Source organism: Lepidochelys kempii, chromosome 6 (assembly GCF_965140265.1).
Source record: "Lepidochelys kempii isolate rLepKem1 chromosome 6, rLepKem1.hap2, whole genome shotgun sequence".
In the NCBI taxonomy this organism is placed as follows: Eukaryota; Metazoa; Chordata; order Testudines; family Cheloniidae; genus Lepidochelys; species Lepidochelys kempii.
Genome location: NC_133261.1, coordinates 18,907,790 through 18,979,503, shown reverse-complemented (window position 1 = coordinate 18,979,503; position 71,714 = coordinate 18,907,790). Strand labels below are relative to the sequence as shown.

Below are 71,714 nucleotides of genomic sequence, written 5' to 3'. Positions count from 1 at the left end.
TGAAAATGTCTATGGTTACATGTACTGCAGTGTCTCCACCCATAGAATTTCATCAGAAGGTTCTTAATATTTATCCTGTCGGCATTCTCCAGCAGACCCCGTGGGATATTACATTTCCCTTCAAAGTCAGAGTGTGATAGTTTGTCTTTAAATATTTTCAAGTCTTCCTGAGAAAGGTCGTCGAGGGCTTGTAAGAGCAGGTCACTGATTCTGCTGCTTCAATTCCCATCCCTGAGTATCAGGAAAGAAAACTAAAATCCAAATAAATTGCTGTAAATAATTAATATGGAATAATCACAATATTTCCCATGCAGAAGAAAGCAGCTTAACCTTGGGGCTCATAACTCCTCGGTGCTTTGCCTCACAAAGGACTCACTGGACATTGTCTCTCTGTGCCTCATTTTCCCCCTTTGTAAAGTGGGGATAATCACACAGTTCTAGCACACAGGGGCGGGGTGCAGCTCAGTTAATATCTGTAAAGGCTGTTGAGGACTGAGGATGAAAGGTGCTATAATAATAGTATTTATCATCCAAATGGATTTCAGAGCACAGAGTTGGGATCCCCCCCCCCCGCCGCCCGCCAATTTAAAATATTTCAGAAAACAGCCCAAGGCAGTCTGGGGTCCGTACATCACGGTCCTGGAACATCAGGACCTGTGTACTGAGACCCACTGTTACCTTTCCATGGCCTCAGGAGGGTGTTGGATATCAGAGCAGCAAGGTGAAGGGTAGCAATGGTAACTTCTGACATACTGACTCGGGCCCATTCTGACAGGTCCCACAACTGTATAAACTGTATCGTGTTCAAATTAGAAGTAGCCTATCCCCAGAGAATGATTTATTTACCGTTAGCCAGACGGCTATTGGAAACAACAGCTGGTAACCCTCAGCTGATTTGTTCTCTCAGTCTTCGCAATGCTCAAACACAGGCACCCAGAGAATCTAGAAAGAGGAAAAGGAAACAATTTGCTCAAAGTTTATTACTGCAGTAAAGGAAAAGTAACACATTTCCAGTTAAAGCTGACCTTCAGAGCTCCCTGAATTTCTATAGCAGCCCTCTTCCCCCTCCCGGAACCTTCCTAGTACTAATTATACACACACACACCCCCCTCTTTTCTTCTGTTTTTTTATTTTTCCTGGAAACTTGCCTTTTGGACATGCCCCTTTGGCTTCAGCAGTTTGCACAACTGTTTCCTGTGAATAGTGACACCACAAACTCGTCCATCTCTTCCTCTCCCACACACTCTGTATTGGGAGACAATAAAATACCCAGATTCAAAGGTGTGTAGAAGTTAAACCAAGACAACAAACAATGTATAAAGTAAAGCGTGAGGCAGAGAGTGGAGAATGCTCCCTGCATCTGCTCAATATACAAATAGTAGGGGGTGGGGCTTCAGTCCCTCTCACTCTGGTTTTTCTCTGAGGGGGGTGGAGTCGCTGTTTTAAATTAAAAGTAATGAAAACAGGGTTTTTTAAAAAAAAATTAAGGAAGCAGAAGTGGATCTTCATGGACCAGGAATTTCATAAGGTTGCAAAGTGACCACGAAACAGCTTTACAAGTCTCTTTTACAGTTACTCAGGAGGAAGTTGCTGCTTGATAAGTCACGGAAGGGAGGAGGCGTTTCTGACACACTCCTGTGAGATTCTTTATTGCCATTGTCTTTCTGGGGCAAGCTCCTTTATTCCCTCGAAGATTTGCTCCTCTTTGGGTGCAAGGCCCCCACTGCTGGCTCACACACCGGCACCATTTGGGGCTTTGTGTTCTCATTGTGGTTTCAGTTACAATAAAAATGTATCACGTTTGCTGTCTGCGTTTGCAGCTCCCAGAAACTCCTGTCCCCGCTGAGAAGTGGAAACAGGACGTTCACCGTTCATTTCAGCTGAGAAATGAGAAGAATGGTGACAAGGAATCCACGGGTCCCACTCCGCTTAGGATGACCAGAGAATGGGGGGCTTCTGCCTGGTTTGACAGCAGGGCTCTGATCCTCAGCTGGGGTAAGTCAGCACAGCTCTGCTGACATCAATGGAGACACCCACATTTACACCAGCTGAGGATCTGGCCAAGGACAGAGTCTCTGCTGAAAAGGACGGAGGGGCTGGGAAGAATGCCAGGAGGTCACCAGTACATGGGTCCCTACATGAGGGGCCTGGATTTGCTCGTATCAAACCTCCACATAGAGTGACTAAGGTAACAGATGAGGTCTCTGCAGCAGTGGTTGAGATTGGTGATGTGGGTACGATGGCTCCTCTCTCTGCTTGGTCTCCTATTGCGTCCATGAGCCTGTGCTCGCACCTCCAGCCCAGACACACTCCCCAGGACACCTCCTTCAGGAACGGCTCTTATACACATGCCGTGTTCTCCCTTTTATCCAAAACCCTGTCGTCTGAACCGCTGCATGATCCCAATCCCTGCCTTGTCCCCCAGCCTGAGACACGCCCCCTCGGAAGCATGTATCTCAGGCTAGGGGACAAGGAAGGGAGTCAGATAATGCAGAGGTAACAGAGCAGAGACCTTGCGCCTGCAGGGATCAGGTGTCACCGGCCCTGTGGCAGCTCAGGGAATGGAGGGAACGATCACAAGAATGAGTGAGCAGGGCCACGACGGCCTAGGCCTGCAGAGAGCTCCCTGCGCTGCCACGGGGCCATTGACACCTGATCCCTCCAGGTGCAGGGTGCAGAAGGGAGGCTACAGTCCATGGGGAGCAGCGCAGAGACGCCTGGCCAGGACTCTGCTCTGCCCTGCCAGGACTGCAGCCTTCCCTGCACCTTGTGCCTGCAGGGATGAGATGTCACTGGGCCTGCCACAGAGCAGGGAGCCCTCTGCAGTCCCGCTGTCCTGGAATTGAGTGAAAGGGGCCATGCCCCTGCCTCTCAGTTATCCAAACTCCTGGGGATTCGAATAATATCTGTGTTATCGCCATTTGAGGCACGGAAATTAAGGCTGAAATGTTCAGGTGTCCACTCATTTTGGGAGCTCAACTTGGGTTACCTGGGGCCTGAATTTCCAGAGTATTTACCATTTTAAAGCATGTTATATGTTCAAACCATGGCTCCAATAGATGTCAGTTGCAGGTATAACACCAACAGATGTCGGTGGGCAGGATCGAACCTGGGACCCCTGGTGTTTAGTGTATGAGCTTCTACTGCATGAGCTAAAAGCCACATGGCCCTTAGCTAAGGCTGTAGCAGACTCATTCATCTCTAAGTGGTCTTGAGGGGACAAAGCACCACATCCATGAGGTGTGTGGGTTACACACTTCCCCTAGCTGAGGAAGCATGCACCGAGCTTCAGAGACTTCCCAGTTGAAATCCCGGACGAGCCCTGCCCCCCCCCACCCCTTGTAACGCCGACAGACCCCAGTTGTTGGCAGACAGGATTGAACCTGGGATCTTATTGAGTGAGCCTCCACTGCATGAGCTGAAAGCCACATGGCCCTTAGCTAAGGCTGTAGCAGACTCGTTAATTTCTAGGTGGTCTTGGTGCCACTTGAGGGGACAGAACACCACACCCAGAAGGTGTGTGGGTTACACAGTCATGAGCGCTCAGCACTTCTGCAAATCTGGCCCCACGTGTCTCACACGTTAGGCACCCAGAAAATGAGAAACACACAATTAGTGGCCAGTTGTGAACACTTTGTGAACACATGGACATTCTGTGGCAGAGGCAGGGATAGAATCCAGTTCTCTGGGGCAACATTCACCTGCCTTTACTATGAAACCATCCTTTTCCTGCAGTCCCCTGCCTCGTCCACTACACACCTTTCAATTTCTGCAACAAATGAGGCACGGGTCCTATGGGCAACAGCCTTCTTCACGACACAGCCCTGATTTGTTCCCAGAGCAGGTCCATGCTATGCACTGAATGAGGTATGGTCTTGTGGAAAAATGCAGGATTTAATCATGTAATTAACTGCAGCATAATAATGCATATACACAAGGAGCCTGAATTAAGATTGCACAGACAACCTTAATTTTGGCATTTAACTTTTGAGTGCTTGATTTTACAACTTTAATGTTCTTTTTAAACCATTTTTTTGGGATGAATTATATTTACAGGTGTGACAGTTCGGGACTCCTGGGATGTCACCTGAGGTGTTTAAGATACAACTGAGCCCGGCTTCTCTGCCAGCCTGGGCCCCCTTTTACCTGGTCTTGCTGAAGCCAGGCTCTCAAGCCTCCTCTGGAAAAGCTCACAGGCAGGGCCACAACCAGCTGCTGATACAGGCACTAAGAACAGCTCTGGGAAGACTCAGCTTAAGGGATTTGCCACAACACACAGAAGATCATCCACCACCCCTTGGGGTACAAACCCAAAGTTATATGAAGTTAGCCTCCTTCCTCAATGTGAAGGAAGGTATGCACAGCCTCTTCCCCTGCTCCCCCGAGTTAGAAATTACATAAACTGGGTTATATTATAAACCAGAAATAAGTTTATTAACTATGAAAAGTTGTATTTTAAGTGGTCAAAGAGGTAGCAAACAGAATAAAGCAGATTACTAAGAAAATAATACAAAGCACGCAATCTAAGTGAGATACACTAAAGAAACTTGTTACATGTAAGTTCTCATGCTAAATGTGGTTCTAATAATCTTCTTCACAGGCCAGACACCCTTCCAGCCTGGGCCCAGTTCCTTCCCCCAGTTTAGTTGTTTCTAGCAGTCATCTTGGGTGGGGTAGCTGGGGAGAACAGACAACCTGGATTACCTCACTCCCCACCCTTAAATAGGATTTTCATAAGGCAGGAGTCCTTTGTTTCCTAGTTTGACACACACACTGCCAGTTTCTCGTGGAAAAGTACACAATTCAAGATGGGTTCCAGGATCAGGTGACATGGTCACATGTCTCTATAGGGCCCCTGTAGCCATTCTTCACAGGCTGACCCACACGTTCACAGGAAGACTAAGCTCTTTTACAGCCCATTGTCTCTTGCTGATGGGCCATCAGCTTTTTCATTGTTGTACATGAAGGGCCAGTAACAGGCTTCACCCAGCATAAACACATTGGTAATATAAATCTACAGTCCATGTTCCTAATTCCAGATACAGAAATGATACTTGCATACAAATAGGATAATCATATTCACTACATCATAACCTTTCCAATGACACCTTACATGAGCCATCTTGCATAAAGTATATCTCAGTTATGTCTGATTCATACATAAGCATATTTCCATAAAGCATATGGAATGACACGTCACAATAGGTGCAGTTCAGATGGCAAGCAATTAACCCCCCAGAAAGGAGTGTAGCTACATTTCTGGAATGGCAGAGTAATAAGCAACTATCTAGGCAGCAACGTTAAATGTCTTAGATTTGGACGTCATGATGCACGAGAAGTAAGATTTTTGTCAGATTTGTGTGACTGCAACCAAATTGTTGTACACATTTGGGGCCATATTCTGCCATCTCTTCTCATGTTGATTTCAGTGGGACTATGTGTGGGTAAGGTGACTCCAGGAGAGTAAAGGCGAGGGTGGGGGGTGTGGACTCCAGCCCTAACAAATTAAACAACGTTTTGGTGAACAACGATTCGTCCTCAAACCTCTAAAAACTTCCACTACATTGATAGACAAACAAAAGTAAATAAAGTCAGTCAGGTCCCTGAAAAGCCTCTCACAGAAAGTGACAAATGCTCAGCTAAATAAAAATGATCCCCCTGCACCTAATTACACCCATCTACCAGCTACAGACTTAGGGCACAGGGTCAGAAACAAAATCCATTTTTCTACCTGTAATCAGCGGCAGGTGCAATTTTGTGGGGGCAAATCATTGTAGGCACAACTTGTGTCAGGCCTGGAGCCTGCAAAGGGACAGATGGACCCATGCTTACTCATGCAGAGAGATTCCTTTGCAGGATTGTGGACTTAGATGACTGATTAACTGATGGTGCCCCAAATCCGACAGACATCTAAATGCCATCACTGGAGCCCAGGATTATTTGCACACCCAAAACTCAGCCCCTGCTGCCTGACATGAAGGGATTTATAGTTGTGTCTCCCACACAGCCGGAGAACGCCCTAGTCTATGGGATATTCTGATGTGGGCCTCAGGCTGTGTCCACACGGCCACTTTCAGCACTAAAACTAGTCATTCAGGGGTGTAAAAAAACAGCCCCGAGCAACAGAAGTTTTAACACTGAAAAGCACCAGTTTAGACAGCGCTCTGGGCGATAAAACTACCACCGCTCATTCGGGGTGGGGTTTTATATCGCCGGGAGAGAGTGACTACGTAGCCTACGTCACAGTACCGTGGCGGCCATGTTGTAATGTGGGCAGTGTAGACAGACCCTCTGTCTCTCCTGCTGAAGCTGTTCTGCTTTGTATAAATAGTCCCTGGGCCAGAGAGTGACAGTGAGAATGACTCGATAGCCTGGTATTTAGGGCACTCACCTGGCAGGACAGGGAAGGGAGAGGATTTATACACAGCACAGGGAGCAGGCTATGCCCCACATGGATGGAAACACATTTGGAGACACTGCACTGTAGTTACACACTGATCTACGTCAGTGTGTTGTGAACTACACTCTTTGCTTAAACGAGAAACAACTAAACCTGACGCGCAGGGCCTGTATTTCCTGTAGGAGAGTAAGACGAGACTATTTAGGCAACACCATTAACTGAATCACAACAGACCTGAGTATCAGGGATATAGACGAACCAGCAGTGAAAATTAGACCACAGCTAAATTGTTCTACTCATGAGGGGCCATGTACTGCCCACCCGTAATCATGTGGAGTTTAATCAGCGTACGTGGGACTACTTGCAGAATAAGGAGAACTGACTGACTGTGAGTAAAGGTGGCAGAATGTAGCCCTGACAAGTTCTGGTGAACAGCGAAATTCCAAAAAACCTGCTGCTACATGTACGGACAAAGGAAAGGAAAGCACGACTGAGCACCAAATGATGTCCAATGCCTTTCAGAATAAGAATTATCTCCATACAGCCAATGACATAAACCAGCTCGATACTCAGGGCCACACTTTTAAAACCAGACCTCAATTTGGTAACTGCAGCCAGCTGCAGATGTAAGTTTGTGGCTACGCATCACTGCAGGCAAATCTGTTGCCATTTGGAGCCCAAGCCTGCACAGGATCCTTGTGGGCAGAACTCTGAGGAATCTGCATCCACAGACAATGTGGGGATGACTCCTGCAAATGTGGGTGTAAATGAGGCATTTGCACAGCTCTCAGCTATTTGGCCCCCTGCTGGGATTCCCTCCTAGACCTTTCCCCATTCGGCTTATCCAGAACAGCTTGTCCAGTTCCAGGAGAATACCTCATCCAGTTCTCTGGGATCCAGAACATGCAGTTTGACTCTGGATTTTCATCAGTCAGGTTCCTTTATTTGGCATGCAGCAAAGCTACGCTGAGTTGATCAGACTCAAGCATAGGTAGGGATAGGGAGCTCCACACATTCAAACTTACACAGACATCCTCTTCCTTATTATACATTTACACATCGCATTGCATTTGCTATTCATTACACCACACATTTCTGGATTGGCTTGGTTACTTTGCAGGAACCAATCCCTATACAGCATGCTCTGTCCATGTGCTATTCACGTGGAACCTGATCTTTACATTCCAGGTTTATCTTGTCCATAGCCCTAGCATCAAGGTGTTGCTACTTATCTTAGGTTATGTCCACACTTGCAGAGTTTTTGCACTGTCAGTTTCAATGGTGATAGTGAACCGGTGAAAGAAAAGCGCTGGTTTGTGTACTCACTTATTTCCACCGGCGTCAGAGAGTGGTTACATTTGCAGCACTTCCATGGCCGATGAGAACAGCGCCCTGAGGGCAGCTATCCCACAATGCAGCTCTCTCCATTTTGACAATAGGTCTTATGAGAAAGGGTGGGGTGATCGCGGGGCATCCTGGGTCCCTGCACAGCCTCTCTCCCCAAACACTGATCAGCTCCAGTAGCTCAGCATTGCTCCAAGCTGGGGATCCTTTGCTTTGGACTAGCCATTGTCACCTGGCCAGATGATAAGTGAGCACTTGCCAAGGAAACAGGAAGGGGGGTTTCAAAGTTCCCAGGGCTTTACAGGGGGAGGGGTGGATGTCTGTTTACCTGGCATCAGAGCAGCAGAGCTGCTAGCCAGAGTGGTCCCTAGGCACTGTGGGAGATCCTGTGGGGGCTAAAAGCTCTGTAAACGGGAAGAACGTTTCACTTTCTAAGTATAATCCTTGCCCATCTCTCGGCACCGAATTTACCTCATTTCCCCTCTCCTTGTCCAGCTAAAGAAAATACTGACACACACAAGAAACAGAGTTTTCTTAAACTTAAGAAAAGAAACGCCTAGGAAATGGCCAGGAATACACAGTTTCAGTAGCAAGATTGATGAACTCACTTTACAGAGAACAACAAGTTCTGTAGTGAGCTAAAAAATACTCTGGTCTCGTTTATTTACCATCCTCACATATTTTGACCAAAATGTTCAAACATGGATGCTAAAAAGTTAGGATTTGTCCTACACCCTCTTCTGTAACAAGCCATGAGCACCCAGAGAAAAAAAAAACACCCTCTTTCAGCTGGCCAACCTGTCATTTTCCCTGCACAGGATTTTGGAAGCATTGACTCTAATAGATAAGAAACTGGGAATATGAAAAAATGTTCAGAAAACATCCATCAGAACTCCCCTAGCCCTAGAGAAAAGGAAGATTCTTGTGCATTAGCACAAACCATGGCAAGAAAAACAATCTTTAAAGTGCAACATTATTTCTTGATTCTGATCTTTATTGGACTCCAGCAAAGATGACGGAAATGTACATCCAGGATAAACAAATCTTGGCAATAGTTACGCAAAATGCAAACTTAACAGCTGTGGATTTGTACAAAACCCTTGTAAATATACAAATTATAGTGACAGCTACTGGAACAGAATGAAAATTCTCTTCTGGATCCAAGGATGGCCTCTTGAGTCTCTCCCCTGCACTGACAGTGAGGTGACCAGGCCCCTCCCTCCAACCCACATCTCTCCCTCCATTAGGCCCCAGCCCTCTCCCCCGCCCACAAACAAATGACACCCTCCAAAGTCAGAACAAGAGTGGAGCAAATCCACCTCCTGCTCCTGAGTGTCTCACTCTCAAGTTCATGTCAGGTTATTGAATCGAATGAGGCCTTCTGTCAGTTCAGGCTCACACTTGTACATGGTTTTAGGGCTTTTGTTTCCTAGGCTTCCTGAAACAGGTAAAACCAGCCACTGACCCTTTCCCCAGCAAGCGAAGCTTCAAAGTCTGAGCATCTGCATAACCAGCCTTTTGCTTTATTCATCCCCTAGTGACTCCAGATTCCCCAGGAAATCCAGCCAGCGAGCCAGGAACCCACAAATACATATAACACGTATTGATACGACAGCCTATGAATAGGCCCATCTCACCGGGCCCATCTCAGTATAAGTCTTTGAAGTTTTCCTGCTTCCAAGGTCTGGCTCATAAACATGTAGATAATATAAAGTCTCAAAGACATGCCTGTGTTCATCTGTCACAAGGCTCACCAGTCTAACTCCCAGGATTACCTCAACACTTAGAGATAGATTCAGTGTTTGCTATGCCCCAGGTCTCAGCTACAGGAGCTGATTTCAATGGTTAGCAGCTTTACTTCATTATTAAATTCCTCCAGCATTCTTTGGTGTAACCATCCAGTCCCGGTGACTGATTGCTATTTTTTTTAACTGTTTTATTCCAGCAATTCTACTTTTGACACATCAATCTTCGACAGTGACTCATCTCCACTACCTGAAAAAGCGTAGCTATTGCCCCACTATCCTCTGTGGTGGTGATTGATACAAATAAATTATTTGTGTCCCAGTCCCGCAAACATTTAGGCTTTAGAAAAGCTTAGACTCTGTAGAATCTGAGCATATGAGGCAGCAACAAACATACATCTCATGGGCCAGGTGTTTGACACGCCAGCTTTAAAGGGAAAGCAATTCCCCCTTCAAATCTCTGGCACCACTACAATTCCTTTCAGGGAGTCAAAACCTGTCTCAAGATTTGTAACTCCTCGGTACAGCCTTGCATTTCAGATACTTAAATATACATCAGCCAGAGAAGCCAATATGTAGCAATGCTTAACAGCAGAACGAGTCCAACCTCCCGAGAGTGCATCACAAAACTATTCCACATCATGTCTGAACTCCGAGACGTTAGTCTGCAGATGATGTATGACGCAGAGATAGAAGACATTCCATCCTCCTTGTCTTTGTACCCAGGTTCTGATGGCTGGACGCTGCATTATGCACAATCGACAAACCAGGTTTTATCTTCTGCAAAACTTCCAATACTTTCATTGTTTTTCCATTTATATTGCTTTCAGAAAAGCTGTGAAAATAAAAAAAAAAACCAAAAAACTATCAACGTAGTGTCAAGTTTGTAAATATTTAGCTACAACTTAACGGAAATGAAGTTTAATGGAGCCTTACAATTTTAACCACCGATGTCAGTCAGGTCAGTGCTACAAAGTTACAATAAGAAAAGACAACTTTAGAAAGTATAGAAATGCAGAATTAAGGTCCCCGGACCCCACTAACCCTGCCTTCCTAACCCCTGCCATCCTGTGCACCCTCCATGTCAGGTGATGTGTGTCTAACAGCCTCACAGAGTAACGTGTTAAATCTCAGACAGCGTGGCAGTTCAATCAGGAATATCTCAAACCCCACGTTACTGTGGAGTTTTGTCTGCAGGCATCTAAAACCGCGGCAACACACATCATGCAGCTGAATGTACCCAACTGAACAGTGAGGGAGGAGGAGATGTAAGACATTCACAGCAGCTGGGAGCTGGATCACTGTGGAGAGTGAATGGTTGAAACGGTTGTCAAATATCCAGGGGCTGACAGGAGGAATTTCAATCAGGGAGTGGAGGGACTTGGAGAGACCTTTAGTGTGTATAGGAAGAAACAAGTCACTGCTTCACTTTTCCATTTAAGGCTCTTGACTTACTCCACAAACATGAATGAATTTAGCCTCACAACACACCTGTGAGGTAACTTAAAGGTAACCCCACTTAAAAGACGAGGTAACTGAAGGACTAAGAGATGACATTTTCCAAAGCCTGTGCAGCTAAACCTGGCAGGCTGGGCAGCTACAAGTGTTTCTTTTTTTGCTTCTCTGGAAGCTCAGAGTGTTATTTAACATTAAGGGGGAGACATTAGTCATACTTTGGGGTCTGGTAGGAGTATGGAACAAAGGGAGAGAACAGGGTGTGGTTAAGGGCACAGTGGCTCATTCTGAATTTTCAAAGCCCTAGTAGGGGTCCCACGTTCCCAGACAGGCGCTGGTCTCATCACAAGAGACATGGAACTAACTCACAAGGTGCAAATTCACACCCTCAGCTCCTGGCCAGGCATTAGTCTTGACAAGATGCTCCACACCTGGAGACCCCCACTGCACACTGATGACCCAGGCCCAAAACACACTTCACAATCATAGCTGCACAAGGAGTCAGAGCACTATGGAGAGCAGCTGTGGACACATGGGGGAGAACTGGGGAGAATAAGGGGGAGAGGGGCCAGAGAGGAGTGGCGCACATCCCTGGGGTTGCAGGGGTGCAAGGGGAGAGGGACGGAGAGCGAGGAGGGGCCTTTAAGGAAAGGCTCTTCCCCAGGGGGCTGCTGGAGGGACAAGCAACACTGCAGTGAAGTAATTCATATAGCAGCCCCCATGGCTTTAACAAGGCCATGGAGACTGAGGGAGGGAAGGGGAAGCAGAACACAGGACCTGGACAGATCAAACAGTGGTTCCAAGTCCAGGACCACAAGAGGTTACTGGGGAATGCAGCTGGGAGCACCATGGGGTGCCGTCTCTGGTCCTGTGTCCAGACGTGGGCCCTGGAGGGTTACAGACACCAGGGGTGGGGCAGACAGGGAAGCAGAGGAGGCCCCTGAAGCGCCCACCATGCTGCCAGAAGTGACAGGGGCAGGAACAGGGGGATCCAGCAGCAGTAGTATCAGAGGTGAAGAGTTGCAGGGGCGAGGTGCAGTCGCAGACACAAGTCAAAGTTTGCCCACAGTAGCAGCAGCAAAGTGGTGCCACATGTTACCAGTGGCTGGGGCAAGCTCACAACGTGGTTCTTGAGGGATTTCTCTCCAACAGCAGAGACGTGATCTGGTGCATGTCCATCAGGAGGTCCTGGAAGCCCATCGGCAATCAGTAGAGGCAGATCCGGAGGTGCTGACCAAGGGCTTCCACCAACGAGTTGAGGGCTAGCACCTATTTCAGGACCATTCCCCATAATCAGTATTAAATGTAGAAATCTAATTTTAAGTACCACACAGACAGCCACGGGCACAAGCCAAAGCCTTCAAATGGCAGCTGGGAACCACCACGCACTCATGTGTTTCTACATAAAATCATGAAGGATATCTGGGAAGCTACCTCAGGACTTCAAAGATGCCATTGTTACATTATACAAAACTGAAGGGAACAAATCTGACTGTGGTAATTGTCAGGGTATCTCCCTGCTATCTGTAGGTGGCAAAATCCTGGTCCACATTTTGCACAATTGGCTTTTCAGAACTGTATCAGAGAAGTTTCTACCAGAGACGCAATGTGAATTTAGACCAGGTCGGAGCACCACAGACATGATTTACTTTTGTGAGACAGATTCCAGAAAAATGAATTCAACAAAACATGGAACTGTATGCTGTCATCATTGATCTTAAAATAACTTTGAAACTCATCAGAAATGGCCTCTGGACAATTCAAGAAAAAAGTTTGGCTGCCCCACCAAATTCACTATCATCATACGTCAATTCCATGAAGACATGACTGGTCAAGTACCCTCACATGGTGGCTTCTCTAAATCACTCCCCATATCTAATGGGGTGAAACAAGGCTGCAAATTGGCACCAGCCCTTTTTGGTCTCTTTTTTGCAGCCATTCTGAATTACGCAACCAACAGCCTTCAAAAGGGCATCTACATAAGGGATAATCTCCAAAGGCTTACTGCAAAGACAAAAGTTCTTGAGAAACTCATACATGAAGCCCTTTTTGCAGATGAATGTGCTCTATTTAATCAGAGTTAAACATGACCTACAACTTATCCCTGATAGGTTGTCAGAGACCACTGTGGTAAAGAAAGCGCTCCTGGTGCAAGATCTGAGGCCTGAACCAGAGGCTGTGAACCAAAGTCAGGCTATGAATTAAAACAGATGCTTTACAAGTTCACTGTCCAGTACATGAACTTGGCAAAGTTCCTGCGAGCATTGCTAAAAGTACCAGGCACTAGATATTTATGTAAATACATTCCAGAAGGCCAGTACAAATACATCCCAATCTAGCAGAAAATAAGATGCTTTGATAGAATAATGAATAAGGATGTTTTGTTCAAGATATCAGAAATAAGAACATAAGAACAGCCATACTGGGTCAGATCAAAGATCCATCTAGCCCAGTATCCTGTCTTATGACAGTGGCCAATGCCAGGTGCCCCAGAGGGAATGAACACATCAGAAAAGGGCAGATGAAGAAACAGTGACAAGTTTTTAAAGTGCTTGTACACAAATGCTAGAAGTCTAAATAATAAGATGGATGAACTAGAGTGCCTCATGTTAAAGGAGGATATTGATATAATAGGCATCACAGAAACCTGGTGGAGTGAGGACAATCAACGGGACACAATCATTCCGGGGTACAAAATATAGCAGAAGGACAGAACAGGTCGTGCGCTGGGGGAGGGGCACTATATGTGAAAGAAAATGTAGAATCAAATGAAGTAAAAATCTTAAATGAATCCACATGTTCCATAGAATCTCTATGGATCGTAATTCCAGGCTCTAATAAGAATATAACAGTAGGGATCTATTATCGACCACCTGACCAGGACAGTGATAGTGATGATGAAATGCCAAGGGAGAGAGACTATCAAAATAAAGAACTCAATCATAGTGGGGGATTTCAGTTATCCCCATATTGACTGGGTACGTGTCACCTCAGGACGAAATGCAGAGATAACATTTCTCGATACTTTAAATGGCTGCTTCTTGGAGTAGCTGGTACAGGAACCCATAAGGGGAGAGGCAACTCTCGATTTAGTCCCGAGTGGAGCGCAGGATCTGGTCCACGAGGTGACTATAACAGGACCGCTTGGAAACAGTGACCATAATATAATAACATTTAACATTCCTGTGGTGGGAAGAACACCTCAACAGCCCAACACTGTGGCATTTAATTTCAGAAAGGGGAACTATGCAAAAATGAGGAGGTTAGTTAGACAGAAATTAAAAGGTACAGTGACTAGAGTGAAATCCCTGCAAGCTGCACGGACACTTTTCAAAGACACCATAATAGAGGCTCAACTTAAATGTATATCCCAAATTAAAAAACACAGTAAAAGAACTAACAAAAGAGCCACTGCAGCTGAACAACCATGTAAAAGAAGCAGTGAGAGATAAAAAGGCATCTTTTAAAAAGTGGAAGTCAAATCCTAGTGAAGTAAATAGAAAGGAGCATAAACACGGCCAAATTAAGTGTAAAAATTTAATAAGAAAGCAAAAAAGGAGTCTGAAGAACAGCTAGCCAAAAACTCAAAAGGTAATAACAAAATATTTTTTAAGTACATCAGAAGCAGGAAGCCTGCTAAACAACCAGTGGGGCCCCTGGACGATCAAGATACAAAAGGAGCACTTAAAGACAATAAAGTCATTGCGGAGAAGCTAAATGAATTCTTTGCTTCGGTCTTTACGGCTGAGGATATAAGGGAGATTCCCAAACCTGAGCCGTCTTTTGTAGGTGACAAATCTGATGAATTGTCACAGATTGCAGTGTCACTAGAGGAGGTTTTGGAATTAATTGAGAAACTTAACAGTAACAAGTCACCGGGACCAGATGGCATTCACCCAAGAGTTCTGAAAGAATTCAAATGTGAAATTGCGGAACTATGGTTTGTAACCTGTCCTTTAAATCAGCTTCTGTACCCAATGACTGGAAGATAGCTAATGTAACGCCCATATTTTAAAAGGGCTCTAGAGGTGATCCCGGCAATAACAGACCGGTAAGTCTAACGTCAGTACTGGGCAAATTAGTTGAAACAATAGTAAAGAATAAAATTGTCAGACACACAGAAGAACATAAATTGTTGGGTAAAAGTCAACATGGGTTCTGTAAAGGGAGATCATGTCTTACTAATCTGTTAGAGTTCTTTGAAGGGGTCAACAAACATGTGGACAAGGGAGATCCCGTGGACATAGTGTACTTAGATTTCAAGAAAACTTTTGAAAAAGTCCCTCACCAAAGGCTCTTATGTAAATTAAATTGTCATGGGATAAGAGGGAAGATCCTTTCATGGGTTGAGAACTAGTTAAAAGACAGGGAACAAAGGGTAGGAATAAATGGTAAATTTTCAGAATGGAGAGGGGTAACTAGTGGTGTTCCCCAAGGGTCAGTCCTAGGACCAATCCTATTCAACTTATTCATAAATGATCTGGAGAAAGAGGTAAACAGTGAGGTTTCAAAGTTTGCAGATGATATTAAACTGCTCCAGATAGTTAAGATCAAAGCAGACTGTGAAGAACTTCAAAAAGACCTAAAAAAACTAAGTGATTGGACAACAAAATGGCAAATGAAATTTAATGTGGATAAATATAAAGTAATGCACTTTGGAAAAAATAACCCCAACTATACATACAATATGATAGGGGCTAATTTAGCTACAACTAATCAGGAAAAAAATCTTGGAGTCATCGTGGATAGTTCTCTGAAGATGTCCACGCAGTGTGCAGCGGCAGTAAAAAAAATAAAGCAAACAGGATGTTAGGAATCATTAAAAAAGGGAGAGAGAGTAAGACGGAGAATATCTTATTGCCATTATATAAATCCATGGTAGGCCCACATCTTGAATACTGTGTACAGATGTGGTCCCGTCATCTCAAAAAAAGGTATACTGGCATTAGAAAAGGTTCAGAGAAGGGCAATTAAAATGATTAGGGGTTTGGAATGGGTCCCAAATGAGGAGAGATTAAAGAGGCTAGGACTTTTCAACTTGGAAAAGAGGAGATGAGGGGGGATATGATAGAGGTCTATAAAATCATGAGTGGTGTGGAGAAAGTGCATAAGGAAAAGTTACTTACTTGTTCCCATAATATAAGAACTAGGAGCCACCAAATGAAATGAATGGGCAGCAGGTTTAAAACAAATAAAAGGAAGTTCTTCTTCACACAGTGTACAGTCAGCCTGTGGAACTCCTTGTCTGAGGAGGTTGTGAAGGCTAGGACTATAACAGGGGTTAAAAGAGAACTGGATAAATTCATGGAGGTTAAGTCCATTAATGGCTATTAGCCAGGATGGGTAAGGAATGGTGTCCCTAGCCTCTGTTTGTCAGAAGGTGGAGATGGATGGCACCCAGAGATTACTGATCCTTACCTGTTAGGTTCACTCCCTCTGGGGCACCTGGCATTGGCCACTGTTGGTAGACAGGATACTGGGCTGGATGGACCTTTGGTCTGACCCAGTATGGCCATTCTTATGTTCTTATGTTAACAGAACAGGTAATCATCAAGTGATCCATCCCCTGTCACCCATTCCCACCTTCTGGCAAACAGAGGCTAGGGACACCATCCCTGAATAAGGCACAAGAGGAGGTGACAAACCAATGTCATGAAACATGTAAGGTGGTAGGTAAGCTGGGTCTCCCAGTTGTTTGTCTCAGTCTATAAATGTTGGGGTACCTCACCGTAACCCTTTGTGTGGCTAAGGGGGCAGCAGAGACTCTGAGTAACATTGAGGTCTGCTGAATTAGCAAGCTGCACTCTCTGCTAGTGCTGATAACATCAGAGCTCAAAGGAGAGAAGCACTGAGCAGCTGTAACAGCTTAGCAGCCTTGACAGCGTCGAAGCAACAACATTCCACCCTTCAGCAACTAAACAGTTTAGACTCACCTTCATCCTGGAAAAAACTGAAGTTCTCTTTCAATCAGCTCCATCAAGCACAACTATTGAGCGAAACATCACCATGGATGGTACAGAACTAACAAGCATTGATCACTTTACATGCTTGAGTAGCACAATCTCAAATTATGGTTCCCTGGATGAAGAAACACCAGATAGAATACAAAAGGCAAGCCAGGCCCTCAGAAGACTTTGCCATTGGATACTCAACCAGCACACCATCAGTCAACGGATCTGATTATGGATAATGCAGCAGTGATAGTGTCAAGGTTCCTTCCCCACTCTGAACTCTAGGGTACAGATGTGGGGACCTGCATGAAAACCTCCTAAGCTTACTTTTACCAGCTTAGGTTAAAACTTCCCCAAGGTACAAATTAATTTTACCCTTTGCCCTTGGATTTCCACTGCCACCACCAAACTTTATCTGGGTTTACTGGGAAACGTAGTTTGGACACGTCTTTCCCCCCAAAATCCTCCCAACCCTTGCACCCCACTTCCTGAGGAAGGTTTGGTCAAAATCCTCACCAATTTGCATAGGTGACCACAGACCCAAACCCTTGGATCTTAGAATAATGAAAAAGCATTCAGTTTTCTTACAAGAAGACTTTTAATAGAAGTAAAGGAATCACCTCTGTAAAATCAGGATGGTAGATACCTTACAGGGTAATTAGATTCAAAACATAGAGAATCCCTCTAGGCAAAACCTTAAGTTACAAAAAAGACACACAGACAGAGATAGTCATTCTATTCAGCACAGCTCTTTTCTCAGCCATTTAAAGAAATCATAATCTAACACATACCTAGCTAGATTACTTACTAAAAGTTCTAAGACTCTATTCCTGTTCTGTCCCTGGCAAAAGCATCATACAGACAGACACAGACCCTTTGTTTTTCTCCCTCCTCCCAGCTTTTGAAAGTATATTGTCTCCTCATTGGTCATTTTGGTCAGGTGCCAGCGAGGTTACCTTTAGCTTCTTAAGCCTTTACAGGTGAGAGGATTTTTCCTCTGGCCAGGAGGGATTTTAAAGGGGTTTACCCTTCCCTTTATATTTATGACAGATAGTGTCCCTTTCATATAGATGTGAAACATGGACAGCTTACCACAGATACATTAAGCAACTTTAAAAATTCCACATATGCTGTCTCCACTCCATTCAGAAAGTCAACTGGCAAGACAAAGTCTCAAACACTAACATCCTTGAAAGAGCAAAAAACACCAGCACTGAGGCAATGATCATCCAAGCTCAGCTTAGATGGATAGGTTGTGTTATCAGAATGGGCAACAACAGACTCCCAAAGAAAGTTCCCTATGGTGAGCTGAAACTCAGAAAGCTCCAGAGGGAGAGTCAAAGAAAATGTTTCAAAGACACCCTTGAGCAGAATCTGACCTTATGGCTTAAATATTGATAACTTTGAAGACACAGCCAAGGACAGACATGAATGGAGAGCTTCTGTCAGTAACGGTTGTGAACAGTTTGAGGAAGACAGACAAGAAAAACTGACTGAAAAAAAAGGGCCAAGCATCATGCAAAGTCTTCCATGGGAGCCTGCGTGTTTGTGTGTCACATGTTTGTGGTCTTGCTCCTCATAGGGTCAGGCTATACAGCCACATGAGTACACATGCAATGCTGTGACATCATCATCAGATATGATGGATAGCCGTGCATGTGTTCCTAATAGATTTAGCAACAATTGACTGGTTTGGTGTTAGGAGGGAAACTAACATTGCTACTATGTGCAGTTCACAATGGGGGACCAGAGGAGGATAACCCAATTGCGCCCTTGTATTATTTGGTGAATAGTTCAGAAATCCAGATAAATGTATTTTTTAATTATTTTAGAGACTAACCAATTTATTTGAGCATGAGCTTTCGTGAGCTACAGCTCACTTCATCGGATGAAGTGAGCTGTACCTCAGGAAAGCTCATGCTCAAATAAATTGGTTAGTCCCTAAGGTGCCACAAGTACTCCTTTTCTTTTTGTGAATACAGACTAACACGGCTGTTACTCTGAAACCTTTAATTATTTTGTAAAGGCTTCACTAGCCAAAAATTGACAAATCTGACATATTGGCTGAGAACATTTCAACTAGAGCAGGTTAGAAAATGTTTCCCTCCCTCCATTCCCTTACCCCCAAAATATTCACTTTTTAATTGCGGGGCGGAGGAACCCAAAACAAAAAATGTTTTGGTTTTCAGATAAAAGGTTTTGAGTGTTCTGTTTTCTAAAGAAAGACTGAGAATTTGTGAGGAAAGCAGATATTTCTAAATTCAATTTTTCTGTCAAATGACCTTTTGACAAAAGAATTTCTACTAGTTGTGCGGCTATCTACTTGTCAACCAGGGAATTGCCCGCTGGGTTTTCCACAGGTGCTCGACTACATTTTTTTTTAAAAAACCTCTTACTCTGTGATCAAGTAATGCCAGCCCCTGCAGCTTATCAAAAAACAGCATTTCCATCTTTTGGGAAATTCCACTATTTTGACATTTTTTTAGATCCTAAATTGAAGAGGTTGAAATATTGAAACTTTTCCCAAACAAAATGTTCAGAAGAAAAACTTGATTTAGGAATGTTTAAAGGTTTTGGTCCTACTTTTTCTATGTAAATGAAACATACCAACATCACTGCATCAAAACATTCTGTGTCAGCTCAGGCTGATATGACTGAATGTGCCAGCCAGAGCTGCTGCTGCATCTCTTGGGACCCTCCTGCCTCCCTTCACCCCGCTGGGGTGGGTGCCATGGCCTGACTGTCTCCCATGATGCACCACAGTCTCTTCCTGTGACTGAGCTCTGCAGTCTAGGCCCATCATGGGGGACGTATACTGGAAGGAGAACCAAGCCAATAAGTGAGAATGGGGGGATGAGGGACCCAAACTACAATTCCCATGGGGCACTGCAGCAGTTCAGACAGACAGAATGATTTATGTCGACCTGCCCTGAAAATGAAATGTTTTAATTTGATTTTCCTATTAAAAAAAAAGTCAAAAGAGCTTCGCAAAACTCAACATTTTTCCATAGAAAATTTCAATACTGAAGAAACTGTAATTTTCTATCTAAAAAAATGTATCAGTAGGAAATTCCAGACCAGCTCTACTAACCGCTGTACAAACGCTTGGGGAGACACTATCCCTGCCCTGAAAATCACACACACACGGGGGGAGAATTCTCCCCCCTTCTACAGTCCCTGCACACTGCTGCAGCAGCATACAGGGCAGTAACATCTTCTTAGCTGGCAGGGCAGAAATTCTCCCACTGCTAGCATTGTGCCGGACAGTCACAGGCTGCTCTGTGCAAGCCCCGGTGTAGGAGATGGGAGGAGGGGGTGGGTTGTCTAAGTTACACTGTTGGCTGTTTCAGGCCTTGACAAGCCTGGAGTCAGAAGGGCGCAAAGGCAGCTTAATGCTACTTTGGCCCCCTCTTGTGTGTGTGCAGCGCCTCCTGGAGACACAGAACACGCTCCCATCCTCAGCCCGTACAGATCAGCCCAATTCATTGGTTCATGAAGTCCACACCCATCTCTAGGTAACTGGAAGCCCAGCACACACGGTGACAGATTCTTTTGATACAGAAACTTATTTCGTCTGTAATCACTTTCTTACTGTATTAGGTTTAGACTTGCGTGTTTTATTTTATTTGTTTGGTAATTTACTTTGTTCTGTCTGTTATTACTTGGAACCACTTAAATCCTACTTTTTGTATTTAATAAAATCACTTTTTACTTATCAATTAACCCAGAGTATGTATTAATACCTGGGGGGGGGGGAGTGGGCAAACAGCTGTGCATATCTCTCTATCATAGAATCATAGAATCATAGAATATCAGGGTTGGAAGGGACCCCAGAAGGTCATCTAGTCCAACCCCCTGCTCAAAGCAGGACCAATTCCCAGTTAAATCATCCCAGCCAGGGCTTTGTCAAGCCTGACCTTAAAAACCTCTAAGGAAGGAGATTCTACCACCTCCCTAGGTAACGCATTCCAGTGTTTCACCACCCTCTTAGTGAAAAAGTTTTTCCTAATATCCAATCTAAACCTCCCCCACTGCAACTTGAGACCATTACTCCTCGTTCTGTCATCTGCTACCATTGAGAACAGTCTAGAGCCATCCTCTTTGGAACCCCCCCTTCAGGTAGTTGAGAGCAGCTATCAAATCCCCCCTCATTCTTCTCTTCTGCAGGCTAAACAATCCCAGCTCCCTCAGCCTCTCCTCATAACTCATGTGTTCCAGTCCCCTAATCATTTTTGTTGCCCTTCGCTGGACTCTCTCCAATTTATCCACATCCTTCTTGAAGTGTGGGGCCCAAAACTGGACACAGTACTCCAGATGAGGCCTCACCAATGTCGAATAGAAGGGAACGATCACGTCCCTCGATCTGCTCGCTATGCCCCTACTTATACATCCCAAAATGCCATTGGCCTTCTTGGCAACAAGGGCACACTGCTGACTCATATCCAGCTTCTCGTCCACTGTCACGCCTAGGTCCTTTTCTGCAGAACTGCTGCCTAGCCATTCGGTCCCTAGTCTGTAGCTGTGCATTGGGTTCTTCCGTCCCAAGTGCAGGACCCTGCACTTATCCTTATTGAACCTCATCAGATTTCTTTTGGCCCAATCCTCCAATTTGTCTAGGTCTTTCTGTATCCTATCCCTCCCCTCCAGCGTATCTACCACTCCTCCCAGTTTAGTATCATCCGCAAATTTGCTGAGAGTGCAATCCACACCATCCTCCAGATCATTTATGAAGATATTGAACAAAACTGGCCCCAGGACCGACCCCTGGGGTACTCCACTTGATACTAGCTGCCAACTAGATATGGAGCCATTGATCACTACCCGTTGAGCCCGACAATCTAGCCAGCTTTCTACCCACCTTGTAGTGCATTCATCCAGCCCATACTTCCTTAACTTGCTGACAAGAATACTGTGGGAGGCCGTGTCAAAAGCTTTGCTAAAGTCAAGAAACAATACATCCACTGCTTTCCCTTCATCCACAGAACCAGTAATCTCATCATAAAAGGCGATTAGATTAGTCAGGCATGACCTTCCCTTGGTGAATCCATGCTGGCTGTTCCTGATCACTTTCCTCTCATGCAAGTGCTTCAGGATTGATTCTTTGAGGACCTGCTCCATGATTTTTCCAGGGACTGAGGTGAGGCTGACTGGCCTGTAGTTCCCAGGATCCTCCTTCTTCCCTTTTTTAAAGATTGGCACTACATTAGCCTTTTTCCAGTCATCCGGGACTTCCCCGGTTCGCCACGAGTTTTCAAAGATAATGGCCAATGGCTCTGCAATCACAGCCGCCAATTCCTTCAGCACTCTTGGATGCAACTCGTCCGGCCCCATGGACTTGTGCACGTCCAGCTTTTCTAAATAGTCCCTAACCACCTCTATCTCCACAGAGGGCTGGCCATCTCTTCCCCATTTTGTGATGCCCAGCGCAGCAGTCTGGGAGCTGACCTTGTTCATGAAAACAGAGGCAAAAAAAGCATTGAGTACATTAGCTTTTTCCACATCCTCTGTCACTAGGTTGCCTCCCTCATTCAGTAAGGGGCCCACACATTCCTTGGCTTTCTTCTTGTTGCCAACATACCTGAAGAAACCCTTCTTGTTACTCTTAACATCTCTGGCTAGCTGCAGCTCCAGGTGCGATTTGGCCCTCCTGATAACATTCCTACATGCCCGAGCAATATTTTTATACTCTTCCCTGGTCATATGTCCAACGTTCCACTTCTTGTAAGCTTCTTTTTTATGTTTAAGATCCGCTAGGATTTCACCATTAAGCCAAGCTGGTCGCCTGCCATATTTACTATTTTTTCGACTCATTGGGATGGTTTGTCCCTGTAACCTCAACAGGGATTCCTTGAAATACAGCCAGCTCTCCTGGACTCCTTTCCCCTTCAAGTTAGTCCCCCAGGGGATCCTGGCCATCCGTTCCCTGAGGGAGTCGAAGTCTGCTTTCCTGAAGTCCAGGGTCCGTATCCTGCTGCTTACCTTTCTTCCCTGCGTCAGGATCCTGAACTCAACCAACTCATGGTCACTGCCTCCCAGATTCCCATCCACTTTTGCTTCCCCCACTAATTCTACCCGGTTTGTGAGCAGCAGGTCAAGAAAAGCGCCCCCCCTAGTTGGCTCCTCTAGCACTTGCGCCAGGAAATTGTCCCCTACGCTTTCCAAAAACTTCCTGGATTGTCTATGCACCGCTGTATTGCTCTCCCAGCAGATATCAGGAAAATTAAAGTCACCCATGAGAATCAGGGCATGCGATCTAGTAGCTTCCGCGAGCTGCCGGAAGAAAGCCTCATCCACCTCATCCCCCTGGTCCGGTGGTCTATAGCAGACTCCCACCACTACATCACTCTTGTTGCACACACTTCTAAACTTAATCCAGAGACACTCAGGTTTTTCTGCAGTTTCGTACCGGAGCTCTGAGCAGTCATACTGCTCCCTTACATACAGTGCTACTCCCCCACCTTTTCTGCCCTGCCTGTCCTTCCTGAACAGTTTATAACCATCCATGACAGTACTCCAGTCATGTGAGTTATCCCACCAAGTCTCTGTTATTCCGATCACATCATAGTTCCTTGACATCACCAGGACCTCCAGTTCTCCCTGCTTGTTTCCAAGGCTTTGTGCATTTGTATATAAGCACTTGAGATAACCTGTTGATCGCCCCTCATTCCCAGTATGAGGCAGGAGCCCTCCCCTCACAGACATTCCTGCCTGTGCTTCCTCCCGGTATCCCGCTTTCCTACTTACCTCAGGGCTTTGGTCTCCTTCCCCCGGTGAACCTAGTTTAAAGCCCTCCTCACTAGGTTAGCCAGCCTGCTGGCAAAGATGCTCTTCCCTCTCTTCGTAAGATGGAGCCCGTCTCTGCCCAGCACTCCTCCTTCATGGAACACCATCCCGTGGTCAAAGAAACCAAAGCCTTCTCTCCGACACCACCTGCGTAGCCATTCGTTGACTTCCACGATTCAACGCTCCCTACCTAGGCCTTTTCCTTCCACGGGGAGGATGGACGAGAACACCACCTGCGCCTCAAACTCCTTTATCCTTCTTCCTAGAGCCACATAGTCCGCAGTGATCCGCTCAAGGTCATTCTTGGCAGTATCATTGGTGCCCACGTGGAGAAGCAGGAAGGGGTAGCGATCCGAGGGCTTGATGAGTCTCGGCAGTCTCTCCGTCACATCGCGAATCTTAGCCCCTGGCAAGCAGCAGACTTCTCGGTTTTCCCGGTCAGGGCGGCAGATAGATGACTCAGTCCCCCGGAGGAGAGAGTCCCCGACCACCACCACCCGCCTTCTCCTCTTGTTATAGAGTGTTATAGAGGGTGAACAATTTATGAGTTTATCCTGTATAAGCTTTATACAGGGTAAAACAGATTTATTTGGGGTTTGGACCCCATTGGGAACTGGGTAGCTGGATGTTGGAGACAGGAACATTTCTTAAGCCATTTTCAGTTAAGCCTGCAGCTTTTAGGGGACGTGGTTCAGACCTGGGTCTGTGTTTGCAGCGGGCAAGCATGTCTGGCTCAAACAAAGCAAGGTTCTGGAGTCCCAAGCTGGCAGGGAAAATGGGCTTGGGGGCAGTCTCAGCATGTCAATTGGCAGTCCCAAGGGGGTTTCTGTGATCCAACCCGTCACAGCGTGACAAAGCATCACTCTTAATATGAGACATACATGGACCAGATTATAAAAAATGATGTTCTGTGGTTAATATTTTCAATTCTTCACCCACAAAATGTAAAAAGTACAATCTCTTCTTCAAATTTAAGATTAGAAGGGATGATTGAGGCTGGTTATCCTAGAGGGAAAGAAACAACATTGCCTGGGCCAGCCTGTGCTTTCCCATCATTTCTACTGGATGCTTTTTAAAGTGGAATTTTAACTTTGAATTTTCATGTTGTCAAAAATTTGTGGAGGGGGTCTCTTTTTTGAAAGAAGAAGTTGCTGGTACATTTGCAGACTCTTAAATATGTACCGATGTCTCTTTCCTTGCAATAAGAAGGAATTTTACATGAGATGTACACCAAATATTTTTCTAAATGTTTATTACATGTTTGCCAGTATTACAGTACATTTCACCAAGTTGCAGGACAAAACGTAAGATCTCGTCAGACTTTTTGTCTCCGGGATCTCAGCTGGAAATATTTTCCAAGAGACACACTGATATTATAAAAACGAGGAATAAACACCCCAAGACACCTCCACCCCCTCTCCTTGCCCATCACATTCACCACACCTGAAGCAACAAGACAAAGGAAGCATTGGTTGGATTCTTGGGAGAAGGGGTCCTGACCTAAGCAGTTTGGTCAGTGAGACTGCCGAAGCATGTGGTGAGAAGACTACTTTGAATCTAATGTAGCTTCTTAAGTAAGGCATCAGTAAACATTTTATCTCTATTTTTCTTGTAACCATTTCTGACTTATGTCTCATTACTCGTACTCATTTAAAATCTTATTTTATTGTTCTATCTAATCCAGTGTGTTTAAATTGAAGTGTTTGGGAAATTCTACTTGGAGCGGCAAGTTATGAGCATATTATTAAGTATTAAGTATTTATTAATTATTATTCTGCATTAATATTTCTGTGGGAACTTTAGAATTAATTCAACAGCTAAAGTGAATTTTAAGCTACTTCATGAATAGGGAGATTTCCTAATATGGATGCAGCTGAAAGAAATCTGAGCTAGCTATATTACTGCCATAATACAATGAACTTGTACAGGGAGGTGACTGCTTTGAGATTCAGAAATGTGCAGATCTGCAGCCTGCCCAGGTGCCTGAAGGATTCATTTCTGTCTTTCAAAAGGAGCAGAGACCTGAAAAGAGAAACGTGTCACAATTGTCACTTTTAAGAATAAAGAGTTTCAAATTTGGTGTTCGATTGCCACTGGTCAACAATAACTTGCTAATTCTGCAAAACCTGGATGAAAATCATTGTACTGTGCTGGTTACACTCCCGATGCCAGTATGGCATAGCACCAAGAGTGGGCATGGTCCCATGATATCAGTACTTGTGCAACAAACAGACCCAGGAATTGAAGAGGAATTAGGTAGCTCTTTATTTCTGTGTATAAGGTATATCACAGTTTCAGAGACAACTGCACCTTTGATCCCCCTCCTGGTCTTCCTCGAGGGCGCCCACTTAAGTTTCAGGCTCCCAGCCCTCACCTCCCTCAGTCCTAGTAAGCCCAAGTCTTTCCAACCCTTCTGCAAGGGTTGGTGCCCCCTCGGGCAGAAAGACCTGTCCGTTTGCTGGATCAAAAGAAGGAAAAAGAAGGCTGGATCAGTTCAGACTCAGCCTTTTGATGCCAAAAGCCCTTTCCTTGTCTGTTGGTCTCTGAAAAACCCTGTTGGTGTCAGTAGATTCAGTCCTCCCCAGGGGTTGGGACCTCTCTGAATGTTTTTACAGCCTCAGTGATTCACCTCAATGACCCCCCGTACACCCCACTGATTGTAGTTCCTGGAGCAGCTGCGAGTTGCATACAATCCTTGACCCACAGTGATACATAAACCATTCACAACCTTAATACAATATGGTCCCCAAAGATGCTGCATCCGGTTGCAATCTCTGTCACAGTGACGACTGATACTAATAAATGATTTTTTCCCAATACTACAAACATTTAGGATTAAGGCCTTAATCCCTCTGCAATGTCCTTGTACTCTTGAATCATTCCCGTTACTCCCTGAAAGTCCAGGGGCTCACTAATTCCAGCACAGGCTTCCTGCTTTCCATGTACTGAAGGAGCGTTTCTCTTTGGCTAACTGCTCTTTAAAGTCTCTCGAAACCCTCCAAATGCCCATTGTTACATTCACCTGCCATATTTTATGTTCTTGCCCATTGGCTTCACTGGAGTTGGAAGTTGGCTTGTTTAGTTTGAATAACCTCTTGAATCTTGCCATTTAACCCTTCCTGCTTCCTTTCTGGTTTAGGGCTGTGCACGCCTTCTGCAGCTCTGTGGTATAGGTGAGTAACCTCCATGCTGAAGCTAAGGATTGTAATTCCCTCACTTTTGGTTGTAGGGTCTTTACTGTGAGCTTCCCCATTTTTAACAACCTCACTCCCTCTAAATTTCAGTGTCATCCAGATAGTTCTGGCAGAATCTCTCCCCTACAGATGTTACACGCAGTGTTGTGGTCACTGTCACTACCTGAACCAACTTCTTTCAGTCAACTAGGACTAAATTGAGAACAGCCTCTCCGCTCGTGTCTCCTGGAACTGGTATTTAAGGTTACAGAAATGTCCGGTCCCCTTATGTTGTTTTTATGATTATATTACAATAGCACCTAGAGGCCTGAACCAGGCTGGAGCCTCACCATTCTCTCTGGGACTCTAAGCAAGGGAGCAAGGGACCAAGAGACTTTGTAGCTCTCTGGCCATTTTAAGTTTAGCTAGGCAAAGAAGAAGCTTTCAGCAAGAGTTGCTTGAACTGAAAAATGGAGTCCTCAATGTACAGAGTAGAGATTCTGTTTCAGCATAGACCCCTGATGGCTTGGGGGAATTAACCCGACGTCTCTCATTAACACCTATGATTTCTTAATCCTCTGTATGGCCTTTTATCAACCAGTGAAGCCAATATGTAGCAATGCTTAATAGCAGAACAAGTCCAACCTCCTGACAGTGCATCACAAAACTATTCCACATCATTTCTGAACTCCAAGACATTAGTCTACAGATGAATGTATGACGCTTAGATAGAAGACATTCCATCCTCCTTGTCTTTGTACCTGGGTTCTGATGGCTGGATGCTGCATTATGCACAATTGACAAACCAGGTTTTATCTTCTGCAAAACTTCCAATTCTTTGGTTGTTTTTTCATCTATGTGGATTTCTGACAAACTGTGAAAACAAAAAGGAACCATGACAAACAACTATCAACCTAAGGTCAAGCTTGTAAATATTTATCAACTTCTTAATGGAAATGAAGCTTAATAGAATATTGCAATTTTAACCACAGATTAAGTCAGTGTTAAAGTTACAATAAGACAAGACATCTTTAGAAAGTATAGAAATGCAGAATTAAGGTCCTCCAACAACACTAACTCTGCTCTCCTAACCCCTGCCATCCTGTGCACCCTCCATGTCAGGTAGATGTGTGTCTAACAGCATCACAGAGTAACGGGTTAAATCTGAGACAGCATGGCAGTTCAACCAGGAATATCTCAAACCCCACGTTACTGTGGAGTTTTGTCTGCAGGCATCTTAAACCCTGTCCAACACACGTCATGCAGCTGAATGTACCTAACCGACCGGCAAGGGCAGAGGAGATGTAAGACGTTCATTGCAGTAGGGAGCTGGATCACTGTGGAGAGTGAATGATCAAAATGGTTGTCAAATATCCAGGGGCCGACAGGAGGAATTTCTATCAGGGAGTGGAGGGACTTGGAGGGACCTTTGGTGCTTATAGGAAAAATCAAACCACTGCTTCGCTTTTCTATTTACCATCTAGACTTACATGAATGAATTTAGCCCCCAGCACACCTGTGAGATAACCCCATTTAACAGATGAGGTAACTGAAGCACTAAGAGATGACATTTTCCAAAGCCTGTGCAGCCAAATCTGGCAGGCTGGGCAGCTACAAGGGTTTCCTTTTTGCTCCTCTGGAAGCTCAGAGTGTTATTTAAAAGAAGGGAGGGCGTTAGTCATACATCAGGGGTCTGGTGGGAGTATGGAACAAAAGGAGGGAACAGGGTGTGGTTAAGGGCACAGCGGCTCATTTTGAATTATCAAAGCCCTAGCACGGTTCTCATGGTCCCAGACACATGCTGCTTTCATCACTCCAGGCATGGAACTAACTCACAAGGTGCAAGTTCACACCCTTACCCCCTGGCCAGGCGTTAGTCCTGACAAGATGCTCCACACCCGGAGACCCCCACTGCGCACTCATTATCAAGGCCCAAAACATACTAGACAATCACAGATGCACAAGGAGTCAAGACACTATGGAGAACGACACAGACAGAGCAACTGTGGATTCATGGAAGAGAATTGGGGAGAATGAGAGGGAGGGGAGCCAGAAAGGAGCCCATCAGCAAGTAGAGGAATATTGGGAGGTGCTGACTAAGGCCTTCCAGGAATGATCTATGGGCCAGCACCAATTTCAGGACCATTCCCCATAATCAGTATTAAATATAGAAATGTACTTTTATGTACCACACAGACAGCCAGGGGAACAAGCCAAAGCCTTCAAATGGCAGCTGGGAACCACCACGCACTCATGTGTTTCTACACAAAATCATTAAGGTATCTGGGAAGCTGAGGAAATTCCTCAGGACTTCAAAGGTGTCATAGTTGCACGATGCAAAACTGAAGGGAACAAATCTGACTGTGGTAATTGTCAGGGTATCTCCCTGCTACCAGTAGGTGGCAAAATCCTAGTCCACATTTTGCTCAATTGGCTTGTCAAGATAGTATCGGAGAAGTTTCTACCAGAGACCCAATGTGAATTTAGATCAGGTCGGAGCACCACAGACATGAGTTACTTTTGTGAGACAGATTACAGAAAAATACATTCAGCAAAACATGGAACTGTATGCTGTCATCACTGATCTTTAAAAACCGTGATCAGAAATGGCCTCTGGAAAATTCTAGAAAAGTTTGGCTGCCTCACCAAATTCATTAATACATGTCAATTCCATGAAGACATGACTGGTCAAGTACTCTCTGATGGTGGCTTCTCTAAACCATTTCCCATATCTAATGGGGTGAAACAAGGCTGAATGCTGGCACCAGCCCTTTTTGGTCTCTCATTTGCAACCATTCTGAATTACGCAACTGACAACTTTCAAAAGGGCATCTACCCCAGGTACAGATTGAATGGAAAACTTTTCAATCTCCAAAGGCTTACTGCAAAGACAAAAGTTCTTGAGAAACTCATACATGTAGCTCTTTTTCCAGATGAATGTGCTCTATTTAATCAGAGTTAACCATGACCTACAGCTTATCCCTGATGGGTTCTCAGAGGCAACTGTAATAGTCAGAGCGAGACTGGTGCAAGATCTGAGGCCTGAGCCAGAGGCTGTGAACCAGCATCAGGCCATGTAGTAAAGCAATGCTTACGAGTTCACTTTCCGGTACATGAACTTCGCAAAGTTGCTGCTAGCATTGCCAAAACATAGGCCCTCCTAAGAAGTGCTAGGCCCTAGATATTTACAAAATACATTCCAGAAGGCCACTACAAATACACCTAGCATAAGATAAGATGTTTTGACAGAATAATGAAAAGGGATGTTTTGTCTGAGATATCAGGAATAAGGTACAAGGGGAGGTAACAAAAATGTGGTACGTAAGTTGTGTATCCCAGTTGTTTGTCTCAGTCTATAAATGTCCGGGTACCTCACCTTAATCCTTTATGTGGCCACGGGGACAGTGGAGACTCCCACTGCTAACTCAGCTGCTCCTTGCCACAGGGCACTCATATCTTCATGTACTTGTGCAAGTTGTTAGGGCTGTGCCTTGAAGGCAATAAACGCGGCCAAGTGCCTTTGTCATCCAACCATGCCTGTGGTCCTTCTCTCTGAGTAACACTGAGGTCTGTTGAATTAGCAGGCTGCACTCTCTGCCAGTGCTGATAACATCGGAGCTCCAAGGAGAGAAGCACTGAGCAGCTGTAACAGCTTAGCAGCCTTGACAGTGTCGGAGCAACAACATTCCACCCTTCAGCACTTAACTACAAGAAACACCAGATAGAATACAAAAGGCAACCCGGGCCTTCAGAAGACTTCGCCATTGGATACTCAACCAGCACCTCATCAAACAGTCAACAGAACTGATTATATACAATTAAGGGTATGGTTCTGTTACAGAGGCCACGGATCCTGTGACTTTCCCAGACCCCTGTGACTTCTGCAGTGGCGCAGCTGAAGCAGCTGTCATCCCCGGGGCCTGCTGGAGCAGCAGAATCGGGACTGAAGTGGTGGTGGGGGGGATTGGGTCAGCAGGACTGGAGCAGCTGTCACAGCCAGTCCCCAGGGCCACCGGAGCAGTGACCGGTCCCAGGTCCCCCACAGCAGCGGGCTGACGTGCAGTCCCCTGGAACTGCTGGCCATCGGCCAGCCCTGGGGCCCCCAGAAAAGCTGGCCGGTGGCTGGCCCTGGAGCCGCCACAGCAGCAGCCCCCAATCGCTCCCCCGCAGCACTCCCACTGTTAGTCCCCCCCCCCCCACCCCAGGGTATTTTTAGTAAAATTTGAGGGACAGGTTGCAGGCTTCTGTGAATTTTTGTTTATTGCCCATGACCTCTCCCTCACTTTTACTAAAAATACCCAAAACAGAATCTAAACCTTATATATAATGCAGCAGTGATAGTGTCCCTTTCATATGGATGTGAAACATGGACAGCTTACCACAGACTTATTAAGCAACTTTAAAAATTCCACATGAGCTCTCTCCACTCCATTCAGAAGGTCAATGGCAAGACAAAGTCTCAATCATTAACATCCTTGAAAAAGCAAAAACCACCACTGAGGCAATGATCATCCAAGCTCAGCTTAGATGCACAGGTCATGTTATCATAACCGGCAATGACAGACTTCCAAAGAAAGTTCCATATGGTGAGATGAAACTCAGAAAGCTCTGGAGGGAGAGTCAAAGAAAATGTTTCAAAGACACCCTTGAGCAGAATCTGACCTTATGTTGCTTAAATATTGATAACTTTGAAGACACAGCCAAGGACAGACATGAATGGAGAGCTTCTGTCAGTAACGGTTGTGAACAGTTTGAGGAAGACAGACAAGAAAAACTGACTGAAAAAAAGGGCCAAGCATCATGCAAAGTCTTCCATGGGAGCCTGCATGTTTGTGTGTGATTTGTTTGCAGTCTTGTTCCTCATAGGTCAGGCTATACAGCTACAAGAGAACACATGTAATGCTGTGACATCATCATCAGATATGACAGCCAGCCATACATGAGTTCCTCATAGATTTAGCAATGATTGACTGGTTCGGTGTTAGGACGGAAATAGCATTGCTACTGTGCGCAGTACTCATTGGAGGGGTTGGGGAAGGGTAACCCAATTGCACCCTTCTATTATTTGGTGAATAGTTTAGAACTCCAGAGAAAAAGGTTTTTTTTAATTGTTTTGTAAAAGGGTTCACTAGTCAAATATTGACCAAAATTCTACAAATTGGCAGAGAGCATTTCAACTAGAGCTGGTTAGAAAAGGTTTCCATCCCCTCATCCTCCAAATGTCCACCTGTTAAGTTGGGGGGTGGAGAAACCCTGAAAAAAACAAAAATATTTTGGTTTTCAGCTGAAAGTTTTTGAGTTTTCAGTCTTCTGTTTCCTGAAGAAAGGCTGAGAATTTGAGAGGAAAGCAGATATTGTATATCAAAATTTCCATTTAGTTCTAAACTAAATTTTCTGTCAAATGAATTTTTGACAAAAAAATTTCAACCAGCCTGCGGCAAATTGCCGGCACTACTATGATGGGTCTCATGCTTTCTCTTCTAGAGGAGGGGAGCGGAGAGGGAGGGACTCGGGCCCACCCTCTACTCCGGGTCCCAGCCCAGGGGCCCTAGGGATAGCGGTAAACCACTTGAACTAGTGGTTCCTTCCCCTGGGCTACTTCCCTCTCCTGCCCTTCAGCTTGTGGGGCTTCCTGCCCTCCCTCTGCAAAAACAGGTGTCCCTTTACCCTTTAGGGTCTTGGTCTTCTTAGCCCACCGCAGCACTTCTCCAAACTCTCCTCTGCTTCCCTCCAAACTGCCTTCTGCTCCAACACCAATCCACTCTGCTTCAATTCCTCCCCTTGTCTGATTGAAGCAGGGGGTTTTTATCAGGTGACTGGCTTCAGGTGCTTTAATTAATTTATAGCAAACTTTCTTCCCTCTACAGGGAAGAAGGCTCCCTTCGAATCCTCTCCTGCTGCCCTCTGGCCTGGGCTTTCCTTGCTTTTTGCCCCTGCTTTAGTCCTCGTCCCCCCCCCCCCCCGCAACCAGGCCAGGTGCTTTTTCTTCGTTTTTTTTTTTTTTGCTGTTTTTTTTTTGCTGCTGTTCGAGTGCTGGTCGGCTGCCAGCTTGCCTGCCAGTCCCACCACGCCTGCCCTCGGACGCTGCTATTGCTTCAGCTGCAATCCCCGGAGTAGGAGGGGGGGGAGGACTGCCGACCTGCTCCCCAGAGGAGGGGAGTGGATGCCCCCAGATCCAACCGTTTTGCTGTTCGTTTGTGGACCCGCAATAAATCGTCTTCTTATCTTTGCTTGGTATATGTGGAATGCCCCACAAAGCCCAGGAGAGAAGACAGCCGACAAAGACATCGCCCAGGGAAGCTACAAATCATCGTGGAGGGGGCCGTAAGACTGAGTAACTTTTGAACTGTACTCTCGTGTGCGGGGAGTTTGACTGTGTCTTCACTGCGTTTGTAGGGGCACAGGGGGTGTGGCACGGAGCTGCCCCCCAATCCATTGGTGCCCCCCACAACACTACTACAACCGTCACGGCCCCCCCGCCGTCCGTCCCTGCTGGCAACCTGCCATCTGCCTCTAGCCTCAACTGCTTGCTTTGAATTTCGTCATCCAGACCAGACACAACAGCCGACTAAACGAGACTCTTTGGATAAACGCGCATGGATCCGCATTCACCCCCCCCCCCACCCCCGGACTGCCCACCCCACAGTTTGCCCCTACTACCTGACCCCAACTCCTGTTTCCTTCCCCTGTTCAGTCTGACCCATTTGCCCCCCCTCCCCGCCTGAAGCCCAACAGGGAAAAGTGGTTAATCTGCTTCCCCACACCCTCCTCCTTCTGGTGTCTCCCCGTCTCCCCCTGCTCAGGATGGCGGGGAATGAGAGGGGTGAGGCCCCTCTAACAACCTCAGTTGCCCCTCCCCCACCTACCCCCCTGCCCAACCCCCAAGCCCCCCTCCCCACCACTGCTGCCAAAATACCTGCCACCGCCCCCGCTGGGGCATCGGCAGCCGGAGGCACTGGGGCGACTATTGCCGCTGCTACGCCCACCGCCCCCCCAGATTCTAGGAAAACCCCCCCGGTTAGCCGGAAAGGCTAGGGTGCGAAGAAGGGGAAGGGCCCCGCCACAACCACCAAGTCCTCCATGGCAGAGGCTGCCCCCACCGCTGTGGCCTCGTCATCGACCATGGCATCCCTCCCCGCTGTTCCCTCCACCAGCTCTGCGAGCGTCCCTCCCCCGGCCCCCAGGGCGTATTCCCGGGCGGTGGCAGCCCTGCCCCTGCCTGCCGCCTCGTCATCTCACCCACCCACCGCCTCCGCTACCATCAATAGCGGCCGGGGCCCCTTTCCCACCATGACCAGGAAGCACGGCTTCCGTTGCCTCCTGGTGTCCGCCTCGCCCCACGTGGAGACATACGTGCAGGCATTGGTGAGGGTGGTAGGACCTACGGCTATTGTGGCGGCCTCCAAAATGTACGGGAAGGTCGTCTTTTTCTTAGCATCGGAGGCTGCCGCTCAGGAGGCGGTGGAGAAGGGTCTGGCGGTGGGGGTGGTGTTTGTCCCCCTGGAGCCGCGAGAAGACCTTGGCGTTCGCCTAGTCCTGACCTCCGTCCCACCTTTTCTACCCAATGCCGCCCTGTTACCTGCTCTTTCCACCCTGGGGAAACCCGTTTCTGTCATCAGCCCTCTCCTGTTGGGCTGCAAGGACCCCACCCTCCGTCACGTCTTCTCGTTCCGCCGGCAGCGCGTGACGGAGAGGCGCTTGAGGGGTCCTTCCTAGTCCCCTACCACGGAGCCCGCTATTGGGTCTACTATTCCACAGGAGAGGCCCGGTGCTACCTCTGCCGATCAGCGGGGCATGTCCGAAGAGACTGCCCCCTGGCCCGGCGGGGAGGGGCACCCGAGACCCGGCAGGACATCGGCTCCGTCGTTGCCAACGCCCCTGGCCGCCCGACATCTGAAACCACCTCTCCTCCTGCTCGATCCACCGCTGCTCTTGCCCGGGCCCAACAGACACCTCCCTTACGATGCCCAGACGAGTGAGGGAGCCCCGCCCTTGCTGTTAACAATCCAGCAGAGCCTATGGAGGAGAGTGCAGCAAAGATATTACCGGGCATAGGAGAGGGCCCACCCCAAGGAGAACGCCCCCCCCCTCATGCTGCCTCACCGTTACTCCCCCCGAACCCCTGAACCATCGCCTCTGCCCCCCGACATGACCCCTGCTAACCAGCCCCCAGACGATGCTATGGAGGGCTGGACCCTAGTCTAGGGAAAGTGAGGCAAGCGGAAGGCTCGAGATCCGCTGCACCCATCCGATGCGGAGGCCCCACGGAAGACCAGGAAGGGAGGCACTGACACTGAGCCTTCTGCTATGCCCACGAGTAAGATCCATCCACCATTGTCGGGAGGGGAAGACAAAATAGCACTGGAGGGTAGACCCTCCCCTCCGAGACCCCTGAGGAAGCCCCTTCTGCCCGAATATCATCTGAACCCCCCGCGAACCCCGAAGCGACCGTCGTAGCGGGCGCCAGAGGGGAGCCCCCCGGGGTGGCAGAAGACGACCTCTCCTCCATGTATGAGGAGATCAAGGCCCTAGGTTTGACCCCGGTCACCCAGGGAGAGGATGACCTACTACTGGCTGGCCTTGACCTGGGCAACCTTACCCCAGTCCCCCTTTCCCCATGCTCCCTCCCCTTAACCGCCTTCCCGGGCGAGCACCCTGCAGAAGGTGGTCCACCACCTGATGCCATGGCTGCCAAATCCACCACAGAGCCTGCGCCTAGCATCACTGGGAGCCCCCTCCCCACCCCCTTAACCCTCAAATCTGTTCGGGAGGCACCACCTCTCAGCTGCTTGCCTCCCGAAGCCCAGAGCTTCGCCTCTGCCCCCGCCTCCACCCCCACCCCTGTCCCTGCCCAATCCACCTGCTCCTGCAATGCTATTGCCGCCCCTGGGGTTATTTCTTTCCTGTTTTTCGCGGATTCCCCCCCCCCCAAGGAACAGCCTTTTCATTTTCCTGCTACGACCCATTAGGAGCTGCAATTTTCCCTCTGTCATCCTCTTCTACCCCAACGCTCGAGACGGACCTAATAACTTTAGCCTGTCAGAAGCCCCGTCGGTGGTCTGCACCCTGCCTGCCCGCCTCAGCAGACCACGAGGCTGCACCAAGAGCCCCACCAGGGAATAACCCGGAAATCACAACCTCCCCACCCCCCCATGAGCTGTGAAAAGCATTGCGACAGTTTTTAGAAGACATCCGTGGCTCCCGCAACAGGGTACAGCTAGCTCTCCAGCTATGGGGGGACTTTGATCAAATCCTCCAGGCCACAAGGGCCCTTATAAAGGAGGGTAAAGGGAAAGGAAGGCACGGTGCCGCGGCCTACGGGCGGGCCCGCAGCTTCTGTGATGATGTACTCACTTATGGGATGGGTCACGAATTGTTGCGTGACCTGCCGGGGGCTGCGTACACCCCCGCCAACAAGGAACCCCCACCCCCCCAGCCCTCTGAATGACGCCCCTCATTATTGCAACTTTGAACACCAGGGGCTGTAGGATGGCTCTCCGCAGGTCCCAGGTGCTCTCTTACCTTCGAGAAGGGGGGTACTCTGTGGTTGTCCTGCAGGAGACCCATACAGATCCGACCGCCGAGGACAGCTGGCGGCTGGAGTGGGGGGACGGGGTCTACTTCAGCCACTTCAAGATCCGACAAGCTGGAGTGGCGACCCTGTTCTCCCCCAACCTTCGGGCCAAGGTGCTAAGGGTCACTGAGGCAGTGCCAGGCCACCTGCTGCATCTCCGAGTCCATATGGAGAGGCTCATGGTCAACCTCGTTAACATCTATGCCCCGACAACGAGCCCGAAGCGGCCGCAATTCTATCAGCGGGTGTCCGATTTCCTCAGCACCCTAGATTTTCACGAGTGCTTAGTCCTGGGAGGGGACTTTAACACCACCCTCGAGGAACAGGACCGCTCAGGGGCTGAGCTGAGCCCGGCTGCTGCAAACATTCTCCGAGAAATAGTAGAACATCACTCCCTAGTAGACGTCTGGTGTGACCACCACCCGGATAACACCTCCACGTTCACCTTTGTCCAGGTGGAGGCCCATCGGTCACACCACTCTCAGTTGGACCGTATTTATTTATCCCGTTTCCATCTTTCACAGGCCCACTCCTCCAACATTCGGCCGGCCCCATTCTCTGACCATCATCTAGCCACCATAACAGCCTCCCTCCATGCAGAGAGGCCGGGGCCGGCCTATTGGCACTTTAACAACAGCCTGTTGGAGGATGAGGGCTTCATGACGTCCTTCCGGGAGTTTTGGCTAGCCTGGCGAGAGCAGCGGCGTGCCTTTCCCTCGGCGCGGCGATGGTGGGATCTAGGGAAGGTGCGCGCCAAGCTCTTCTGCCGTGACTACACCCGGGGCACCAGCCGACGGCGAAATGCGGCGATAGAGCAGTTGGAACGGGAGGTCTTAGAGATGGAGAGGTGCCTGGCCGCCAGCCCCGAGGACCCGTTCCTCTGCGGAGCGTGCCAGGAGAAGCGGGAGGAGCTCCAGGCCCTTGAGGACCATCAGGCCCAAGGTGCCTTTGTTCGATCCCGCATCCACCTCCTTTGGGAGATGGATCGCGGCTCCCATTTCTTCTACGCCCTGGAGAAAACGAGGGGGGCCAAGAAACACGTCACCTGCCTTCTAGCAGAAGACGGCGCCCCCCTCACGGATCCAGTGGAGATGTGTGGGAGGGCCCGTGACTTCTACACAAGCCTTTTCTCCCCAGATCCGACCGATCCTGGCGCTTGCAGGGTGCTCTGGGAGGAACTCCCTATGGTCAGCATGGGTGACCGAGACCGACTAGAGCTGCCTCTCACCCTGGCCGAGTTCTCGGAAGCCCTCCGTCACATGCCCACCAATAAATCTCCGGGCATGGACGGGCTGACCGTGGAGTTCTACCACACGTTCTGGGACATCCTTGGCCCAGACCTAGCCATTGTCTGGGCTGAGTCTTTGCAGGGCGGGGTCCTCCCCCTTTCGTGCAGGCGAGCAGTGCTCGCCTTGTTACCGAAGAAGGGGGACCTCCGCGATTTACGAAACTGGCGTCCCGTCTCGCTCCTTAGCACGGACTACAAAATCGTAGCAAAAGCAATCTCGCTGCGGCTAGGGTCCGTGATGGCGGACGTGATCCACCCAGACCAGACCTATACTGTCCCAGGTCGCAGCATTTTTGACAACCTATTTCTAGTCCGAGATCTTTTGGAACTCGGGCGTAGAGACGGTCTGTCGTTCGCCCTCCTGTCTCTTGATCAGGAGAAGGCGTTTGATAGAGTGGACCATGGGTACCTCCTGGGCACTCTGCAGGCGTTTGGATTCGGACCTCAGTTTGTGAGTTTTCTCCAGGTGCTATACACTTCCGCGGAGTGTCTGGTTAGGCTCAACTGGACCCTGACCGAACCGGTCATCTTCGGGCGAGGAGTACGGCAGGGGTGCCCCCTCTCAGGCCAGCTGTACGCTCTGGCGATCGAGCCCTTCCTCTGTCTCCTCCGCAGGAGGTTGACGGGGTTGGTGCTGCGGGAGCTGGAGCTGCAGCTGGTCCTGTCGGCGTACGCCGATGACGTGTTCCTCGTGGTCCAGGACCCGGGGGACTTGGCGCGGGTGGAGGCTTGCCAGGCCATCTATTCGGCAGCCTCCTCCGCCTGAGTCAACTGGATCAAGAGCTCTGGCTTGGCAGTGGGGGACTGGCGGCAGGTGAGCTCCCTCCCACCCACGCTTCAGACCATCTGGTGGAGCGCGGGTCCACTGCTCTACCTAGGCGTTTACCTTTCTGCCACGCACCCTTCTCTGCCGGAGAACTGGCAAAATTTAGAAGGCGGGGTGCTAGAGCGGCTCCGGAAATGGACGAGGCTACTCCAATGTCTCTCCCTCCGAGGGAGAGCACTGGTGCTTAACCAACGAGCCGGTACCAGAGCGTGGACAGGACTAAACACCCTGGTCCCAGCTCCGGATTTCCTGGCCGACCTTCGGACATTGATTCTAGAGTTCTTTTGGTCAGGAATGCACTGGGCCCCTGTTGTGGTTCTTCATCTACTCCTGAAGGAAGAAGGGCAGGGCCCGAAGTGTCTGCACACTCAGGTCCATGTCTTCCGCCTCCAAGCCCTACAGAGCTTCCTTTATAGTGCAGGTAGTTCGACGTGGACAATATTGGCGCACGCCTTCCTGTGCCGCTTCCAAGGGCTCCGATACAACTGGCAGCTCTTTTATCTTTGTCAGAGAGGTTTTCCGCGAGACGTCTCTGGGCTGCCGGTCTTCTACCAGGACCTCCTCCGGACCTGGAAACTGTTTTCAATGGCCAGGTCCATGGCGGCCACCGTGGGAGCAGATCTCCTCGCGGAGCCCCTGCTACATAATCCCCAGCTCCATGTGCAGGCGGCGGAGTCCCGCTCGGTGTGCCAGAGTTTGGTCCTGGCAGAAGTCACGAGAGTCAGAGACCTCCTGGACTACGACCGGGGAGACTGGCTGGATCCCCTGACGCTCGCTCAGTGCATGGGGCTCTCCAGACCTCGTACCCCCGGCGCGTACTTCAGGAGGTGAAGGCCGCCTTGATGCCCGCTGCTCGGGCTTATCTCAACCGAGCCCTGCACAAGGGCGCACCCCGCCCACCCTCTACCCAAGGCCCGCCGGACCTTTCAATTGGGCCCCTACCCCGTAGATCCCATCAAACCCCTCACCCTTTCACTGCAAGCCGGCTGCATGAACTGCAGCCGGTCAGCTTCCAAATCGCGCCACGGAAATATCTATACACACTCATGCTTCACACCCTTCACGTCCACACCCTGGTGTCCCGCTCCGATACAAAGTGGCGGGACCTCCTGCCACCTTTAGAGGGTGAGCAACCCTGGTGGGCCAGCCTGTATTCCACCTTGGTCCCAAGGCCCGTCAGGGACATTAGTTGGCAGCTCCTTCAAGGAGCTGCGAGCACAGGCATGTTTTTGAAACGGTTCACCCCCATCCCGGATACTTGCCCTTTTTGTAATGTGAGGGAAACCCTGGCGCACATATATTTGGAGTTTGCCAGGCTGCAGCCCCTTTTCCAGCTCCTCACGAATATTTTACTATGCTTTTGGCTACACTTTTCCCCTCACCTTTTTATCTACACACTCCCCATCCGTGGCCCCACAAAATCGTGAGATCTCCTGGTTAACCTCCTCCTAGCCCTAGCTAAAACAGCCATTTATAAAACCAGATAGAGGAGGTCGGCTAATGAAGCGTCCTGCGATTCTAGGGCCGTTTTCCGATCCTCAGTGCATTCATGTATCCGGGCAGAGTTCCTCTGGGCGGCGTCCACCGACTCCCTTGACACCTTTGAGGAGCGGTGGGTGCTGACTGAGGTTTTCTGCTCGGTGACCTCGTCTGGTTCCCTCCATCTGACCCTTTGATTGAGGGGAAGAGAGAGAGACCCCAGCCCCAGCCGTTGCCGCTGTGGATACCATCATTACTGTCACCTAGGAGGGGTCCTATCACACATGGTGTACGTCCCCCCCACCCCCAAACTGCCAACCCCGCAGCTGTGCCCATCTTGTCGGGCACTCTCAGGAAAGGAATAATCGGTGACACTGGGCGTGGCACTAGGTAACTCGAGGGGGTGGAAGACCATGAGTGTCGAGGAAGCCCCCCAGCTCTGGGCCCAGGCTAGCCTGAACACTTCTCCCTCCTGAAGGCTGCTGTGTTATACCTTGTGTTTGCTTTTGTTTTGTTGCATAGTTTTGCTTTATTTTTTTTGGTGATTCTTGTAAGTGTTACATAAATAAAAAAAGGCACTCTCCTGCTAAAAAAACAAAACAAAAACACTCCTGCTGCCCTCTGGCCATGCTGTATCAGAAGCCCTAATTTCAACCAGTTCTGCTGCTGACTTCTACTTGTTGGTAGAAGTAGAACTTCTACACTGTCGGCTGTTTCAAGCCCTGACCAGCCTGGAGTCAGAGTGGCATAAAGGAGGCTTAAAGCCACTTTGGCCGCCTCCCCTAGGTTGCACTTATGTGAGCAGTGCCTTCTGGAGGCACAGAACACACTCCCGTCCTCGGCCCGTACAGATCATCCCAATTCACCTGATTGGTCCATGTAGTCGATACACAGCTGGGTGACTGGAAGACCAGCACACACTGCAATGGATTCTTTTGATACAGAAACCTGAAGTCACTTACTCGAGCTTCTCTAACTTGCAGTTTGGATGTTTCAGTCCTTCACACAGAAGCTTCAGTCCTGAATAACGCAGGTTATTGCCGCTCAGGTTCAACTCTCTCAGGGACCGGTTTGTGCTGAGCAGAGAGGAGAGATCTCCACAGCAAGCATCAGTCAGATGGCAATCCCAAACCCTGCAGAGATGGAGATGTGCACAGTGAACAGACAGTAGGGTGACCAGATTTCCTGATTTTATAGGGACAGTCCCAATATTTGAGGCTTGGACCAGTAGAAAATGGATTTTCATGTGGCTGTTACGACCGTTTGTGTACAACCATAAGATGTAATGTACAAAATATATCCAGTTTCTCCTGCAAATGCAGGTTGATTTCATAAGTGAGAATAGGACCTCAAAATATTATCAGTGCAAAATTAGACAGGACTTTTGCAAAGGCTGGTTTAACAAGAAAAGTATCAAGGAACCCAGCAATGACTTACACTAATTTCTGCAGTTTACAGCTGGGATGTTTCAGTCCTTTACACAGAAGTTTAATTCCTGAATCTCCCAGTTCATTCCCACTCAGCTCCAGCTCAGTCAGGGACTCGTTTGTACTGAGGGCCTCAGAGAGATCCCCACAGCAAGCAGCTGTGAGACGGCACTGCCACAACCTGCAACAGAGAGAGAAATAACCATCTCCTTCCATAAAGGGGTCAATATTTGCTTTACTTAGTGCAGTGACTCTTCCTTCTTTCTGGTAACTTGGTAGTTTCAGTGTCTATAAAGCCTGTATACATGTCACCCATTGCATTTAAATTAGTCAAATTAATTACATGACGAATTCCTGACTCAGATTTTATTTGTGCACAGTGCAAGAAGATTTTCAGAATATTCCAGACAGAGTCTGGGTCATCATCCGAGATTGCTATAACACAAAATATATGGCAGAATGTGGGTAAAACACAGAGCAGGGGACATACAATTCTCCCTCAAGGAGTTCAGTCACAAATTTAATTAACACATTTTTAACAAGCGTCACCAGCATGGAAGCATGACCTCTATAATGGTGGCCAAAACATGAAGGCGCATATGAATGTTTAGCATATCTGGCATGTAAATACCTTGCAATGCCAGCTACAAAAATGCCATGCAAACATCTGTTCTCACTTTCAGGTGACATTGTAAATAAAAAGTGAGCAGCATTATCTCCCGTAAATGTAAACAAACTTGTTTCTCTGAGAGATTGGCTGAACAAGAAGTAGGACTGAGGAGACCTGTAGGCTCTAAAGTTTTACATTGTTACCATCTACATTTGTAAGTTGCGCTTTCACAATAAAGAGATTGCGCTATGGTACTTGTACGAGGTGAACTGAAAACTAATATTTTTTGGTTTATCATTTTTACAGTGCAAATATTTGTAATAGTAATACTATAAAATGAGTACTGTACACTTTGTATTCTGTATTGTAATTGAAATCAACATACTTGAAAATGTAGGAAAGCATCCAAAATATTTAATAAATGTCAATTGGTATTCTATTGTTTAACTGTTTGATTAAAACGGCAATTAATTTTTTTAAGCATGATTAATTTTTTTGAGTTAATCATGTGAGTTAACTGTGATTAATCGACAGCCCTAGTATCAAGCACATTTACACCTGTATGACTGCGTCTACCCTTGCAGGATGTATCAGTCTTGGTAAAGTGGAGAGTGAGCTGGGGACTAGCAGGGAGAGGGAGGAGGCAGGTCACACTGGATTTTAAGGAAGGGTTACAAGGCGCCGGAGTTTGTGGTTATGGAATTCAGTAAGAATGGAGAAGTCGAGCTGCACGGCTAAGATGGTGGCAGAACTGAAGGAAGTCAGCACAGTGGTTGGACTCCCACCACTGATGCTCAGTGAAGGATCCATCAACACCACTTCCTGTCCTACATGTGTTGACACATCCTTCTCCTGCTGAGTTTGCAAGACTGGGTGCCTAAACACATGGTATTTATTACTGATTAATAAATATTCGCATTGCAGTAACATGTAGAGGCTTCAACCAGGTCTAGGCTGTAGTGTCCCAGGTGCTGTACACAAATATGACAATCTCTGCCTCAAACAGCTATTAGGCTAAAAGCTAGGACAAAGCAGGTGGGTGAAACAACACAGAGATGAGTGAAAAAGTCACGTACTAACAAAATATAGCAGTGGGTTACTTACAGCAGTATCTGCAGTTTACAGAGTGGATGTTTCAGTCCCTCACACAGATGTTTCAGTCCTAAGTCTCCCAGTGTATTGGCACTCAGATCCAGCTTTTCCAGGGACCAGTTTGTAAAGAGGGTCTTAGGAGAGAGGTCCTCAGGGAAAGCAGATGAGAGTTTGCAGCTGGACAAGCTGAAGGGAAGAAATGAACAGATCAAAGTTACCTCTGCACTGTATGAAACAGTTACTAACCATGTGTGGTGGGTGAACTCTCCATTCGGAGAGGCTAGCCCCCTGGCCCACATGAGGCCGGCCGCTACCCCACCCCGCCAGAGCCAGAGCAGCCCCAAGCCCTCCACTGTGGCTTGAACCCCCCCAAATCCCACATTGCAGCCTGAGCCCCGCCTGCCCGGGTTCCAAGCCACTGGCCCAAGCCAAGCCCACACCAGCTTCAGGGGAGAGGCGGAGCGAGGGCGGGGCCTCAGTGCACAGTGTGGGTGGGGCCATGGCCTGGGTTTGGGGAGGCTTAACCTCCCCTGGTCTATTATATCTGTGGTCCATGTTACTAACAGTTCTGTAACTGTTGTTCTTCGAGATGTATTGCACACGTCCTTTCCACTTTAGAAACATCTGCAGGTCCAGTGCACTGTTGTCAGAGAGTTTTCCATCAGCAGGGGCGGCGTATGGGTCCTCTGCTGGCATGCGCTGCCATGTGATGGTATAAAGGCTGGAGCTGCCCCTGACCCTCCTCAGTTCCTTCTAACCAAAAAGACTAGCTATAGAGGGATAGGAGGGTGGGATGTGGAATGGACACATGTAACACATCTTGCAGAACAACAGTTACGGAACAGGTTAGTAATTGTTTCTTCTTCTTCTTCGAAACAAAGTGGATACCTAAAGTGGAACACACATGTGCTGTCACTCAAAGAACCACCGCTTAGTGATAGATTCCATCTGGGGACTTCCACAGTTTCATAGAGTTTAAGGCCAGAGGGGACCACCAGATCATCTAGTCTGACCTCCTGTAGATCACAGGCCACGACACAGCACCAGGTCACCCCTATATTAATCCCAAAGATTTTAGTTAACCAAAACATTTCAGTCCTCGGGAAACTAAACTGTTGTGCATCAGTGGCAGCGAACAAGAGAGACTGAGGCCCTTGCAAAGGCAGGGATGTGATTTCGCGAGATATACCCAGACGCTATCAGCAGGTGATTCACGCCCCACACTGCAGGCGATGACAACCCCTTTCCCCCCACCCCCGCCAAAGTCCCTGCCAATCTGACCTGGGGGAAATTCCTTCCTGACCCCAAGTCTGGAGATCAGTATATGACTGAGCATGTGAGCAAGACACCCCAGCCAGGCATCTTAGACAGATGGGTTATCTGTACCATCTCAGAGCACTGGTCCACTCTATCCAGTGTCCCATCTCCAGCTGTGCACACAAACAGTGCTTACTACTAAATAATTAATTACTAAGTGAAGCAGTGTCCCCTGGACTTCCCGAAGACTAATCACATGGAGACGGTATTACAGGATACGATTCTAGCAGCATTCTCACACCAGAATACATAAATGAATAATCTTGATGATTTACAGTTTTCTAGGCAAAAAACAATATACCCTTCTGACAAAATACTCGTCTACCTTACCTTCAGAAACATGAAAAACATGGACATGATTGATTAATAATTTATCCTTGTCCTCTCTCTCCCACCCCCTCCCCTTTCTGCTCCCCTACCCGCAATCTGTTTGTTATGCCCACTTGTAATGCCTGGTCTTCACCTAGGTCGCTGTTTCCTTGAACCATGGTAGCATGTTCAGGGGAGTGGGGTGGGTGGGGGTCAGATGGCTGAGAAGTACGCACAAGTGGGCAGGTGCTGAGAGTGGGACAGAACAGACAGAGGTGGGGATGAAATGAAAAGCAAAAACAGAGCAAGTGTGATTAACTTTTGGTCAGTAAAGGGCAAAACACGTATCACATTAGAAAGACGGATTAAAATAAATAATATGACGATCTCGAGTGCGGGGGGGTCAAAGTGCACTAAGGAACTTTAGTGTGCGGCAGCAGGCCCCACATAGCCAGTTGGTGCACGGCTCCCCCGCTTGCTGCACATTAAGCCCTAAGTAAGAACCGTAGCATTTGTAGTACCTGCACAGAGCCATAGTTTAGCCAGGCCACTAGGGGGCCACATGTGAGAAGCATACAAGTTCTCAGCTAGCAGGAAATGAAGGTCACTTGGTCACTTACCCTAGTGTTTCAAGTCTCTGTGCATTCAACAATCACCTCACTGTCCCCAGGAGACAATTTAAGGAAGAGAACAGAGGACATTTGTTCTCTTAGGGGCAAATCCAGTACCTTTCCCATTGGCCAATCCAGTACCTTTCCCAGTGGCCACAGAACAACCCTGTATTCCTCTGTGCAGGGATACACTGGGTGTGTGAGATGCAGTGCAGAGGGTGGGTCTCTCTCTCACCATTAGCATTAGGCTGGATTAGTTTCTGTGAAGAAACTCCACAGCCGCTCTGTGCCCTGGGTGAGGAGGATTCCTCCACCTTGTGCATCAGCCCAGCAGCTGGCCTACTTACTGGGCCGGGGCAGAGACAAGGGTTTGCCACACAGTTAATTTAGTGGTTTCATGGAGTTTGATTCTTTAGATGTTTACTGTGATTTGCAGCTCAGAGTTACATTTCAAATGGAATACAGACTAATACCAGACACTGGGCAGAAATGCATTGCTACCCAACTCCTGGCATAGCAGCAGTCACAAAAAGGCTGTAAGAGAGGAGTTTGCTTACGATATTGTCTTCAGTTTACAGTTTGGATCCTTGAGTCCTTGCAACAATGCGTATGCAGTTGAAGTTCTCGGATCCTTCATCAGTGGGTTCCTAGAAGAGAGAACACGAGTTTTAAATATCATTTCCTAAAGGCAGATTTCCCATCTCTTTTCCTGAAGATGATGGGGTAGGTTTTATTCCACAGCAGACATTTATTAGCCTCTTTAAAAAGAAAACAAAGAGAAGTATATGAAGACCCCACAGTCCATTGTTCTGATATCATGTTAGCTATTCATTCCTAAGAGCGGCGTAACCCCCACTAATCCTGTGTAGCATCTGCCCCATCTAGTAGCTTGGCCATATAAAACAGGGTTATGGGTGAGCTGCTTCTTTCAGTGAAAATCCTGCTATCCCTTTTCAGTTGGGCACGGGAGAAGGAATATATCTCAGAAGAATGGAAAAAAGGGTTCTTAATCAAACTCCCTTACAAAGAAGATTTGAGTGACTGTGACAAACGGCACAAGAATACACTGCTTTCAGGCCTAGGGAAAGTTTTCTGTGCAATCATCCTAAATCAGAATTAACTTAGGGCATGGCTACACTTGCGAATTAGAGCGCATTAAAGCAGCCCCGTGCGCTCTAACTCATGACACAGCCACACTGGCAAGGCACGTAGAGCGCCCGGACTCCGCGACTGGAGCGCTCCTGGTAATCGACCTCCGTGAGAGGCATAACGCTTGGTGCACCCTGGCTGGAGCGCCGTGGCGCCAGTGTGGAGGCCCTGGTCTATCAGTGTGCTCTGATCGGCCTCCAGAGGTGTCCCACAATGCCTGTTCTAGCCACTCTGCTCATCACTTTGAACTCTACTGCCCTGCCCTCAGGTGACCAACCGTCAGACCCGCCCTTTAAATTCTCTGGGAATTTTGAAAATCCCCTTCCTGTTTGCTCAGCCAGGCGTGGAGTGCTCTCAGCGAAACTTTCCAGGTGACCATGCCTCCATGCGCCAGGTGATCCCCAGTATGGAGCAATGGCGAGATGCTGCAACTCATCAGTGTTTGTGGGGAGGAAGCTGTCCAGTCCCAGCTGCGCTGCAGCTGGAGGAATTACGATACCTTTGGGCAGATATCAAGGGACATGATGGAAAGGGGCCATGGCCAGGACACACTGCAGTGCAGGGTTAAAGTGAAGGAGCTGTGGAATGCCTATCACAAAGCCCGTGAGGCAAACCACCGCTCCGGTGCTGCCCCCGCGACCTGCAGTTTCTACAAAGAGCTGGATGCAACCCACCTCCACTCTGAGTACCACCATGGACACTTCAGAGCCCAGTTCAACAAGGCAGGAGGAGGAGGAGAAAAGCGGGAGCAAAGGTGCTGAGGCGAGGGAAGACGCCCCGGCATCCCTAGATGCATGCAGCCAGGAACTGTTTTCAAGCCAGGAGGAAGGTAGCCAGTTGAAGCGGCTGGTGCTTGGGGAAGGACAAACACCAGAGGAGGTTCCCAGTAAGCGGCTTTTATTTTGGGAAGGAAATTATTCAGTGTGGGCTCTTGGGGAGAGGAGGGTTAGGGCTGCATGCATGCCTAGATGCGGAATAGGGCGTTGATGTGCTCTCTCACATTGCGGTAATCGGTTTCAGTGATCTCTTCAAAGGTCTCATGCAGAAGGTTCCTTAGGAGAGCTACTGTGCTCCTTGTCCCAGTCAGGCTAACATGTCCACAGCACTGTGCTGTGATGGGCAGGGGGACCATTGCTGCACACAGGCAAGCTGCATATGAGCCAGGGCAGAAGCCGCATTGTAGTAGAAGACCCTCCCTTGCTTCCCAGGTCACCCTCAGCAGTGAGATATCTTCCAGGATGAGCTCCTGTGGAAAATGTGGGGACAGTGTTTAGTACAGGGCCCCCCTGCAACTGTTGGCTCTCCCCAAGGCACAGAGAACCACAGAGTTCGGCTGTGAAACAATCATTCCCCCTTGACCCTGTGCTTACTCACCATTTTGAGGCTCCTTTGGGTTATGTGCCCTTGCTTTGGGAAGGGCAAATTCTGCTATCGTTACACTGTGCTTGTCTTTAAATACGGGTGAATCATTGCTCTGTCTGGTGTGCGCTATACTGCCTCTGTTAAATGTTGCATTTTGCCTTTACAGATGCAACCTTGAGATCTCAGCCATCCGTGTTATCACAGGCCGAAAGACTCCAAAGAATTAGGAAGAGGCCACGTAAAAGCAAAGAAGACATGCTGCATGAAGTCATACAGCAGTCCCTTAATGCAAATCAAAAAGCGCAGGAGTAGAGGGAGAGTGAAAGGCGGATCCGCCAGCAGAATGCGGAGCACTGGACCCAAAGCACGGCGCGCCGGCAGCAAAGCACGAATCGGCTGATAAGCATTATGGAGCGCCAAGCGGTCTCGATCCAGGCGTTTGTAGCCATGCAGGCAGAGCACTACCGCTCCTGCCCCCCACCCTGCAGCCCTTGTCCCAAAACTTTCCCTTGTGCCCCCATGTCACCTCCAACCCACTTTCCCCAACATCCGGGTTCTTATCACCACCAGCTGCCTCCAACACCTGTAGCTTCACCATCCAGCCCTGCAAACTACAACCCTTACCCACTGCACTCAACCCCCATCACCATGTGTTTTAGCCCACCAGAAGTGCAGCACTCATTGCACAGCACCCCAGACAGGAAGGCTGAGTATGAGAACAGGACATACACAAATCTGTGATTGAACCATTCCCCACCCTACCCCAAGCAGTTTCCCAAGCAGTTGTGTTTCTTTTCAATAAATGAATTTTATTTTAAATAAATGGCTTTTTTTGGCTTTGAAAACATTCTTTATTATTGCATTAAGTAAAAGATACCTTAGCGCAGGAAAGCAACAGGCACTGCAAGTCAGTGTAGCAAGCACAGATTCCTACTAATATTGGAATCACTGAATTTCACTCCCGTGCAGGGCACCAAACATTACTGGTGGCTTTCAGCCTCAAATTGCTCCCTCAAGGCATCCTTAATCCTTGCAGCCCCATGCTGGGCCCCTCTAATAGCCCTGCTCTCTGGCTGTTCAAATTCAGCCTCCAGGTGTTGAACCTCCGCGTTATGGAGGGTACAGCATGCGGATATAACCGCGGGGATGTTGTCATTGGCCAGGTCCAGCTTCCCATACAGAGAGCACCAGCGGCTCTTTAAACGGCCAAAAGCACATATAAATATATAAAATATTTATAAAATATAAAATATAAAAGACATGGAAAACAAGCCCAGCACCGGGAGGATTGGCATTGTTCAATATCTGCCTTCTGCCCTGACGGCGTGGGAAGAATCATGAAGATGATACTGATGCTTTCAGGCTAATGGACCTGATCCTTTATTTGGAGTCAAGAAGACTGATCTCTAGTGGCACAAAGATTTTACAATCCCCTTCCACACACACAGCTGTTACCAGTAGCACGGGATGAAAAAAGGGTAGACCTTTCCATGAAAAATTTCACTTTTTCAGATGATGTTTTAATCCTGATCTGGGGCAAAACATCAAAAAACAACAGACACTGCACCTGTCCATCCCCTAGAGCTAGGTAAGAGGTGAGGATGCATTGCGGGTTCTCCGCCTTTCTCTGCCCCAGAGCTAGGGGATGGCAGAACAACCCTGCATGCTTCCAAGGCGGCCCTCTGGGAAAGCTTTTGTCAATTTCACTAACAGAAAATGAAACTCACAAGAGCCTTTCAGGCAGGCAGCTACATTCTATTTCCTCATAATAAAACTCATTTTTTTGGCAAAACGACAAATCTGTGGGACACAGATTCCCATATGCTACACTGATCCCTGTCTGCAGGTTTGGCCTCTTGGGTCCATTAGCAGCTGGAGTAAGTTAGTGCACTACATGGTGGATCTTTGGATCCTCAGATCTCACTGGACCCTAAAGCTTTGCAGTAGTGACAGCAGCCTGTGAATTGCTCATTGCTGCCAGCACCTGCCCCTGACTCAGGAGCAGGATCTATGCAGGAGGAGACTATCCCAAATACTGCCCCTTTCACATTGTCCCATAACTGAGCTGAGGGAAGGGGGTGGGCAGGAGACACCTCGCAGTTGGGTGCTGCACACATTACAGAGAAGGAATTAAGGATACTGCCCAGCAGAACCAAAACAGATCAACCTCTCACCGGGTGAGAGAATGCAGTAGCACGACTGCCATCAGCAGCCAGGTGGAGCTGTAGTGTAAGATGTAAGGGCTGGGGATCACCTGTGACATGGCTAGGGACTGGGCAGTGCAGGAAACAGCAAGGCTTGGATTGTAGCCTTCGGGAAGATGCTAAGCCTAGTGGAGAGGGAACAAGAGGTGATTGCTTGACGGCTTCAGGCAGCTGGCTGGGTGCCAACACAGAGTCCAGGAGCAGCAGGAGCTGAGCTACAATCAGCTGCCATTTGAGAGTCTTCTGAATTGTTTGTGGCTAATCCTGCTGTGAAGGACTGGGGCGTAGGTGGTCTGGCCTAGCGGTCATAGGTGGGCTGAGCTCTGCTCTCTAGGGACAGTAGTTGCTAGGCTGGAGTTGGAGGAATCACACGAGCCAGGTTCTGTAGGCAAGGGTCAGGGTCAGAATCAGGCTAGAGTCAGAGGCTGGAGATCAGGAGGCCAAACAAAGTCTGGCACTGCAGCAGGCCAAAGTCTGTATGGCAGCCCAGACAACTTCCTGGGGCAACCCCTGGGGTTAAATAGGGCACTTGGACAATCAGAGGGCCACAGGGTACCTCACTCTGGATCTCTTGGGCAGTAAGTACATCCTGCAGCACCTATTCTCCATAGAGCTCCCTGGCTTAACTACTACAGGGCTGCCTGGTGGCACTTTGGGAATATCAGCTGTCCCAGGCTCTGCAGACCCAGCTTCTAGTCCTTATACCTTTTCCTTTTGCTATTCAGGTGCTCAAGGACCTGGACAGGTCTAACTCATTTGCTATCGTGACTAGGCTGTAGGACAGGGCAGGTCACTTATACAGAGCTTGCTGGATCTCTAGGTAAACTGATCCACACAAACAACATGCCTTTCGACAGGTCAGACGGAAGGAGCAATGAATATGGGCATGCTTATAATATGGAACGGTAGTTTGGAAAGCAGTGAGTCTGAAAAGGACTTGGAGTTATGATGGAGAACCAATCGACCATGATCTCCCAGTGCAATGCTGTGGCTGAAAGGGATAATGGGATCGTTGGATGTATAAACAGGAGTATATATATAGTAGGAACAAGGAGGTTACGTTTCTCCTCTATACAGCACTGGTGAAACTGGCAAAGCTAAAATGTTTACTCCAGTTCTGGTATCCAGCTTCTTCAATGCAGACAGGTACCTAGCTAACCACTCAGGCCCATAGCATCTTAACTTCCTCTCCTTCTATCTGATCCAATCTAGTTTCCCAGGAAGCTAACTGGTCCCAGCTGTTTCCAGGTCCTTCTGCTTAACCCTCACTTCCTTATTCCTGCCTATCCTGCAACCATAAGGTTTTCTGACCCAGCTACCTCGACCCAACCAGACCCAGAGGGACAGTGTAACCTCATTTTACAGGGAAAGACCAAGACAAATCTGCAAATATCTTATAATCCGCTGGAAAAAAGGGGCATTATAATGGTGATATGATGAGATGTCACTCTAAGGATTTACTGATTAATATTAAATAAACTGTGATACTTACAGAGGAAATAACCATTTCCGTAGCTTTGCTATCCATCCTTCTTCTCGTTCTCCAATCCCAAGAGTACAATTACATAGGTAAAGTGACTGCTTACTACAACAGTTCTTTACACAGAATGAAAGAGCAATTTCATCCATTGTTGTAAGCCTGATGTGTTCCAATCTAATTTCTTGGAAATTATCCATTGCACTTTTCACAAACTCTTCTTCCTGACTTTCATACAAACAGTGAAACAACTCAAGCTGGTCACGCAGTTCCTCATAGGTCTTATAGGGCAGAGAGGAGATTTTTTTAGCTTCTACTTCAAACCACTTCAATAAATCCAGCTTTATTTCAGATGATGTTTTACAATGTAATTTTTTCTCCATGTCATTTAGTCTCTCTTTATTTAAGAGACCAAACAAGAAACGTACTGTTACCATTAAATAATTATTTTTAGATGGTCCATAAATTTTTAGCAAGTTGTTCACATCTTTCTTAGAAGAGAAAGATTTTTTCATTTTCTCTTCATTTTCCTCCAGCATATAAAACAGAGCTGCAAAAAACTCTTGGAAACTCAAGTGAATGAAGCTGTAGACACTTTCACATTCTGTATCTTTTTGAAAAATATTTTTATTCAGAAAGAGAGACTGAATCTTACACAAGGATAAATTGTGTTTCTTCAGGTCACCTTCTTTAAACAGTATTTTCTGTTCTAAAATTCCATCTGCAGCCAATGAGCAAAGATTCCACAGGGTAGTTTTAGACTGTTGCATTGAGTTAGCAAAATGATCAGTTAGCAGAGTGGACAGAAAGAGCAAATATACCGATGTGGTTGTTTTTGAAGTTTGTGAAAGATCTTCCCCTTTTTCCATCTGTTGCTTCATAACCGTGCAGATGATCCAACACACAATGGGGACAAAGCACATGGTGAAGAGCATTTCATTTTCTTTGACAAAATTAAAGGCTTGTGTTGCTTTCTTTTCATCACAAAAGAATTTATGAAAATATTCTTTCCTCTCTTCTCCAGAAAATCCCATTATCTCTGCATAACATGGAAATTTCAAATTCTGCTGTAGTTTCTCCAGAGCAGTTGGTCTTGTAGTGATCAGTAAGAAGGATTTTTGAAGAACTTTCTTTCTCAGTAAACTGCACAGTACGGTTTTCACTGGCTTATTCTCAAATGGGTCAGTGCACAGACCGACTTCATCAATATCTAGCAAGGAACTCAACTCATCAAAACCATCTATTATGAACAGGAGTTTTTCTGGCTTCTCAAACATTTCTTTAATTGGTCCTTTTCTGTTAGGACAATTGTCTAAAAGCAAATCAGCAACACTTTTCTGTTCAGTAAAAAGATTTATTTTTCTGCAATTTATATAGAAAACATAATCAAACTTTTTCTGATAGAGTTTTCCAGCTGCCCAGTCCAACATGATCTTTCTTGCTGTCATTGTTTTCCCAATTCCAGCAGCTCCCTGCAACACAACAGTTCTTGGGCTTTGTCGACTTCTATCGGGATCAAATAAAACACTAATCTTAGTGTGACTGGTTCGCTGAGCCATCAACTCTGCGTGTCTCCTTCCTCTGGTGATTATTTCATGTTCTTTCTCCTCCCGCTGCCGATGTTCTTTTACAATAAGCAGTTCTGTGTATCTTTTGTCTAGACTCACATGTTCACCCAGGCGAGCATTCCTGTCTTCTATTACTTGGTATTCTTCTTGTATATGATCTCTATATTTTTTCTGGTAATCTAATTCAATGACAATGGCATAAAACATTAGACATACTGAGTACAGTTGATCAAACAAAGGTCATTTGAACTGCCATTCATCAGTTATATCCAAAAGTTGGACATGACAAAATATTGGTGGCATTCTATTCTTTCTGGTCTCCCCCCCAATTTCGCCCAACATTCCCACCATCATGTGACTCTACATTTTGCTACAATTTTACGTATTAAAATTAGTCTTTTTTCTTTTATTATTTAATTATTTCGTACGTGATCATCTCTCACCTTGGTTCTGATTCAGCAATGCCCTTAAGCACAGACTGAAGTCCCCTTACAATAAATGAGATTTGAGCATGTGCTTAAAGTTAAGAATTTGCTCAAGTGCTTTTCTGAATATGGATAATTTAGCTCATTCCTTTTTTTTTTTTTGTTCCTTCTGATCTTTTCTTTTAGTTTTCGTCTTATTTTTTCTGTTCTCCTCCCTTTCCCCCCAGTACCCTTTGTCTTCTTTTGTTATTTCTAACTAATTCTCTTCTTACTCTCTGGTTATGTTTTCTCGCCTCTCCTGTTGCTAGCTCTTTTAATCCCTTTCTGTTTTTCTCACTTCTAGATACCCTTCTCTGCTTCACTCTCCACCCCCATTCCTCGCTACTGCGACTCCAAACACTGGAGGATAGGATTGAACACCGGTATTTAGATGGGACCCATCGCTAATCCTGAGTAGTGCGGTACGGGAAGTGGAGTGCCAGTGTTTCATTGGACAGATGACTTGCTTATGAAGGCCCTGTCTCTGCAATGGGCCAAGACCCCTAGTTTGACTTCATCTTCCATGATGCACCATGGTTTTCTCTCTTGCTGAGCTACATGGTGCATTGTGGGAGATGTACTCCAGAAAGGGAACCTGTCCAACAGAGAAGAAAGGGATCATGAGGCATATGAACTATGGCTCACATACAGCACTCCAGCAGCATTTCAGAATGCTATTTTAAGAGTGTTAAAACATCCTTTAAAACAGGGGTTCTGAACCTTGGGCCGCGGCTTGTTCAGGGTTAGCCCCTGGCGGGCCGCAAGACGCTTTGTTTACCTGAGCATCCGCAGGTATGGCCACTTGCAGCTCCCACAGCACCTGCATATTAAACCCAACAACCAAAATGAGAACAGAATATTACAGCCCACAGGAGACTAGACTATTATGTGCCATGGGCAGAGGATAGGAGGGACCGAGGTGCACCAGTGTCTGAGGCCCCCGCAACAGCAGCGAATTGATTAAGTGAGATGCACCCGGATAATCCTGGCAAGCAACCCATACCCACACACTGCACAGGGAGGTGGAAACCCCCCCCCCACACACACACACAGTCACAGCCAATCTGAGCTGTTTTACATGCACAAGTTAGAAAATCCTGTCCAGGGTTTTACCATGGCATTGCCACCTCACCTATAGCTACAGTGTCACTGATGCTATTTCTAGAACAGGTATAGCTTGGACCTAGCATTTATGCAGATCTGGAGAGAGAAGGCAGGCTCCTAATTGCACACCCTTGTAATTCCCACACAAGAACAAGGGAGCATGGGAACTGGATCCTTGGAGAAACCCTGCACCCCAAAGGGGCAGTGAGAAGCAGAGAGGAGGTAGAGCCCTGATCCTGTTCCCCTCCACATCAGACTGCTGAGCGGGAACAGCACACAAGGGAGAATATTAGAGCTGCTTAGAATTTCTCCCCATCCTCCTGCATGGAAAATTTTGAGGTTTTGATAGAAAACAAAAAACAAACAAAACACCTTGAAAGCCAAAAAGTTTTGGCTGAAAACCAAAATTTTGATTTAAAAAAATGCTGCTGCAATGTGTTATGGGAATTGTAGTTTGTTTGCCTCATGCACCCATTCTCTTCTAGAGGCCAAGATCCCTAGCCTGACTACATCTTCCATGATGCACCACAGTTTTCACTCTTACTGAGTCACCATGGAGCATTGTGGGAGATGTAGTCCAGAGAGGGAGCCTGGCCCACACTGGAAAAAGGGGTCATGAGTCACCTGACCTATGACTCCCATACAGCACTTCAGCAGCATTTCAGAATCAGATTTTTTTCTGTTTTCATAAGAAAAGTTTGTTTTTCCCATGGAAAGCTGACAATTTTCACACAAAAGAATTGTTTTGACAAAAACACAATTTTCTGTTGGCAATTTGCTGCACCCTGTTAGTCACACTTCCTATGCATGCCAGGTAGCTCAAGAAGTTTGTGGTTGCTGGGAATAAGGGAGTGAATGTCTCTGATCATTGCTGGTCAGGAGCAAGGCTTACAAAAATTTCCTGAGCCTAAAAGCATTTGCACCAGTCTTCCCAAAGCATTTCTTTGATCCAAGAATTCACAAAACATTGGATAGTGAAATGCCGGTGTCACCTAATTTATCTATTATGTTTTTTTCAATATTTTTCTTGTTAAAATGATGCAAAAGGTCAAAGTTTCACAAATGTAAACAATAGTTAATATTTGTCCCTTAGCCGTTACCCTCTTCCAGAAAAATCAGGGTTCCCTTCTGCTGCTGTCACCACAAGGAATTCCTGTATCTCCATTCAAGAGGAGTCACGCTATCCCAAGGAGGCTCAATGATGATGATGTTGCAAAAATCTCTCTCAGATGTGCAGACGTGCCCTGTGCCCTCCGACCCTGTCCTGTTCCCCACATTCCCTGGCAGCGCAGCTCCAATGGAGACACAGTGTCCCAGGGTTCCTCCCACATGGACGAAGCTCTGATAAACAGCCCATACAGCCCCAGGCCACTTAGTGACGTGTCCAGGTGGGGGGAACACATTCCCTTTCACCTCCCACTCTGGCCTTGCTCTGGCCTTACTCCTACTCCTCAGCTTTCTTCCCTCTCTCATCTCCCCCTCTGTAGGAATTCCATGCCCACCACAATTGCAGCAGCAGTCACGGAGCTGACCTCTGGGCTGGGTTAAGCCCGTAGGTACATCTCAAACAGATCCAAGTAATTCTGTTGTTAAAGTGCACTGGGTGTATTAAGGTCCCTTCAGCCTCCTGCTAAAGAAATGTGGACAGCTGCTTCATCCTTTCACCCCTCATGATGGTTTGAGGTTTAAAGGCTGTCCTCACAGGAAAAAGGTTTAGAAACTACAACTAACAGGAACAGAAAGACATGAGATCTCCCTCTAGGGGCAGATGCTCTGCTGTGCGCTATATGTGCGGCCACAGCAGTGTCTGGTTGTTCTCCCATCCTCCACCCTTATTGCACCTCCCTGATCCTGAGGCTGGGGCTAGTTCTCAAATGGTCTGAGCTTGAGGGTTGTTCTAAATTACACCAGCCGGCTGTGATCCCGAGGGGCCAGTAGAGCTGCAGGGATCGCTGGAGCACCATACTGCTCGTTCCACACCTGCTGTGCTAGGGACTGCCTGAGATGGTGGCACAGGAGCAGCCTCTGTGCTAGCTGGGGATTCCCCTTCCGCTTTCTGCTACACTTCTTGGGCCATTGCACCAGGCAAAGGAGTAGAACTCAAGGGATTCTGGTCCTGTACTGCCAGTTCCCCCAAATCACTTGCTCTCACCCTCATTTCTCATTCTCAGTTTCTCCACTAAGATCCAGTCTAAAAACTGACCAGGAACACCATGCCATTGATCACAGCTCTTTCTTCTGATGTCACTTGCTTGTACAGTATCCGTATAGCAACTTGTGTGTTTCCAGAACATCTAATTTCACATGCGCACTAGGAAAATCCTGCGTCCCTGCTTTGAATCACGCCAGCTCCCACTGGCTTTCCCTTGGGCCTTGGAATCTACTCAGTATTATTAACCAACTGCAGCTGTTCCTGCTTTTGCTATATCTTTGTAGGGAGGTTGGTGGAAGGGGGAATATTGAAGAAGAGCTTCCCAGGAGTCATGGCAACTTTAGATTCTTTACCCGTCTTTGTTTCCTCCATGACCTTAGAAGCTGACTGTCTCAGGTCGATCTGATTGAGGATTTCTGGGGTTACATCCATCCCATGTTCCCCACAGCATTCTAACAGGCTTGAGGCACATCTAACACATTGGCTTTCTCTAGCTCACCACGGGGGATGTTATGTTTTCCATCATCATCCAATTGTGAGATTAAAAGACAAATACAAACTGAGAGATTGCTCAGTCACTTCACAAGGATGTGCCTTCTTAACAGAGCTCACAGTCAACAATAAATAAATGCTTCCTGCATTGTGCTCTGGGGGATATTAAACTCATACCCTGGGGGACTGTCCAGGGCAGTGAATGCCAAAGGCCTCTAGGGAGAGCCCCGCTGCCAGCCCTGGAGCGTTCCATCCCAGGGACCCTGGGCAGAACCAACCCAGCTGAGCTCCATTGTCACTGTGGGTGAGAGGAACAGGAATGACTATAACAGGATTGAGTTTAACTCATAACAGAGCACATGGAGTCTAACTAAAGAGTGGAGCCCCATTGGCACTGGCTCTTACGCTCATGTGGGACACTGAAAAGCAGCTGAGGGACTTCGGAACTGCAGCTCTCCAGATTTGCTGGTCCTTGGCTGTTTGTATTGCATCGGATTCGTTTTGTTTTTCAGTGAAAAATAGCCTCCAATATAAAATTTCTGCTTGGAATTCCAGAAGGGTCTCATGGGGCCAGTCAGCTGTTTGGTGAGACTCTATTGGGCCAGACTCTCTGCTGTGATCAGTTTCCAACTACACATCCTTGATTCTATGTCCCAGGTGCAGCACAGATTACAGCAGCCTGGGAGCTGTTCTAACTTGCCAGCTCCCAATGGTCCCCAAAGAACAGTCCCCCAGCTGGGGATGCACTCTAGTTACTCCTCCTCCCCACCTCTCTGTCCGTGGCACTCTCTCTGCATCCCTTTGTTGGCTCTACACCCACTGGGGATCCCCCCCACACACACCCGGGGATTTCCTCAGATGGAGAATTACAAGCTGCCTCTGCTCCCCTTGTGCCGGCTGACTGGTAAAAAGGAAGTGGAGCAGGTCAGAGAATCTGCTCTAGGCATCTCTGCTCTGAGTCCCCCGCATTTCCAGCTGGGGTTCAGAATTTGTCATTCCTGCCATCAGCCTGTTTCTCCTTCTGCTACTGCCCTGGGGGAGACTCCCAGGTTTTTGAGTAACTTTAGGTTTCTTACCTTTCTCTCTTTCTTCTCTGAGTTTTGCAGCAGCCTCTCTGAAGCTGATCTGAGTGAAAACGTCTATAGTTACATCCACTGCAGCCGCTGCACCATAGAATGCCATCAGGAGGTTCTTCATATCGGTCCTGTCGGCATTCTCCAGCCGACCTCGGGGGATGGTACCTTTCCCCTCAAAGTCACAGTGTGATAGTTTGTCTTTAAATCGTTTGAAGTCTTCCTGAAGAAGGTCGTCAAGAGCACTTTGAAGCAGGTCACTGCTTTGGTTTTCCATCACCAGTATCAGGGGAAAAACTAAAATACTGTGTAAAGTCTCATTATTAATAGTTAATATGGAATAACAACTCTTATTCCTATCTAGAGGGAAGAAGGGCAGCTGTCATAAATATAAAGGGCAGAGTAACCACTTTTCTGTATACAGTGCTATAAAATCCGTCCTGGCCAGAGGCAAAACCCTTTCACCTGTAAAGGGTTAAGAAGCTCCGGTAACCTGGCTGGCACCTGACCCAAAATGACCAATGAGGGGACAAGATACTTTCAAATCTGGAGCGGGGGGAAAGGCTTTTGTCTGTCTGTGTGATACCTTTGCCGGGAACAGATCAAGGATTCATAGTTATTTAGGTCAGAAGGGACCATTACGATCATCTAGTCTGACCTCCTGCATAACGCAGGCCACAGAATTTCACCCACCCACTCCTGCAAAAAACCTCACACCTATATCTGTGCTATTGAAGTCCTCAAATCGTAGTTTAAAGACTTCAAGGAGCAGAGAATCCTCCAGCAAGTGACCCGTGCCCCATGCTACAGAGGAAGGCAAAAAACCTCCAGGGCCTCTTCCAATCTGCCCTGGAGGAAAATTCCTTCCCAATCCCAAATATGGCGATCACCTAAACCTTGAGCATATGGCCAAGATTCATCAGCCAGATACCCAGGAAAGAATTTTCTGCAGTAACTCAGATCCCACCCCATCTAATATCCCATCACAGCCCTTTGGGCCTATTTACCATGAATATTTAATTACCAAAACCATGTTATCCCATCATACCATCTCCTCCATAAATTTATCAAGTTTAATCTTAAAGCCAGATAGATCTTTTGCCCCCACTGCTTCCCTTGGAAGGCTATTCCAAAACTTCACTCCTCTGATGGTTAGAAACCTTCGTCTAATTTCTAGTCTAAATTTCCTGGTGGCCAGTTTATATCCATTTGTTTTTGTGTCCACATTGGTACTGAGCTTAAATAATTCCTCTCCCTCTCCAGTATTTATCCCTCTTAGCCCCCCAACTCCTGTAAAGTTCGTAAGTTATCTAGCTAGAAAATGCATTAGGTTTTCTTTGTTTTGGCTTGTGAAATTTGCTGTGCTGGAGGAAATGTGTATTCCTGTTTGTGTGTCTTTTTGTAACTTAAGGTTTTGCCTAGAGGGATTCTCTATGTTTTAAATCTGACTGCCTGTAAGATTATCTTCCATTCTGATTTTACAGAGTTGTTCTCTTATCCTTTTTTGTTCTTCTAATAAAGTTTTGTTTTGTAAGAATCTTATTGGGTTTTATGGGTCTTAAAAATCCAAGGCTGGTTTGTGCTCATCTTGTTTATTCTCAAGCCTCCCAGAAAAGAGGTGTAAGGGCTTGGGGGGATATTTTGGAGAAATAGGAACTCCAAGTGATCTTTTCCCTGTTCTTTCTCTAAATCACTTGTGGTAGCAGCATACTGTTCAAGGACAAGGTGAAATTTGTGCCTTGGGAAAGTTTTTAACTTAAGCTGGTAAAAATAAGCTTAGGGGGTCTTTCATGCGGGTCCCCACATCTGTACCCTAGAGTTCAGAGTGGGGAGGGAACCCTGACAGTAGCCTAGTGGTGAGAGCAGGGCACTGAAGCTTATAACTCCTCAGTTCTTTTCCTCACAAGTGACTCACTGGATAGCTCATTTTGTCTTCCCATTCCTCAGTTTCCCTATCTGTAAAATGGGGACAATTGTGTTCCTCTAACTCACAGAGGTGTCATGCAGCTTAGTTACTGTTTGTAAAGCCAGCTGAAGTTTTAGGATGAAAGGTGCTAGAATATTATTTATCATCTGAATGGATTTCCAAACCCTGGGGTGGGGATACCTAATTCAGAAAATATCCTAGCACAATCTGGAATCTGTGCATCAGAGTCCTGGAGTAAATGTGTCCTGAGAACCAGTGCTAGCTTGGAAAGCCTCAGAGTCATTTTGAACGTTTGTGACATACTGATCAGCCCCCATAAATCGAATGGATTAACTATAAATGACATCAGATTGAAATTAGCCCATTTTAAGACCAAATGCACAAAATGCAGAGAGTGATGAACTTACCATTAGCCAGGAAGCTACAAAGTAGATCTGGAGGCCCTTGTTTGATTTATTTCTCTCGTTTTTTTTGGTGCTCAAACACAGATGCACAAAACAAAAATCTAAGAGGAAGAACAGAAAAGCTTTGAGCAAATGGCTATTTCCTTAACAAAGAAACTGAATCATCTCCAATTAAAACTGATCTTCAATGCTTCCTTGATTTTTATAACAGCCTTCATACGACAGAATATTGCCCAATCTCTGCACAAGGACGTCAGTCAGCGATTTCCCTCTGCTCATCATGGGAAAATCTGAAATGGCAAATTAGAGGATTTAAGCTAAGATGTGCATCATTTATTTTATTTATTCTTTGTTGAAAAATTAATGGCATGCGTAGTCCTGTAGAGCACAGAGAGCAATACACTGCCACAGCCCCATGCACCTATTGGTATCATAAAGTTGCGGGAACAGCTATAAGGAAACATCCAGCAATTACACAAACAAATAATATGCTCATGTAACCAGTTAAATGGGTTTTGTTCAGAAGATTTCACAATCTCAGGACTGTAGCCACAAAGAGGAAGGAGCTGTGGGAACTCTACAAATATGCAACTGGAGGTGAGGTTTTCAGGAGTCCTCTCCCATAAAAGTTTGAAATACCATGTGCAAGAGCCTACATTTTAGGTGATTTAAAGGCAATGCCAATTCTCACTTCACCTCTGGACATGTCTGCCCCACTCTCTCTCTCTCTCCATCTCTCATAGAATCATAGAATATCAGGGTTGGAAGGGACCCCAGAAGGTCATCTAGTCCAACCCCCTGCTCGAAGCAGGACCAATTCCCAGTTAAATCATCCCAGCCAGGGCTTTGTCAAGCCTGACCTTGAAAACCTCTAAGGAAGGAGATTCTACCACCTCCCTAGGTAACACATTCCAGTGTTTCACCACCCTCTTAGTGAAAAAGTTTTTCCTAATATCCAATCTAAACCTCCCCCACTGCAACTTGAGACCATTACTCCTCGTTCTGTCATCTGCTACCATTGAGAACAGTCTAGAGCCATCCTCTTTGGAACCCCCTTTCAGGTAGTTGAAAGCAGCTATCAAATCCCCCCTCATTCTTCTCTTCTGCAGGCTAAACAATCCCAGCTCCCTCAGCCTCTCCTCATAAGTCATGTGTTCTAGACCCCTAATCATTTTTGTTGCCCTTCGCTGGACTCTCTCCAATTTATCCACATCCTTCTTGAAGTGTGGGGCCCAAAACTGGACACAGTACTCCAGATGAGGCCTCACCAATGTCGAATAGAGGGGAACGATCACGTCCCTCGATCTGCTTGCTATGCCCCTACTTATACATCCCAAAATGCCATTGGCCTTCTTGGCAACAAGGGCACACTGCTGACTCATATGCAGCTTCTCGTCCACTGTCACCCCTAGGTCCTTTTCCGCAGAACTGCTGTCTAGCCATTCGGTCCCTAGTCTGTAGCGGTGCATTGGATTCTTCCATCCTAAGTGCAGGACCCTGCACTTATCCTTATTGAACCTCATCAGATTTCTTTTGGCCCAATCCTCCAATTTGTCTAGGTCCTTCTGTATCCTATCCCTCCCCTCCAGCGTATCTACCACTCCTCCCAGTTTAGTATCATCCGCAAATTTGCTGAGAGTGCAATCCACACCATCCTCCAGATCATTTATGAAGATATTGAACAAAACCGGCCCCAGGACCGACCCTTGGGGCACTCCACTTGATACCGGCTGCCAACTAGACATGGAGCCATTGATCACTACATTGATCTCAGGTGCATTGTGGAGAGATTCCGTCCCCTCTTGCAACCCTGACATGCTGCTCAGACTCTCACCCCCACAAAAAAGGAGAGAAAACAAATGGAGTGCTTATAGCTTACAAGGAAACTGGCCTAGTCAGTGGAGGTGGAGCAATAGACAAAGGATGGGGTCACGGGGGGGGGGGGGGAACGGGGAGGGGACGATGCCTGTGTAAGGCTTAAAACAGGGGAAGGGACTGGCTGAGTGTCCTGAGAGCTGAACTGGCAGACAGCAGAGCTAAGGAAACCCCGGGGCTGGTGAAAATCATCTCAGCTCTGTATAAATCTTTACATTCCTGGTGGAGAAAGCATTAACTGATACCCCGACTTTCTGGGCAGACACTCAAAGCTTTTAGAGGCAGGTGTCCTTTGCACTTAACCCAGCAGTGAAAATACAAAGCAGTCACATGGGCATCGTCCGGTTCCAAATAACAGGGGCTAACTTGAAACAGAACAACAAAATGTAACCCTTGGAGGGGTGCGTGACTGAGAGTATTTTGGTCACTGGCAGGTAGCCCTGTCAAAAAACAGGTAAGCCCCGGCCAGGGGCACCCAGGGAATGTGCAGCTCATAGTCACCATTATGAGCACTGGTGCAGCAGAGTTCCTCGGTTGAGTTGGAACAAACCCCTGTATCCCAGAGGGTTGCTGCTGCTCAGAGTTTATTCAAAACTCTTTGCTGGAACATAAATTTTCAATTATAATCAACAATGGGAAATCACTTTAAAATTCCTTTTCTTTTTTTCTTTTTTGTATTTGAAATTGGCCCATGACTGAGAGATTCCTGTAACTGTGTCTGAGAGTTGGGCGTTTGTGGCATCTGCTATTCATTAGCCAGAGAGGTAAAACAAAAGTTGGGTCAAAACTTCCAAAAGGAGTTGTTAAAAAGGTTTCCCCTAAACACTTTAGTAAAGAGTTAGGGGTTGTGGTGTTTTTTTTGTGTGTGGGGGGGTGAATTATAGAACATTCCAATTGCTTAGGGAAAAGCCACTGAGTTTTGTTTGGAGAGGGAATTCAAACAATAAAGTGCACAGCAGAGGGATTGAAGTCCTCCTTTAAGTGATTTTCTCAATGCCAACTTCCTTCATATGTTTCAGTTAGAACTACAATGTTCTCTTTGTTCTCTTTCCCATGCGTAGATCTGCAAATATGTTTGCAAAATAGAACAAAATTTAGAACACTTTTCTTCCTTAAGGTTTAACTACAAGACATGTACCTGGAGATTGAATAAAGATACAATTATGAGATTACAGCCACTGTATTTTCTAGAAGGAAACAAATAATTCAGACTTCCACGTCTCTCCTAATAAGAGATTTAGAATCTCTTCATAAAGCTGTATCTAGTATGATTTAGTTCAACTGCAATATAATGCAGTCTGTACTTAACCTGCATCACTGAAGAAAGCTGGTTTGGGGTGAATTAGGCTTTTAAAATTCACCCCCAAAAGGAAGCTCACAATTGTTGCAACAGAAAACATGTTCACATTTACAAGCAGCCCCTATTTTCTGTCTGCTCACTCAGCTTGAAATAAACTCTCCTCATTTTTATTGATAAGATGTGAAAGAAAAAACTATCTTACAGTGTTCTGTTCTTCTTCTCTGCACATGGAGGGAACATAAGGGAGGACGGGAGTAAGTAGTTTGTGATACAGGACTGTCAAGATTCCTTCCCCACTCTGAACTCTAGGGTACAGATGTGGGGACCTGCATGAAAACCCCCTAAGCTTATTTTTACCAGCTTAGGTTAAAACTTCCCCAAGGTAAAAACTATTTTCCTTTTTCCCTTGGACTTTATTGCCTACCACCAAGCATCTAACAGATATATACCCGGGAAAGAGCCTGCTTGGAAACGTCTTTCCCCCCAAAATCCTCCCCAAACCCTACACCCCCTTTCCCAGGGAAGGTTTGATAAAAATCCTCACCAATTTACATAGGTGAGCACAGACCCAAACACTTGGATCTTAAGAGCAATGAAAAAGCATTCACTTTCTTAAAAGAAGAATTTTAATAGAAGAAAAAGAATCACCTCTGTCAAATCAGGATGGTAAATACCTTACAGGGTAATTAGATTCAAAACATAGAGAATCCCTCTAGGCAAAACCTTAAGGTACAAAAAGACACAAAAACAGGAATATCCCTTCCATTCAGCACAGATTATTTTCTCAGCCATTTAAACAAAACAGAATCTAATGCATATCTAGCTAGATTACTTACCAAGTTCTAAGACTCCATCCCTTTCTGTTCCCGGCAAATGCATCACACACACAGACAGAGAGAGACTTTGTTTCTCCCTCCCTCCAGCTTTTGAAAGTATCTTGTCTCCTCATTGGCCATTGTGGTCAGGTGCCAGCGAGGTTATCTTAGCTTCTTAACCCTTTACAGGTGAAAGGGTTTTTCCTCTGGCCAGGAGGGATTTTAAAGGTGTTTACCCTTCCCTTTATATTTATGACAAAGGCATGTCTACACTGCAGCTAGGAACATGATTTCCAGTGCAGGTAGACAGACATGTACAAGCTCTGCTCATGCTAGTGTGCTAAAAATAGTAGCGTGGCCATGATGACCCTGGACAGTAGCTTGGGCTAGCCACCTGAATATGCACCCAGGGTGTTGGGCAGGATTGTACTGGGGCACTAGCTGCAGCAGAGCTAGTGCATGCCTGAATACCTTTATTGGGAATTACACCTCCCAGCTGCTGTGTAGACACGCCCACAGTGAGTTTCGTTTGGGCTACTTGTACACGTTTCATCACTAACGTAAGCTTTTGTGCTTTCAGTTCAGCGAAGCGGCACACTCAGACTGCGCCAGCCGTTGTGCACATGAAAAAGGACCTGAGAGGGTGAAAAAAGAAAGGAGCAAAACTGCCACAGTTGACTCTGACTTGGCCAGGCTATGGTCTTAAATGAGCCAAATGCCTTCAACCACAAACAGGAAGTCTGCCAAGCCCCTGCCTGAATCATCTTTAAGGCCAGAAGGGTCCATCATGATCATCCAGTCTGACCTCCTGCACATCACAGGCCACAGAATCTCATCCACCCTCTCCTGTCAAAGACCCCTAACCTCTGCCTGAGTTACTGACAGCCTCAGATCATGATTTCAAGTGACAGAGAACCCACCATTTTCACCAGTTTAAACCTGCAAGTGCCTGGAAGCTGGGATGAGTGTTACAAAGCAGCCATCAGTGCGAGGTGAACACAATGTTTTTGAGGGGGAGTAGAAATGGGTTTGAAAAATTATAGAACACAACAGCTTGTCATCGTTTGCCAGAGACACACAGCAGTGACAAACAGCACTAGAAAGCCAGCATTCCCAATGGAGACACACTATGGCCCTTGTTCTGCAAAGTCTTACTTATATTTTAAACATAAGCATCAGGTGGAAGCTGAAAGAAGAACTCATTTAGACCCCAATCCTGCAAAGGCTTTTATGTACCTGCTTAACTTTATGCACTGTAAGTAGTGCCATCCATGGGGCTACTGCTGGAATAATTATTATTTATGCAGGGTATGACCACAACACTAATTTAACCATAAATGCCTTTACTAAATCCAAAGGCTGAATAGTATTTACACAGTTACTCTCATCATGTCTCAAAAGCATTAAAAATAAGCAATTTGCTACATCCAAACAGTAAGCAAAACATTTATAAGCATTTGATCAAGATACTTACAAACAGGCTAAACCCAGAGTGCTTAACCCATATTGGTCGGCTTCAACTTGGTTAGGCAAGTATTAATAATGAACCCTTTAAGAGTTTACTTTTTTATACCCTTTAACCAGTGATGTCATTGCTAATTATCAGACCTTAGCTAAGCCCAGATGAAGGAGTTTCTTATCTAGCCAATTATTTACTACACCTGGTTCCCAGTTGAACCGTGTTTTATTTCTATTACTTCAGCCCAAACCATAAATAAAGATAACACTGGTATTTCAAAAGGTCACTGCAAGTTTAACACAACAGCCCTGCTCTCTCATGATCTTATTCTTTTTGGTCGCGTGCTTTGGGCCTATGGCTCATGCTAATATCCCAACTCAATTTAAATCCATAGTTCACCCAAATGTAATGTGGGCCTATATTCCTACAGCTATTTACAGTGCCTAAAGTTAAAGCCTGCATGGAAGTCTTTGCAGTACTGGGCCTAAGAGCTGTTTTCAGCTTCCACCAGATAATTGTATTATAAATTATTTTTTCATTCTAATGGAAATATCACTCCACGGCTCTAGGTGCTTTTCCAAATGTAAAATATACCATGTGAAATAATTTAGCCTATACACACCTTGTATAATGTAATAAATATTGTATAATGTCATAATATATTGTATTCTTTAAAAGTTCCTTGGTTATAGAAATGGAACCTGGATACCATTCCAGCAGACACGGCTGTTCAGTAGAGAAGTCTGCTGACCCCTTGTGCTGCATGAAGGTTGTAGGTGAAGACCAGTCTCTGGAAGACAGGACTCGAAAAAGCTTGATGTTGGCAGCAAGAAAACACTTCAGAGTCTCTAAGGTGCCACAAGTCCTCCTTTTCTTTTTGCGAATACAGACTAACACGGCTGCTACTCTGAAACTTCAGAGTCTGTTACTGGAACATAAGTGATAAACATAAACATAAAGGATCTCGCAGCTGATGAGGGAGATGGACAGGTATGGACTTGAAATCCTGGGCATCAGTGAGAGCAAACTAACTGGTGCAGAATTGCGGATAAGAACAGGTCTGCTGATGCGGGGAGGAGGGGCAAAGGAGGCAATTGCCCAGGGGCCTGGGAGATTTCAAAGGGACCAGGGCCTCTGGCCACAACTCTTGCCATGGTAGTGGTGGCAGCGGCTGGGAGCCCTGGGCCCTTTGAAATCGCCCAAGCAGGCTGCAGGGCTCCTAGGCGCACACCCTGGATGTGTGCAGTGGTGGATTAGGGGAAGGAGAAACCCCAGATGCCAACAGGAGCTGCACCGGGTGGGGTCAGGAGGAAGGAAAAGCTCTGGACCCTGACAGGAGCTGTATTGGGCTGTGGGGGAGCCTCGGACCTTGGTAGGAGCCGCACTGGGTGGGGTGTGGAGAAAAAGCCCTGGACCCCAACAGAAGCTGTGCTGGGCACAGCAGTGGGGTGAAGGAGAAGTCCCAGACCCTAGAAGAAGCCACCCTGGGTGTGTGTGTTGGTGGGGGGGGGAAAGAAGTAGTCCCGGACCCCAGCAGGAGCCATACTGGGCAGGAGGAGCCCCAGACCCTGGCAGAAGATGTGGGGCTGAAGCCCCCAGCTCGGGACCCCCAGCTGCCCTCGTGGCAGAAGCTGCAGGGCTGAAGCCAGGACCCCCCTCTGTGCAGAGCTGGCCTGAGCCCTTCTGTCTCCCGTGCCCTCTGCGTGGAGCTGGCTCTCACTCTCAGGCGGTGGAAAAATTCAGCCCAAATCTACCCACCTTGGTAGCTCCATTTCCCACATCATCACACAGCCATGAATGGATTTAGCCTAGGAGGCAGGGTCAGACAGCCCCATTTGGTAGGTAGGATCTAGGGCACCCAGGAGAGAAGTGACTTTCCCAAGGCTAAGCAGGGAGTCTGTGGCAGAGCAGAGACTCAAACCCAGCACATCTGAGCCCCAGACCTGTGCCTTAACCACTAGGCCACCCTTCCTACCTGAGGAGGGGAAACCTCCTGTGCTGCTTTGAGTGTGGGGTGGTAGCAGACACTAGACAGAGCCACCAGGAAGTGGGGAGCAGAGAGAGATGGGAAAAGGGACATGGGTGGGAAACAAAAGGAGGGAAACATCAGGAAGGGGAGCAAGGACTTAGAGAAGAAACAAGAGAGAGGGAAAGGGGCAGGGAGAGCGATAAGAAGGGAGAGGAGAGAAGCAGAAGGTAGAGGGGAAAGACTCCCCACTGCTTGTCCCTCCCATCCGCCTTCTTCCCACAGCCATCAGCTCCCAAACAGGCCCTAAGCAGGGGTGAAGCCAGGGCCGTCCCTAGAGGGGCGTGGGGCCTGGGACATAGGTGCAGAGTTTCTAATCTGCCGGTGGGTGCTCCCCCCGACTCCAGCCAGGCCTTGCCCCCCTCCACCCCTTCCCCCAAAGACCCACCCTTGCCTCACATCTTCCCGCCCCCCCATCCCGCCCCTACCCCATCTCTTCCCAGGCCAGTTCTGCCCCCTCTCCCGAGCACGCTGCAGCCTCGCTCCTCTCATCTCCCACCACAGTGCCTCCTGACACTGCAAAACAGCTGATCCGTGGCAGGTGCTGGGAGGGAGGGGGAGGAACTGATTGGCAGGCCCACCGGCAGGCAGGAGGCACTGGGGGGGAGGGGGCAGTTCTGGTAGGGGGGCTGCTGGTGGGTGCTCGAGTCCCGGAGCACAGAGCCCAGGATGGTCACCCTTATTTGCCATACCCAATGACAGCTCTGGGTGAAGCACAGGGTGAGCACAATGTCTTTAAACTGGGATGTTAGTGAAGACAGCTTGTAGCTGAGTGTTATGATTTTAATATACTGTAATTCATGCTAATGTAATGATGTAATTCATTACTATTTTAATAATGATTACATTGTTATGATACCAATGATAGATACACATTCAATAACTAGAATATGAACAAAGTGTATAAATATGCTGAACATTGTCAGTTTTGGGGGGAGGCTGAGCCTTAAGGCAGGAGGATGCGGAAAGGAGTGAGCAGTGGGAAGGAGGCACTCAGGGGAAGGGTCCTAGGGGAAGGAAGAAGAGCAGGGGCAGGAAGTGGTGGAGTGGGGGCAAAGTGGGGGCTTGGCCTTGGGGAAGGGGGCGGAGCCAGGATGGGGCACCCACTGGAAAAACCAAAAAAGTCTACACCTATGGCGGGTGGGGTGGTATTAGTGGCAGCAACGGCAGCCGGGCGGGCATGTGGAAGCCCTGGTCATGCTGAAAGAGCGTACCCAGGAGCATAGCCGGCAGTTCACTGGGCACCAACCAGCACAGGTGCAGCACCGCCCAAATGTCAGGTGGACCACATCCGCATGGGTGCAGCTTGTGCATGCATGCACCAGCAGGGGCCCATTGACTGTTCTGCCCTGGGGCCCGGAATTGCTCTTGGTGGGCCTGGATAAGAAGCAATTCCAGAAAGAGAAGAAACATCTAATCTATTCAGGTCATAGTGACAATGTACACTCAGAGGGAGTGCTGCCCATTATGATAAATTTGCTGCCCATTATGATAAATTCCGCAGAAAAAGCACTTATCAGCTGGGAACCTATCGACCAACATATCATATATGTCAGATTCCAAACCAAATTCCTAAAGATGTCAATCATACAGGGAAATGCTCTGACAGCAGAACATAGTGACAAGGATAAAGATAAGTTCTACAATTGCCTCCAAAGTTTTTCTTCCAAATCAGGAAGAACAGGTGGATGAAGCATTTCAAAACAAATAACAGAATTATCCAAAAGAAAAGGCCTGGTCGTAATAGGAGACTAACTACCCGGACGTCTCTTGGAAAAGTAATATGGCAAAACACAAAATTTCCATTTAATTTCTTGGAATGTATTGGGGACAACTTTTTGTTTCAGAAAGTGGAGAAAGTAACCATGGGGAGAGCTATTTTAGACTTGGTTCTGACCAACAGGGAGGAATTGGTAGAGAATCTGAAGGTGGAAGGCAATTTTGGTGAAAGTGAGCATGAAATAATACAATTTGTGTTTCTAAGGAAAGGAAGGAACGACAGCAGCAAAATAAGGAGAATAGGCTTCAAAAAAGCAGACTTTAACCAACTCAGAGAACTGGTAGCTAAGGTCTTATGGGGGGACAATCTAAGGGGGAAACGTTTTTCCAGGAGAGCTGTCAGTTTCTCAAAGAGAAAATATTAAAGGCACAACTTCATATTATCCCAATGTGAAGGAAAGATAGGAAGAACAGTAACAGGTCAATATGGCTCCATCAGCAGCTCTTTAATGACCTGAAAAATCAAAAAGGAATCCTACAAACAGTGGAAAGAGAGACAAACTGCAATGGAGGAGTACAGACGTATAGCACAAGCATATAGGGACAAAATCAGAAAGCCTAAGGCGTAAAATGAGTGACACCTAGTAAGGGACATAAAAGGCAATAAAAAGTGATTCTATAAAAATATTAGGAGCAAAAGAAAGATGAAGGAAAAGACAAGTCCTCTACTTAGTGGGGAAGGAGAGCTAATAACTGGTGACATTAAGAAGGCTTAGGTGTTTAATGCCTATTTTGCTTCAGTCTTCACTAAAAAGGTTAACGGGGACCAGGTACCCAACTCAATTAATATTAACAACAAGGAGGAAGGAACATAAGCCAAAATAGGGAAAGATCAGGTTAAAGAATGTTTAGACTTGTTAGATGTATTCAAGTGGGCAGGGATTGATTAAATCCATCATAGGGTACTTGAACTACCTGACCCAATCTCAAAACAGTTAGCAATTCTCTTCAAGAACTCATGGAGGACAGGTGAAGTCCCAGAGGACAGGAGAAGTGAAACACAGTACCTGTCTTTAAAAGGGGAACAAAGATAACCCATGGAATTATAGACCATTCAGCCTTACTTCAGAACCTCAAAAGATACTGGAACAAATTATTAAATAATCAATAGATAAGCACCTGAGAGATAATAGGTTAATAACTGATAGCAAGCATGGATTTGTCAAGCAAAAATCATGCCAAACCAACCTAATTTCCTTCTTTGACTGGCCTAGGGGATAGGGGAGAAGCAGTAGACATGGTAATTCTTGATTTTAGTAAGGCTTTTGACTCAGTCCCACATGATATTCTCATAAGCAAACTACAGAAATATGGTCTAGATGAAATCACTAAAAGGTGGGTGCATAACTGGTTTAAAGACTGCATTCAAAGAGTAGTTATCAATTGTTCACTGTCAAACGGGAAGGGCATTCTAGTGGGGTCCCATAGGCGTAAGTCCTGGATCCAGTAGTATTCAATATTTTCAGTATGACTTTATAATGGAGTGGAGAGTATGCTTATACAATGTGCAGATGACACCAAGCTGGGTGAGGCTGCCAGGACACTGGAGGACAAGATTAGAATTCAAAACCACCTTGACAAATTGAAGAACTGGTCTGAATTCATCAAGATGAAATTCAGTACAGATAAGTCCAAAATACTTCACTTAGGAAGGACAAAAAGTCAAATGCACAGCTACAAAATGGGAAATAACTGGCTAG

At 47.0% G+C, this 71,714-nt stretch overlaps 1 protein-coding gene and 1 pseudogene across 3 annotated transcripts; both read right to left on the bottom strand.

Moving 5' to 3' along the window:
- Positions 1-1,066, bottom strand: part of LOC140912509 (NACHT, LRR and PYD domains-containing protein 3-like) — a 9,016-nt pseudogene extending 7,950 nt beyond the window's left edge.
- Positions 1,067-24,950: 23,884 nt separating this feature from the next.
- LOC140912508 (NACHT, LRR and PYD domains-containing protein 3-like) lies at positions 24,951-66,275 on the bottom strand. Of its 3 annotated transcripts, XM_073346995.1 has the most exons (11): positions 66,225-66,275; positions 60,764-61,050; positions 58,433-58,734; positions 54,387-54,428; positions 51,592-53,323; positions 45,942-46,031; positions 43,160-43,333; positions 41,456-41,626; positions 40,981-41,151; positions 27,613-27,725; positions 24,951-25,700 (listed from the first exon to the last, which is right to left on the bottom strand). In XM_073346995.1, the coding sequence occupies exons 3-11, from the start codon at positions 58,704-58,706 to the stop codon at positions 25,684-25,686; spliced, it is 2,784 nt and encodes a 927-aa protein (XP_073203096.1). In that variant the 5' UTR covers positions 58,707-58,734; positions 60,764-61,050; positions 66,225-66,275; the 3' UTR covers positions 24,951-25,683. The 3 variants fall into 3 exon arrangements, with proteins under 3 accessions (XP_073203096.1, XP_073203094.1, XP_073203095.1); XM_073346993.1 differs by lacking the exon at positions 24,951-25,700 and having other exon boundaries at positions 27,315-27,725; XM_073346994.1 differs by lacking the exons at positions 24,951-25,700; positions 60,764-61,050; positions 66,225-66,275 and having other exon boundaries at positions 27,315-27,725; positions 58,433-58,746.
- Between the last annotated feature and the right edge of the window lie 5,439 nt (positions 66,276-71,714).

Excerpts from the sequence above, each read along its gene's own strand:
- LOC140912508 (XM_073346993.1), bottom strand. The coding sequence starts at position 58,706 with ATGGAAAACCAAAGCAGTGACCTGCTTCAAAGTGCTCTTGACGACCTT. Across the intron at positions 43,334-45,941 it reads TGTAAACTGAAGACAATATC|CTTGTCCAGCTGCAAACTCT; the intron begins GTAAGCAAACTC and ends TCTTCCCTTCAG. Across the intron at positions 41,152-41,455 it reads TGTAAACTGCAGAAATTAGT|GGTTTGGGATTGCCATCTGA; the intron begins GTAAGTCATTGC and ends CCATCTCTGCAG.